The sequence below is a fragment of the Mercenaria mercenaria genome, chromosome 9 (assembly GCF_021730395.1).
Source record: "Mercenaria mercenaria strain notata chromosome 9, MADL_Memer_1, whole genome shotgun sequence".
NCBI classification, from domain to species: domain Eukaryota; kingdom Metazoa; phylum Mollusca; class Bivalvia; order Venerida; family Veneridae; genus Mercenaria; species Mercenaria mercenaria.
In genome coordinates, this window is record NC_069369.1 from 16,604,647 (window position 1) to 16,664,695 (window position 60,049).

Genomic DNA, 60,049 nt, shown 5'->3' on the forward strand with positions numbered 1-60,049 from the left:
CACTTGGAGGTCAAAGGCCAACAGGGCTTTTTTCTTCTCCGTTGTGTAACTCAACAATCCTTAAAGGGACTTTAATATTACTTGGCACAAATACACCCCATAATAACACGACATGTCATGCGCAGCACTCAGACCCTTTCCTCAAATGTCAAGGTCACACTTGGAGTTTACAGGTCAATAAATCTGCCAGCCTTTAAGGAATTTTAATATCACTTGGTACGAATGTTTTTCATAATGAGATAACGTGTCTTACGCAACACCCTTATTCCTAACTCAAATGTCAATGTTATAGATTTTTTACTTTCTGGTGCATAACTCTGTCATCCATTAAGGGAGATATTATGACTTGACTCAAATGTTCCCCGTAATGAGATAATGTGTCATATGCAATACTTAGACCCCTAGCTCAAAGGTCAAGGTCACACCCGAAGGTCAAAACTCAACATTGATCTTTCCTGTCCAGTTGATTATTTCTTACATTTCCTCATATTTTCCCACCAATTTGAAGTGTCATCAGGATTGAAATTAAACACTTTTTTATATTTATAGATGTAGATCTATTAAGGTACATTCTATAGCCAAAATATCGGCATTTTAGTGCTTGTCTTTACAACCATTTTGCGAATTTTTACTGAAGAATTACACAATTTGATGAATGAAAAGCCTATTGAAAATGATTAAGCTCTCTTCTGAAGAATATATCTTGAAAAACAAATGCCAACTTGTACCCGAAGATCCGGACAGAAGACAGAAAAAAATATATTTATCGTGTCACTCACTTGAACTCGGGTGATCTAGTCAGAGTTACTCGGGTTTGTATGCCGAATGCGCCCAATGTTTTTAATGTCTAAAAAACTGTATTGGATGAATATAGCATTAAGAACAGTACTTCTAGGGCTTAGAGCGAAACTAGTCTACGTGTATATAGAAATAGAAGCAGATAGACTACTTTCGCTCTATTAGTTCCCTACTGATTGAAAACCAGTTTAGGGGACTATAGGATTGCGCTTTTCCGTCTGTCCGTCATTCCGTAATTCAATCCGTCCGCAATTTCTTGTCCGGTCCATAACTCTGTCATTCATCAAGGGATTTTAATATTACTTGGCAAAAATGTTCCCCCATAATAAGCTGATGTGTCATGCACAACTTTCAAACCCCTAGCTTAAAGGTCAAGGTCCCACTTGACAGTCAAATGTTAACATGGCATGAACAGGGTTTGTTTCTTGTCCGGTCCAGAACTCTGTCATTCATCAAGGGATTACAATATTTCCTAGCATAAATGTTCCCCCAAAATGGGACAAAATGTCAGGCGCAACACCCAGAACCCTAGCTAAAAGGTCAATGTCCCATTTGCAGATCAAAGGTCAATAGGTTTTTTTCCTGTCCGATCCAAAACTTTGTCATGCAAAAACAATTTTAATATATGTTGGCAAAAAATATTTCCCTGTATTAAACGACGTGTCATGCGCAAAATCCGGACCCTTAGCACGCAGGTAAAGGTCACACTTGGAGGTCAAAGGCCAACAGGGCTTTATTCTTCTCCGTTGTGTAACTCAACAATCCTTAAAGGGACTTTAATATTACTTGGCACAAATACACCCCATAATAACACGACATGTCATGCGCAGCACTCAGACCCTTTCCTCAAATGTCAAGGTCACACTTGGAGTTTACAGGTCAATAAATCTGCCAGCCTTTAAGGAATTTTAATATCACTTGGTACGAATGTTTTTCATAATGAGATAACGTGTCTTACGCAACACCCTTATTCCTAACTCAAATGTCAATGTTATAGATTTTTTACTTTCTGGTGCATAACTCTGTCATCCATTAAGGGAGATATTATGACTTGACTCAAATGTTCCCCATAATGAGATAATGTGTCATATGCAATACTTAGACCCCTAGCTCAAAGGTCAAGGTCACACCCGAAGGTCAAAACTCAACATTGATCTTTCCTGTCCAGTTGATTATTTCTTACATTTCCTCATATTTTCCCACCAATTTGAAGTGTCATCAGGATTGAAATTAAACACTTTTTTATATTTATAGATGTAGATCTATTAAGGTACATTCTATAGCCAAAATATCGGCATTTTAGTGCTTGTCTTTACAACCATTTTGCGAATTTTTACTGAAGAATTACACAATTTGATGAATGAAAAGCCTATTGAAAATGATTAAGCTCTCTTCTGAAGTATATATCTTGAAAAACAAATGCCAACTTGTACCCGAAAATCCGGACAGAAGACAGAAAAAAATATATTTAGGTGGTCAATTTTTTTCAAAATCGACAGCTGCTACATTCAAGCATTATTCTGCCTATAATTGTGACCAAAACGTACCTAGATAATATATCTACTTCCTGCGAGCAATCAATTTTTAAATAAATTTGATGAAAGTGCCTGTTAGAGTCGATAATTTCAGATAATTTTTATTTTCTCTTTTTTTCATGCAGACATCATCATTTCACAACTAATTTGAGATAAACTTGCGTATCTATGACAAAAATCCATAATATCTTTACAAGGGCAATACACACAAAAGTCAGATGTGTCAATTTTATTTTTAGAAACGGTTGCAGTCATAAAGTAATTGACAGAATAAAATGTAAATTTCAGCATATTTTTCACACGAAAATGTGTTAGTGCGTAGAAATGTGATCAGACTGAGCACATGGTCTGATGGATTACATAATTTTCGGCGCTTAACGTGAAAACAGTTAAAGCACAGGATTCACAAACATTAAATTTATGCTTAAATCTATATGCGATACATTATGCATATAATTATAATTCACGATAATGTCGCATATGGAAGTAACTGGAATAATTTGGACTATTTCCTTCGGAAGTTTACATGACTGTGCTGTCAAAAGGCCTCCCTCGTGTTTACATATTTTGACAGGTCGAGTTGTTCTGGGACTAGGAACAATGGTAAGTGCAAAATTATATAGATTTATATAAATTAATTATTTTTGCAACGAGTTTAAAGTAAGGTTGATAATCAGTCGACTCTATTTCAAGATCTGAGAATGATTTGCCTGTTTTTGGGCGGAGAACATCTAGATGCAGAATTAAGGGGTCGCATATTGCTACATTCACAGTTCATACAGAAATGAGGAAGGGGTGCATATTCAAGAAATCGATGGTGGAAAGATAAAAAACATATTCCTAAACTGATATAATACCGATGGCCACCTGTAATATTCAGTACTTTGTGGATAAGGATGTGGTACTATGAATGTAATAGGAAAACAGAGGTCTTTGTGAAAGTACACTCAACACAAAATATTAAGCTTTTGTATAAGGAAAAAACAGGTTTTTTACAATAACAGTGTTACAAATAATGTTGAAGGGATGAAATTTTCTTTCTAACACACCAGGTTTGCTTAAACATGTAAAAATTTAACGCCACGTCATTTCAGCTCGGGATGGACGCCATATTTCTCATTGATAAAAAATGTAAACAAAAAAATCATAGTGGGATTAGCATTGCAAGGGCATAACATGACATTCTACACAATGAATACCTTAGAACAGATATCTAAGATGCTACACAGGTCAGGCGGGTTAAATGCATAATGTCGATCACTTGAAATTCATCTTGAAAAGGTGGTTAATTTTAGTTTATTTACATGGTTTTTAATTTTCCCACGACTTCTCGGCGATTCACTGCAAAAAGTATTACTGCGCCGGACGAAAGGTAACTCTAATAAACAACGGGAGACAACTTAGGTGTCAGCACGTGTATGATTTTTAAAAAAACAACATGTCGATGATTATAATTTCTTATCAAATAATGAATCCTATTCAGATATTCGTCTTTAATATTAGAAAATTATTAATTTCTGTGGACATTTATCAAAAAATATTACTTACAGTGGACTACTTTGCGCATCAAACTGGTTTCCGCTTCAGTTGTGAGGCACTTCCGTTATACTTTTTGACAATAACAAAACCCAAACTGAATCAATAAAGTCACTTATAAACCGACTGCTACTTACATCAGTGTAAGTATAGTTGTTGTTACAACATTATACTTGTTCATTACGTTATGAGATAAAGTTTATCTTGAACTGCATAATCCATTAATTAGGTTTAGATGATATTGCATTTACAACTTATCTGACCCCGTTTTTTTACGTGAATGACAGCATTCTCGTGCAACTCGTGCAAACAGAGTTATGAAAAGTATGGTGGAGAATTCAAGGACAAATTATAAATGACATTAAAGTGAGGATAACTGTATATTCGTCCAGTTTTGATCATTGACATTCCTGCTGTGTATTAGTAAGTTTTGTGAACAAGATTAGAATGTTACTTTTGCACATATACACATTGATTGGACCTCTCAACCAAATTTCATACCTTATTTTAGGGATTTTTAAGACAACACATTTTCAAAAGTTTGTTGAATGTGTTTTGATATTTAAGTGCATCGTAGTTTATGAATACCAAGTTGAAAATTAATAATGGCAACATTTCTAGGCCCTTATTGTAAGCCACTCGACTTCTGTAACGATAAATGTTTAATGTAAAATATTAAGGGAATATACCCTTTTAGTTTTGGAATGTGGCATTCCTTGACCACCGTATCTTTTCTTATGCACTACTTTGTAAACAAACTAAATAATGTGTTTTAGCTTACATATGCAAAATAAAAAGCAAGACAGTGAACTTATTTCACTTTTTTCCTTTAAATTAGAATCTGTAGGAGATTGATTAATGTTTGGACAAGGTGAAGCACTATTATTTTTGCACAAAAAAGTATTAATTGTTGACTTTGAATGTACACAATAAGTCTTATGTAATTCAACAATAACTTTCTTGTTTAAGTTTTTCTCATTTTTATTTTAGTGAGCAATCCTTTGTTACTTATAACAGTTGAAACAGTATCCATTTCATGTACCAAAACCTTGTACTTTTTTGCAGGTAGATTTTATCATACCCCACCCACTTTTTTCTAATTTCAAAGTATGCGTCCCCTTAACGCATTGTTTCATAGATGGTGAATCGATCAGAATAGACAGAATAGATTGTTGTCATAGAAAAAAACGTTGATGTACTTTTTGCATTCGAATTGACATAATTTGAACATAGACTCTGCATTTATGCCATAAAACATGTCTGATTGGACGTGCTGAATCATCCGGCAAAAGCCATCAAGATTTCTAAAATAACATTAATTAGAATCAAGGTGTACTGTGCATTTAATCCGTCTTGTGTTTGTTTCAGATGAATGAATACCTGCACTATGGAAACAATGTCATTTGCAAACTGTTTGAACCTGTGCACATTGACATTTCTTATTCATCAGTACAGCTAGGTAAATGTCAATATTCTATATATATTCTACAATAATTTCCTAAAAAAAATGAACAATGTCTGTAAGTAAGCCAAAGAAAGGACACCTCTGCATAGCTGACAAGCTCAAGGGTCTGAATGAAGCATGATCATGCTCCAAAATATCAACAAATTTATACAAGTGGAATGAAATAACATACAGTAGGCCTATATTACACCAAGATGTGATTAATAAATAGTATCATAATTATTTATTTTACATGGCATGCATGACTTGTTCAACTTCATTTTACATCAGCTGTGCTGTAGACCTACAGAATCAGCATAAAAAAGTGAAGCTACATGAGTAGTTTGAAGATACATATTAAAATCCACACTTGTCAAGATTCCATATAATGCTGATTTCCTTATATGGGTGGTTTTCAAAATAATGAATTTTTTTTCTTTTTCACCTTACTTCAGTTCAGTTCAGTTTTAGAATGTGTTTTGGGGCAAATCATATCCAAATCAATGTATTTATGAAATGTGTGCAATTTCAGCTGAATGGCTCAAGCATTTTTAAATTTATAAAGTTATGTTAAATTATATAGCTAATTTTGTCCCTCTGCACCAGAAGTGTGACATTTTGCATGAAGGACAGTTTTCAACTGTGTTTTACTTTTTCAAACCAAGCTTTGTCACAGCTTTGGCTTTTTTATGTAATCTGAACTCTGCACATTTAAAGCAAAATACTTTTTTTCATTAACTACATCTTATTCTTACCAATAGTTCATGTCTTGTGATGGAAGCCCCTTCATAAAAAAATAGTGATAAATTCCAAATTTAAATGTTGAACACTAATTTCATAACCTCATTGCTTTTCTTAAGTCCTAATGTTTTTCTAAGATCTTTATCCTTGCAGCTTTGAAGACACTTTTTTATTTTATTGTTTTATAAATCAACTTTCTCAGAATCTTCATATATGTTTATACATCCAAAAATGTCTCTTGTAAGTATTCTTTAAATAAAACGGGTTTTTACTTTATTTCCCTACTAAAGGGAGTTACAATGGATACAAAAGCAGCTTTCAACTTAACATATTAAGCCAAAGTGATGTCCCCTGTGCACCCTTTTTGACATTCATCAATTATCATAGCATTTATACTGTAATATGTTGTGGCAGTTCTATTTTCTTAGCAGTGTGTAAGTTAAATGCAGGCATTGATAATTAAGCATTATATAAGAATCCCAGGACAATTTAAATTTTAGTATTTGCATTTTTCCCAAGTTGGCAATTTTCAGGTTTAAAAGGGGAAACATCAATTTTATTGCTTCTTAATCTCTTAAGTTTAGCTACATATGTAAATATTCAGTAGTGAGTATTGTGTGGTTGAAAGAATTTTACTTACTGTGAACATATTCCATGAATATATATTTTGCTGCAATTTGTCCCCTGTTCATCTTATTAAAATTAGTAGCATTATAAAGTATGTATGAATTTTACCATTCCATTTTACCATGCATGGCATTTTGTCATTTTTAGCTCGACTATACGAAGTATAAGGAGAGCTATCCTACTTGCCCCGGCGTCGGCGTCTTTCCGCGTCCCCACCTTGGTTAAAGTTTTGGTGCACTTTCTCTTTTTTCAACTTATCTCTGTAATTACTTGATGGATTTGATTCAAACTTGAAATACCTATTCCTCATCATCATCCACATCATCTGACATAAGGGCCATAACACTGGCACCAATATTTCATGAATTATTCCCCCTTTTCACTTAGAATTTCAGGTTAAAGTTTTGATGCACTTTCACTCTATCTCTGTTATTACTGAATGGATTTGATTCAAACTTTAAATAGTTGCTCAACATCATCACCTACATCATCTGACATAAGGGCCATAACTCTGGCACCATTTTTTCATGAATTATTCCCCCTTTTTACTTGGAATTTCAGGTTAAAGTTCTGGTGCACTTTCACTCTGTCTCTGGTATTACTGAATGGATTTGATTCAAATTCAAAATAGTTGTTCAACATCATCACCCACATCATATGACACAAGATGCATAACTCTGGCACAATTTTTCATGAATTATTCCCCTTTTTACTTAGAATTTCATGTTAAAGTTTAATGCACTTTCACTCTATCTCTGTTATTACTGAATGGATCTGATTCAAACTTCAACAATTGTTCAACATCATTACCCTTATCATATGATACAAGGTGCATAACTCTGGGACCAATTTTTCATGAATTATTTCCCCTTTTTACTTAGAATTTTAGGTGAAAGTTTTGATGCACTTTCACTCTGTCTCTGTTATTATTGAATGGATTTGATTCAAACTTAAAATAGTTGTTCAGCATCATCACCCACACCATATGACGCAAGGTCCATAACCCTGGCACCAATTTTTCATTAGTTATTCCCCCTTTTTACTTAGAATTTTCGGTTAAAGTTTTGATGCACTTTCACTCTGTCTCTGGTATTACTGAATGGATTTGATTCATACTTAAAATAGTTGTTCAACATCATCACCCACACCATATGACACAAGGTGCATAACTCTGGCACCAATATTTAATTAATTGTGCCCCTTTTTGCTTAGGATATACTTATATAGTGTTTTGATACATTTTATCTTTACCTCTCTTATTACTTTAAGTTGATATTTTTAGCTCACCTGTCACAAAGTGACAAGGTGAGCTTTTGTGATCGTGCAGCGTCCGTCGTCCGTGCGTCCGTCCGTGCGTGCGTAAACTTTGGCTTGTGACCACTCTAGAGGTCACATTTTTCATGGGATCTTTAGGCGTAAAAAAAAAAATTGTTTGTTTCCGGTATCCCGACCTACCCTAAATTTTTGGCCCGACCCTAAATGTTTTTATGGCCTTGGAGAATATTTTTTTCAACTTTTTAACAAAAAGATGCAAAACTGCACTTTTTATGCTTTAAACATGGCCAGTGATGTTAGAAATCAACTTACTGATGCTCTAAAGGCATAACTCCCTTATTTGTAACAATTTCTTGACAAAAAAATAATTTCCGAAAAGTCTCCCTTAATAAAAAAAATTTCCAAAAAAAAAAATTTTCCGACCTACCTACCCTAATTTTTTTGAGCATGTTACCGGAAACAAAGAATTTTTTTTTATGCCTTATGAAAGTTGGTCAGAATGTTCAACTTGATGATATCTAGGTCAAGTTCGAAACTGGGTCACGTGCGGTCAAAAACTGGGTCAGTAGGTCTAAAAATAGAAAAACCTTGTGACCTCTCTAGAGGCCATATTTTTCAATGGATCTTCATAAAAATTGGTCAAAATGTTCATCCTGATGATATCTAGGTCAAGATGGAAACTTGGTCAACTGCGATCAAAAACTAGGTCAGTAGGTCAAATAATAGAAAATCTTTGTGACCTCTCTAGAGGTCATATTTTTCATGGGATCTGCATGAAAATTGGTCAGAATGTTTATGTTGATGATATCTAGATCAAGTTCGAAACTGAGTTAACTGCGGTCAAAAACTAGGTCAGTAGGTCAAATAATAGAAAATCCTTGTGACCTCTCTACAGGTCATATTTTTCCTGAGATCTGCATGAAAATTGGTCAGAATGTTCATCTTGATGATATCTAGAGAAAATTTGAAACTGGGTCACGTCCGGTCCAAAACTAGGTCAGTAGGCCAAATAATAGAAAAACCTTGTGACCTCGTTAGACGCCATATTTTTCAAGGGATCTACATGAAAATTGGTCAGAATGTTTATCTTGATGATATCTAGGTCAAGTTCGAAACTGGGTTACGTCCGGTCCAAAACTAGGTCAGTAGGTCAAATAATAGAAAAACCTTGTGACCTCCCTAGAGGCCATATTTTTCAATGGATCTTCATGAAAATTAGTGAGAATGTTCACCTTGATGATATCTAGGTCAAGTTCGAAACTGGGTCACGTGCGGTCAAAAACAAGGTCAGTAGGTCAAATAATAGAAAAACCTTGTGACTTCTCTAGAGGTCATATTTTTCATGGGATCTGCATAAAAATTGGTCAAAATGTTCACCTTGATGATATCTAAGTCAAGTTCGAAACTGGGTACGTGCAGTCAAAAACTAGGTCAGTAGGTCAGATAATAGAAAAACCTTGTGACCTCTGTAGAGGCCAGATTTTTCATGGGATCTGCATGAAAGTTGGTCAGAATGTTCATCTTGATAATATCTAGGTCAAGATGGAAACTGGGTCACATGCGGTCAAAAACTAGGTCAGAAGGTCAAATAATAGAAAATCTTTATGACCTCTCTAGAGGTCACATTTTTCATGGGATCTGCATGAAAATTTGTCAGAATGTTTATGTTGATGATACCTAGGTCAAGTTTGAAACTGGGTTAACTGCGGTCAAAAACTAGGTCAGTAGGTCAAATAATAGAAAATCCTTGTGACCTCTCTACAGGTCATATTTTTCATGAGATCTGCATGAAAATTGGTCAGAGTGTTCATCTTGATGATATCTAGATAAAGTTTGAAACTGGGTTACGTCCGGTCCAAAACTAGGTCAGTAGGTCAAATAATATAAAAACCTTGTGACCTCGCTAGAGGCCATATTTTTCATGGGATCTACATGAAAATTGGTCAGAATGTTTATCTTGATGATATCTAGGTCAAGTTCGAAACTGGGTTACGTCCGGTCCAAAACTAGGTCGATAGGTCAAATAATAGAAAAACCTTGTGACCTCCCTAGAGGCCATATTTTTCAATGGATCTTCATGAAAATTAGTGAGAATGTTCACCTTGATGATATCTAGGTCAAGTTCGAAACTGGGTCACGTGCGGTCAAAAACTAGGTCAGTAGGTCAAATAATAGAAAAACCTTGTGACTTCTCTAAAGGTCATATTTTTCATGGGATCTGCATAAAAATTGGTCAAAATGTTCACCTTGATGATATCTAAGTCAAGTTCGAAACTGGGTACGTGCAGTCAAAAACTAGGTCAGTAGGTCAGATAATAGTAAAACCTAGTGACCTCTGTAGAGGCCAGATTTTTCATGGGATCTGCATGAAAGTTGGTCAGAATGTTCATCTTGATAATATCTAGGTCAAGATGGAAACTGGGTCACATGCGGTCAAAAACTAGGTCAGAAGGTCAAATAATAGAAAATCTTTATGACCTCTCTAGAGGTCACATTTTTCATGGGATCTGCATGAAAATTTGTCAGAATGTTTATGTTGATGATACCTAGGTCAAGTTTGAAACTGGGTTAACTGCGGTCAAAAACTAGGTCAGTAGGTCAAATAATAGAAAATCCTTGTGACCTCTCTACAGGTCATATTTTTCATGAGATCTGCATGAAAATTAGTCAGAGTGTTCATCTTGATGATATCTAGATAAAGTTTGAAACTGGGTTACGTCCGGTCCAAAACTAGGTCAGTAGGTCAAATAATATAAAAACCTTGTGACCTCGCTAGAGGCCATATTTTTCATGGGATCTACATGAAAATTGGTCAGAATGTTTATCTTGATGATATCTAGGTCAAGTTCGAAACTGGGTTACGTCCGGTCCAAAACTAGGTCAATAGGTCAAATAATAGAAAAACCTTGTGACCTCCCTAGAGGCCATATTTTTCAATGGATCTTCATGAAAATGAGTGAGAATGTTCACCTTTATGATATCTAGGTCAAGTTCGAAACTGGGTCACGTGCGGTCAAAACCTAGGTCAGTAGGTCAAATAATAGAAAAACCTTGTGACCTCTCTAGAGGTCATATTTTTCATGGGATCTGCATAAAAATTGGTCACAATGTTCACCTTGATGATATCTAAGTCAAGTTCGAAACTGGATACGTGGAGTCAAAAACTAGGTCAGTAGGTCAGATAATAGTAAAACCTTGTGACCTCTGTAGAGGCCAGATTTTTCATGGGATCTGCATGAAAGTTGGTCAGAATGTTCATCTTGATAATATCTAGGTCAAGATGGAAACTGGGTCACATGCGGTCAAAAACTAGGTCAGTAGGTCAAATAATAGAAAAAACTTGTGACCACTCTAGAGGCCATATTTTTCATGGGATCTTTATGAAAGTTGGTCTGAATGTTCATCTTGATGATATCTAGGTCAAGTTTGAAACTGGGTCAACTGCGGTAAAAAACTAGGTCACTAGGTCTAAACATAGAAAAACTTTGTGACCTCTATAGAGGCCATATTTTTCAATGGATCTTCATGAAAATTGGTGAGAATGTTTACCTTGATGATATCTAGGTCAAGTACAAAACTGGGTCACATGCCTTCAAAAACTAGTTCATTATGTCAAATAATAGAAAAACCTTGTGACCTCTCTAGAGGCCATATTTTTCAATGGATCTTCATGAAAATTGTTCAGAATTTTTATCTTGACGATATCTAGGTCAAGTTCAGAACTAGGTCACATGAGCTCTAAAACTAGGTCACTATGTCAAATAATAGAAAAAACGACGTCATACTCAGTTCATGTGGGGACAGGTGAGCGATTCAGGACCATCATGGTCCTCTTGTTAACATAAACTCAGGCTATTGTGCAATATCTTTATCCACAATTGGAGTCATTAAACACTCCAGTGACAGCTCTAGTTTCCAAAGGTGTGCCCAGTTTCACTGTCCAGCATCGAAATAGTCGAGCGCGCTGTCTCCTGTGACAGCTCTTGTTCTACTCTGAATAAGCAGTGCATGTAAACTAAATGATTTCAATGTATTAGTTGTGTTTAAAGACACTTATTTTTCATTTAAAGCATTACATGCTTTTGAATTTTCATGATTTCGTTGTGAAAATTTTCAGTTTTGTAGTTATTTTGTGGAATAAACTAATTGTTCGATAGACTTTTGTCTTAAGATGATCACCATTAATCTTGTTTTGAACAGAAAACTAATACTTAATAAATATTACACTGATTTTCAGTATGTGTACCCTGTGCATCTCTTAAATAACTCAATTTTGAGTTGAAAATTTTAGAAATTAAAATCACCAGACATTTTTGAAATTTGGAATGTGGGTTTTAAACCTGCGAAATGTGAGAGAAAAAAATAGGTTTTATAATAATATGTTAATTATTTTTCATTGAGCAACAACTTTTCTAGGTAAAATTTTATTTTTGTGTCAGATTTGTGCAGAAAGGGTGATTTTAAAAGCCAAAGTCCACAAGTATTTATTAAATAAGTTTCAAACTATACACAAACACCTATTCATACATGTTGAAAAAAATTACTGTTATACATATTTCCTTGTCATAAAACACTGCAACATTTATCACCCATCTTACTGGAAATTCTCTGAACTTATGAACTGAAGGCTGTTCAAAATATTATCTGATTGGTATTTCTCAACACTTTCCCAAAGTTGTATATTTCCTTGAAATTTGAATTATTTGCTCTCATAAAAAATAGGTGACCACCAAAAGAAATAGGTTTGAATTTCCATCCCCTATGTCACACTTTTGCTTCATTATTTTGAAAACCACCAATGTTTCCTCATAGTTTTTTTTTATACTATACTGTACTTATTTCAGATGAAGGTATAAATTTATCCAAAGAAATAATGGGACAATGAATGCTAAAATTGCCAAGAAGTAGACTGCTATATTTACACACCATTTTATACAGGTAGGTAGGTGTTTAAAAGTGTTTTAAAAATAGATATGGCATTCAACACTTATTTTACAAACTATGATAATTGATTTTAGAATTATGTACATTAATTGTACTTCTAAATTGTTTTTAATGTGAAGTGTCAGCAGTTGAAATTTATAGAGAAATCACAGTTAATTCTGAAAGAAAAATTTATGTACATATATATATAAATGTACATGTTTATTTTAGTTACAGTATGATATGATGGACAAAAATCCCTCAATGCAGCCAGTTCTGGAGCTTTGGCTAGACTGTGAACAGTAGACATCAAAAAGGTACAGGATAGTTTAGACCTGCAATTAATAAATTCTTTTATGTAATTACTATTTATCAGTTCAAATGAAACTTGGTACATCAGCATGAAGTGGACATGCACATATTGTCAGGACTATCAAATTTGATTATTTGTTTCTTCAGGTATTATGTCATTTTTTTTTTCAAATTGTCATATCATAGCTTCCTTCATACCTTGTGCATTAAAACTCTCTTTCTGCAGATTCCATCATATTCAAATGGATCATGGTATACTTCATGGCCAAGCAGCAGAATTATACACATACTATAGCGAATTTTACATCTGATGACAGTTTTCTAAAGTTATGGTCCTTTTAGAAGTTTGAATTAAATGTTACAGTTTCTTTTCTTTTGTTCTTTATGTACTCAACTCCTCCCTCACTTTCTATCCAATACCCTTGAAACTTGTAATACACTTTTACCTTAAATGATAAGGCCTTTATTTTAGCCTAAAATCTAAATTTGGAGTGTTATGCCCCTTTTTAAATTATAAGAATTATATTTCATCTCCTCCTACAGTTTTCATACTGTGTCACAATGCAAAAGTAAGTTGATATGAGATTATCAACATGAAGTAGGCATGCACATATTGCAAGACTTCCATTTCAGTTACTTTTTCTTGAGTGATGTCCTTTAAAATATCACAAATACACTTGTAGTTGTGTATGCCTACTCACAGTTTCAAACAATTCATAAGGAATTTAGTATACATTATGGACATGAAGTGATCATGTGCCTATATATATACTAGTGTTAGTTGAAAATGGAGATGCATGAAGACATAAAGACAAATATATATCATCTGTTAGAATTCATAGCTATATAGCTTAGTCTTTATTACTTGTGTAAGGTACTGTTTTTCCACTTCTTAATGACATTTTCTTGATAATGTCTGTCAGACTGATAATATTATAATTGTAAGATTTTACATTCTAAAATTTTGTGTTTTTATGAACATATAAAACATGTAAGGTTTATACTAGTGTAAAAATGGCTAAATTTTCCCATTTCAGATGATCATCTGAAGGGGCCAGAAGGGCCACAATTGTTTGAAGCACTGGTCAACAAAAACTGAACTATTTGATGGATCATACATGTGCAGAATGTACTACCATATTTCCAGAATCAGAGAAATAGAAATATCATGTATTAGGGAGAAAGAAAAGTATGCATCATGTATAAAGAATTGCCTAAGAATAATTTGCAAAATACATTGAAATCTCACAATTGCTAATTGCACAATGCATATGGAAGTTAAGAAAGGTGTACTCTTCTGGAAAGTATGTGTCCAGTGCAACATTTTTTTTTCAATTTTATGAGCATAATTCTACATAAAAATTGTAACATGGCTACAGGGATAATACAAAAGGTGTAATCTTATTTCCAAACACATTGGGGGAATCAGAGAAGAAATATCAAGAATTAGGGAAAAAGAAATAATTGTCATGAATGAAGAACTTGCTTTTTAATAATTTACAAAATACTTTGAAGCCTCACAACTGTTAATGATATTATGAATATGGAAGTTTAGAAGTGCGCATTTTGATTAATCATCAACTTCTCTGAGCATAGTTCTACATCAAAATTGTAACTTTATAATATAGTCTTGTAGAAAAAGTGTAAGTGTTTCATACTTGTTTTATAGAAAATGTTTCTGGGTGTTTCAATGTAAATTTGCTAGACCCAGACCCCTAGCTCCTAAGTCAAGGTTACACTTAGATGTCGAAGGGTAAAATGGTCTGTTTCTGTCTGGTCAATAACTCTGCCATACATAAAGGGATTTTGGAATTACTCGGCATAAATGTTCACCATAAAGAGACAACGTGTTATGCGCAAGACCCAAACCCTTGCTCCAAGGTCAAGGTCACACTTAGAGGTCAAAGGTTAATAGAGTCTTTTCCATGTCCGGTCAGTAACTCTGCGATCCATGAAGGAACTTCTAGATAACTTGGCATAAATGTTCACCATAATGAAACGAGGTGTCATGCCCAAAACCAAGACCCCTAGCTCTAAGGTCACACTTAGAGGCCAAAAGTCAGATACAAAAATGACTTTTTCCGGAGCATTTCTTGTTCATGCATGGAGGATTTTGATGTACAATGGCAAAAATGTTCATCATCATGAGATAGATTGTCATGAGTAAGAACCAGGCCCCTAATCCTTTGCTGTTACTATAAATAGCTATTACTGTAAAGTTCTATTCTATTAACCCTTATCTAGCTGAACATGATTTATTCTGCCTTTGCGACCAGTGTAGATCATGATCAGCCTGCACATCCATGCAGTCTGATGATGATCTGCACTGTTCACCATTCAATCAGTATATTTTTGGTAAGCATCCCTTTTAACAGTTAATGGTACTGTCCAAATTGAAAAATGGACAAGTTCATTATAGAAATTCAGCAGGGTAACGGTTAATATTAGCCATAGGGGAAAGTGGGACTACTTTTCTGTAGTACAACACGCATGTTACATCCAATTTTTGATGTATTTTTACCTATGGCTACCTGATAAGTACTTTTGTATGGACTTAGATTTTTTTCAGATTAACTTCTCTTTGTTGTCACTATAAGCAATATATATATATATATATATATATATATATTGACCGTAGGGAAAAATCAAGACCATTTTTTCTGTGTTACTTTCAAATTTTAGGTGTATTTTAAGGTACCTCTTCCTGGTAAGGAGTTATTTGTGGACTTAAAAAATCAAAACTTACTTCCCTTTGTTGCTACTATCAAACGATTATTCTTGAAACTTTTTATCCTGGTTGTTAGAATTGGATATGTCATTGTTTTGGCTTACTGTCTACCAAACTTATAGTTTTGTACAGAAAATGTTTTATTATATCATCTACCTGACGAGCATATATTTAACATCCTGGCACTCTTGTTTTATTTTGTTCATGCCAAGATGCTGTATTGGCAAATAGTATGTATGATGAAAATGTCCTTAGGCAGGGGACGTTGCTAACTCTGTTACAAATTCTTGTTGTTTTTAGCTCACCTGAGCACGAAGTGCTCAAAGGTGAGCTTTAGTGATTGTCAGTCGTCCGTCCGTCTGTCCGTCCGTCGTCAACAATTTGACTGTTAACACTCTAGAGGTCACATTTTTGGCCCAATCTTAATGAAACTTGGTCAGAATGTTACCCTTAATAAAATCTTGGATGAGTTTGATATTGGGTCATCTGGGGTCAAAAACTAGGTCACCGGGTCAAAACAACGGAAAAGGGTGTTAACACTCTAGAGGTCACAATTTTAGCCCAATCTTAATGAAACTTGGTCAGAATATTACCCTCAATAAAATCTTGGACGAGTTAGATATTGGGTTATCTGGGATCAAAAACTAGGTCACCAGGTCAAATCAAAGGAAAAGCTTGTTAACACTCTAGAGGTCACATTTTGGCCCAATCTTAATGAAACTTGGTCAGAATGTTACCCTTAATAAAATTTTGGACGATTTTGATATTGGGTTATCTTGGATCAAAAACTAGGTCACCAGGTCAAATCAAAGGAAAAGCTTGTTAACACTTTAGAGGTCACAATTTTGGCCCAATCTTAATGAAACTTGATCAGAGTGTTATCCTCAATAAAGTCTTGGATGAATTCGATATTGGGTTATCTGGGGTCAAAAACTAGGTCGCCAGGTCAAATCAAAGGAAAAGCTTGTTAACACTGTAGAGGCTGCATTTATGACTGTATCTTCATGAAACTTGGTCAGAATGTTAATCTTGATGATCTTAAGGTCCAGGTTGAATCTCGGTCATGTAGGATCAAAAACTAATATTGATGATCTTAAGGTCTAGGTTGAATCTGGGTCATGTAGGATCAAAAACTAGGTCACCCTGTCAAATCAAAGGAAAAGCTAGTTTACACTGTAGAGGCCAAATTTATGACCGTATCTTAATGAAACTTGGTCAAAATGTTAATCTTGATGATCTATAGCTCAAGTTAAAATCTGGGTTAGGTGGGATGAAAAACTAGGTCACCAGGTTAAATCAAAGGAAAAGCTTGTTAACACACTAGAGGCCATATTTATGTCTATATCTTCATGAAACATAGTCAAAATGTTTAACTTAATCATCTTTAGGATAAATTTGAATCTGGGTCATGTTGGGTCAAAAACTAGGTCACCAGGTCAAATCAAAGGAAAAGCTATTCAACATTTAAGAGGCCACATTTATGACCATATCTTAATGAAACTTGGTCAGAATGTTAATCTTGATGATCTTTAGGTCAAGTTTAAATCTGGGTTAGGTGGGGTCAAAAACTAGGTCACTAGGTCATACCAAAGTTAAAGCTTGTTAACACTCTAGAGGCCACATTTATGACTGTATCTTCATGAAACTTAGTCAGAATGTTAAACTTGATGATCTTTAGGCCAAGTTCGAATCTGGGTCATGTCGGATCAAAAACTAGGCCATGGGGTCAAATCAAAGGAATAGCTAGTTAACACTTTAGAGGCCACATTTATGACAATATCTTAATGAAACTTGGTCAGAATGTTAATCTTGATGATCTTTAGGTCAGTAGGTCAGGTGAGCGATACAGGGCCTTCATGGCCCTCTTGTTTTTCTGGAGTTGTTGCCCTATTTGATCTTGAACTAATTCATCACATCGTGAACTTGTGAACTTAAGTTGAACAGATCCATCCAACTGAATTGAAACTAGGTATACATCAGCAGCATGATGTGAATATGTACATGTTGCCCTGAAATTATGATCGATTATTTTGTCTGGAGTTGTGGCCCTTCTTTAATGACGAATGACAACTACATTGTAGTTTCCTTCTCTTCATTTCAAATAAAACTTGTTAAGCATCATACACATTATGTAGACATGCGCATTTGTTTTGTGTTCAATTGTTTAACTTATATATATTTTTTCCTTAATAACATTATTGACCCGTCGTTATTATAAATATTGAATGAAACATTTTTGTCGACACCATTCTAGTTCGCTTTGCAACCTCCGTGAAGGAATATTGTCAAACTATACCGATAAGGGGAAGAGTTTGCTTCCTTTTGTAGCCCAACTTTCTATGCATAATTGTGTCTTGCTCATATATATAACACTTTTATTTATGTGAACATGCATGAATTTGTTATACTGCAAAATAAAACAGTCATCATTGATTACTTTACTTGTCGTCCCTTTCATCCTTTTTACCGTTAATAGCACAGTCTTACACAGAAGATGCTGTATACTAAACATATTTTCTCAAAATTCAGACCAAAAAATCTATCAGATGCCACCATTACATAACTATATTTCAAACTTTTGCAGGGGGAGAACACCCTGACTCCTACTCACGCTGGGAGCTATGTGTCTCGCTGGTGACACATTCTTTCTAAACTGTTGCCTTGCCGCATCAAATAAAGGTATTTCTGGATCCGGACTAGCCTGGGAAGCCGTTGATAATAATTGTCAGAAGAAATTTTACCTACATTAAAGATCCAACTTAAATTATGCTAGGGGCCTCCGCGGCCGAGTGGTTAAGGTCGCTGACTTCATATCACTTGTCCCTCATCGATATGGGTTCGAGCTTCATTCGGGGCGTTGAATTCTTCATGTGAGGAAGCCATCCAGCTGGCTTACGGAAGGTCGGTGGTTCTACCCAGGTGCCCGCTCGTGATCAGATAATGCAAGGAGGGGCACCTGAGGTCTTCCTCCATCATTAAAGCTGGAAAGTCGCCATATGACTTATCATGTGTCGGTGCGACGTTAAATCCAACAAAAAATAAAATAAATAAATTGTGCTAATTACTGTTAATTGGCATTCATCCGAGTTTCTGATATTGTCAATTTGCAGGTAGAAAAATGGTTAGAAATTGTCAGACTGGATTCCCAGGCTAGATCCGGACCTGCCCTTAAGTATGATAAAGGCCTTTAAGGTCGATGTCGGATTATGAAGTTGTTCTGTTGTCAGGCTTAAGATGCTAAGATGCAGGCATACTTAAACTCCAAAACGACGGCCGTATTTGTACAATAGAACTCCATCACGTTTGAATAAATAGTTCAAATGGTTATGAATTTTGTACAGTAATCATTTCTGCGTACAGACTTAAGTATTACCATAAGTGGATTCATAGCGGGGGGGAGGGGGGGGGGGGGCGCACCGGAGCGCTCCCGCCCCTAAAATCGCCGGAGCATATGACGAAGTGGTGACTTTATATGTTGTCATCCTCACTATAGGTACTAAACGTACTGCTCACGGCTAGGGGTGTTCGTCAAATATTTGTAGGTTCTTGTAATTTGGGTAGAACCAATACAAGACTGCAACTGCAATTAAATTTATCAAAGATAATATTTATTTTACATCATGTATGTCCTTATGGAAGGATAAACATCTGGCAAGTGCAATGATGCATTCAATAACAAAACAATAGAATGATAATATACAATGCTATTATGATTACTAAAGATATGCAACTATTTAAAATGTCAGATTACAATGATATCTTATTGAGGAAGACCTAAGTTAAAACAATAAACAATAACTAACCTGCAAGTAAATTTATCAAAGATAATATTTATTTTACATCATGTATGTCCTTATGGAAGGATAAACATCTGGCAAGTGCAATGATGCATTGCATTTGTCCAGATCATCGATTCCTAAGGGCATAGGTGCACGGTTAGCATGGATAAGTAGAAGGGAATATAATAGGATTAACGGGATAATTGTAAGGGTGATATATAGGCCAAATAAGAAGTAAAGGGAATACTGTATGATGAATATATATATCTTAAAGCTGTCATTTTACGATATAAAGGAATGTACATATAATGAAAAACAACAACCACTTTATTCATTTTATTTATATGTATTATAATGTTACCCTATGACACATAGGTAATTTGTCTTATGTTCTGGGTAAAATAATTGCAAAATATACATTTTTTCCCGCTCGCTACGCTTGGGTACATAATTTGTGTTTTATTCTGACTGAAGAATATGAAATATGCATTTTTTCTCGCTCGCTACGCTCACACTAATAATTAATCTTTTGTTCCGGCAGAAAAATATGCATATTTTTTCTCGCTTGCTACGCTCGAAAACGTAATTTGTCTTCTGTTCTGGCTTAAACATAAAAAATGCATTTTTATCTCTATCACAAAGGTAATTTGTCATACTTGTTTGTTGTTGTTTTTTTTTTTTTTTGTTTTTTTAAAGCATTTTTTCTCGCTCGCTATGCTCGCACATTTAAAGTCTGACAAAATTTGCATGAGCTCCGAAAAAAAACTCTTTATTTTAGTCCTAGGTAAACCCTCCCCATCAAAAAACGGGCTAAGAAATTCGGAGATACTCGCGCAAGAACAAGTCTGACAATTCCTAAGTCGTGACTATAATTAGCATGTTATTTGTGTTGATTTTGTCACAAAACCTGTCCTTTATCAATAACAAATAAAGTACCCCAGAACGCCCAGAATGCACCAGATGGATCCATTATTTTCATAGTTTTCCGGGGAATCATGCCCCCGGACCCCCCTATTTGCTCTAGCCTTCAAATATTTTACGCCCCCTCTTACACCAAATACTGTATCCGCCCCTGAGGTAGTCAAATTATTTAAAAGACGTAATGGATGTAAGATTTTATTTTACAAAGTTTGGAACGATAACGCTTTTATCATATTAACTAGACCGTTTGAAAAAAGTTGGATAGTTCAATGAAGCAGATAATCTAGATTTCATTTCAGGTTGTAGAATATTTTTGGGGGAAAAATGTTGATTATTCTTCGAATACTTTTTGACTGTACTATTAAAATAGTGTTATTGGATCTATAAAATCTGCCGAGAATGATATTCGGGATAAAGAACTCTCCCTTCAAGTAAACGGTGTGAAGAACTATCCTTTATTATATTTGGCGGGAATCGGGCACGTTTTCACCGTGCAATATTAGTATTTATAGTAACAAAAAAGTAGTCCGTCATGTCAACAAAGCACGATGAAAACAATCGTCTGAAGCATTCTAAAGTATATTTTCAATCGTAAATTGTCAGCCTTTTAGAAAAAGTTTGGGTAATTTAAAGGGTGGCAGGAACTAGATACATGTCTTGTCTGTCTATTAATACATTTTAAATGGACTCCGCATGTATTTTGAAGCAGCCCTTGATTTTGAAAAAAACATGACCAATTTTGTTATCAAATTCGTCGTCGTACGACTTGTGAAAGAATCGTAGTCGTAGTTGGATTATCTAGTCGTATACTTCGTTCCAAGACGAATCTATTGGTGAATACTTTTTATAACTTTTTTTTAGTAACAAACCCGCCAATCTAGATTATTTAGACCCACTATTTTTCCGATAGAATGAACCTTAAGCAGATTTGAAGATTTTTGTATTTGCAAATTATAATCCAAGTGCTATATTATAACGTACAATATTGTTTATACATCATTGACAGATATCATATCATTATACTGCAGTAGACAAAATTAGTTGCCTTCCAGTAGGAACTTTGTATTGCATGGCAATACTTCATTCACTTGTTTAGATACAGGTTTGAATAAGTGACCCATAAAGTCGACTTACTGAAATCTGCTTTGTATTACCTGCAAAAGACTGACCTTCAACAGATATTTATTTTTATAGTATGATGCTAGACTTTGGCAATGGTTGTGAGAAAAGTGTACGAATCGACATATACTACTAGTAGGCGGATAACCGTTCATGTTTTGAAAGATTTTCGTCAGATATGTAAGTATTGTAGCCCCAGCCGTCTCTAATTAAGGAGCTCATGCGTTCATTATTCAAGGGGAATCCTTACAAATATAATCATCATGATTTACAATTTGAATATAAATGCATTCAAATACATCTACTCATTTTATCTAGAATATTGACCGGGCCACAGAAAGGACAGCAGTTTCGGTCAAAAGTTTCATATTATGGCCTTGGACTATTTTCTGAATAGAATTAGTAGATCTAGATGTTGACGCAAATCTGGTTATTTATGCTGTTTATAGAAACAGGAATATTTAAACTTTAAAAGCACTTAACAATGCTTTCAAAGATAACTGAGAACGGTTATAAATAAAAATAAGTTGGTCAACTAAGCCTATACATTATTTTTGATTGGCTAAACAGGCAAGGCATACTTTATCTTATAACGGTATTCTCAAAGGACAGCTCCTGTTCCCGTTTTCATGCTTTGATTGACAACAGTATCAAATCTAAAAGCTATATATGATGTCACAGGATCATGAGTATGACCCGTATGAGTATGACCTGGGTTACTCGGGTTGATATTTGGAAAGTGGATTATATCTCATGCGTGTACCGGGGCGGGGGAGACATTGATTTTAGTGCTGTCCGTCTGTCTCTGTCTGTACGTTACAAAATTTGCCTAAGCAACGACTCCGATAACACCAGGCGGATTTACACCAAACTTCACAAATGTGATCATTGCTTCGCCAAGCCTAGTTACGCATATTTCAGTTTGGTGATTTTCAGTGGAGTTATATCCCTTGATTCGTCAAATTTTATTATGTTTTAGCCACTTCTCATATTATTGGGCGGATTTCCCCCAAATATAATAGGTGTGATCAGTGCCAAGCCTAATTTTGTATATTGTTGGCATACTCAAGTTTAGTGATTGTGAGCAGAGTCATGGCCCTTGGTTTGTTTTATTTTACTGTATTTGATACTACTTGACGTATAACATTCTGCTGGATATCACCAAACTTCACGAGTGATCAGATCGAAGCGTAATTGTGTATATCATCGGCATGTTCCAGTTAAATGATTATTCAGTGGAGTTATGACTATTGATTTTTTAAATTCTATAATGTCTGTGCTATTTCTCCTATACCACTGGTTGGAATTCCACAAAACCCGCCCGCTTAATTCAATAGGGAGAGCGCAGATCTACGGGTCTTGGGGTCGTGAGTTCGATCCCCGGCCGGGGCTATGTTCTCCATGACGATTTGATGAAAGACATTGTGTCAGAAATCATTCGTCCTCCACCTCTGATTCATGTGAGGAAGTTGGTAGTTACTTACGGAGAACAGGTTTGTACTTGTACTGAATCCAGGAACACTGGTTAGGTTAACTGCCCGCCGTTACATAACTAGAATACTGTTGAAAAACGGCGTTAAACCCAAAACAAAAACAAAACAAAACTTTACTGGTGTGATCAGTGCTATAGGTATCGCACAGTACTGTAATAAGGCGCTTTGAAATGTAAACAAACAAAACAGTAGCATAAATTTAAGTCAGTACACAACGTTTACGCTGCAATAAGTAAATCCTCGTTGGCTGAGCGGTATTGGTATCCGTCTTATACTTTTTCGATTCCCGGACCCGTAAAAAGTATTTTGAAAACTATTTAATTTCTTTTTTCTTTTTTTTCAATACGATTCAACGAAAACATCAAAAGTCTGTTAATCTAGTTCTAACTTGTTCACTAACTTAAATATATCATTGTTAACACGTAATCCTGTTTAAACAAGTGAATGAAGTATTGCCATGCAATACAAAGTCCCCTACTGGAAGGCACCTAATTTTCTCTACTGCAGAATAACATCATGAACTGATATCTGTCAATGATGTATAAACAATATTGTACTATATATACAATATAATATAACAAAGCACTTGGATTAAAATTTGCATATGTAAAAACCTACAGTTGTTTTCATTTGGAATTTTTATGGCCGATTATAAAGAAGTTAGCATAAAAGTTATATATAGTAAGAACAAAGTGAAATTAATCCTACAAAAAAAAAAAAAAAAAAAAAATCTACGCAAGTCCACAAGAAACCCTTTACCTACCATTGCTACGGACAAAGTCATTCTTTAATTTGACCTTTGACCTCTAAGTATGACCTTGACCTTAAACCTAAGGCCTGGCTTTGCGCACAACATGTTGTCTCATCCAAGGGAATATTTGTGCCGACTGATATTAAAATCCTGTTTTGCATGACAAAGTTATAGACTGGACAGGAAAAAAATCCTATTGACCTTTGATCTCAAAGTGTGACCTTGACCTTTAATCTAGGGTTCTGGGTGCTGCGCATGACACGTCGTCTCATCATGGGGAACATTTATGCCAAGTAATATTGTAATCCCTTGATGGATGACAGAGTTCTGGACCGGACAGGAAAAAAACCATATTGACCTTTGGCCTCCAATTGTGACCTTGACCTTTGAGCTAGGGGTCCGGGTTTTGCGCACGACACATTGTCTTATTATGGGGAACATTTATGCCAAGTAATATCAAAATCCCTTCATGGATGACAGAGTTATGGACCGGACAGGAAAAAAGCCCTATTGAACTTTGCCCCTCAATTGTGACCTTGACCTTTGAGCAAGGGATCCGGGATTTGCTCATGACACGTCGTCTCATCATGGGGAACATCTGTGCCAAGTGATATTGAAATCCCTTAATGAATGACAGAGTTATGGACCGGACACGAAACAGACCCTGTTCATGCCATGTTAACATTTGACTGCTAAGTGTGACCTTGACCTTTGAGCTAGGGGTCTAAAAGTTGTGCATGACACATCGTCTTTTATGAGGTACAACTGTGCCAAGTGATATTAAAATCCCTTCCTGGATGGGAGAGTTATGGACCGGACAGGAAAAAAGGCCTGTTGACCTTTGACCTCCAATTGTGATCTTGACCTTTGAGCTAGGGGTCCGGGTTTTGTGCATGACACGTCGTCTCATCATGGGAAACATTTTTGCCAAGTAATATTAAAATCCCTTCATGGATGAAAGAGTTATGGACCGGACACGAAATTGCGGACGGACGGAATGACAGAATGACGGAATGACGGAAAAGCGCATTCCTATAGTCCCCGAAACTGGTTTTCAACCAGTAGGGGACTAATAAGCTTCATCTTTAATGTGCTCCAATGTTTTTGAGGCTTTCGTGAATAAATTAGAAATCAGGGAAAAACAAACTTACACAAAGTATATAAATTAAATGCAAAATAAAAGAAAGACGGATGCAAGGTTCGAACCATCAAAACTATTACTACAAAATGATTACATGACTATCCACTCAACCTACTGCGCCATCAAGCCAACTATTGGTCTATGTTCAATATCTTTCCCTTTTAAAAGAGATTGCTATGGACTGATTGTTTATTTACATGTTGCTAAAAATAAAAACGCCATAATACTGTGCGGTACTTATAAGCCTAGCTGTGTATATCGTTGGAATGTTATAGTTCAATGATTTTCACTGGAGTTATTGCTATTACTTTGTTGCATTGTACAAAATCTGCGTGTTAAGTGGTGGGAGACAATTTTTTCGTGAAAAAAAACTAGTAAATTTTGAATTGTGTGATGCAGTTCATTTGAAGAGGATTTTGTATTAATTTTATGAGAAAGTAACCACTCGCTTTGAATGTTATCCGGGAGTTGCCTTTGATTCAGTGCTAAATAAAAGAATGTTATGACTACATTGCATATATAAATGAGCTAATTTTATATTTAAAGGCTTAACATGGAAATGACCCTGTGACTTCAAAGAGTTGTACTATGACTGCTTTCAACCATCAAAAATATTTTTCTTCCTTCAACTTTCAAGATTTTTCTTCACGCCTGAACGAACCTGATGCTATAATTGTTGAGATAGCCGGTGAGGTTACTTCAAGTCAAGGTAAGATAATATGAAAGGATATGATATTTTTAGAGAAATAAAGGCCGTATTTTTCACGTGCAATATGCATGTGCATGCCGGTAAAATATTACACGTAAATTGAATTTCGTATGTCATTATATCAGGCAAGTGCTTGCAAATAGACAAAGTCGATGTAAAAAAAAAAGAAACCAACATATATACCACAAAACAGTCTGAAACCTTTCTCTCGGTAAATTACTAACAAAATATGAACAGGCGCGTTTCGTTGATCTTTTTTTTATAAATTTATACCTACTTTTACATGAAAAGAATAAAACATTACACAATTATTGACTCTTGAGCCATTGGATAAGATGTGATATTCACCGGAAGAGGACAATATTGACCGAGGCGATAGCCTTCTTCCGGTGAATATCACATCATATCCAATGGCTCTAGAGTCAATAACTGTTTTATTACATAGATTCAGCTTTATGAATAAGTAACAAATATTTGTTGTAACATGTTTAATGTTTGATAACTTCCATTCTACATTATTTTAGAAAGTAATGTTTAATAGGGAAAGTCCACTAACCATTAAACATGAAATATATTTTGAAAGATGATAGGATGAGCGGTTTCGTCCAGTGAAACTTAGGTTATTTTTAGAACATATAATAATAATATAAAAAAACATGATATTATTATCCACTGATATGAAGAGCGCACATTTTAAGTGACAAGTGCAGTACAAAACTTATGATTGTTGTAAAAAAAAGTTGAAATGCAAAACTTCCAAACATAGTTTCATTTTCTATCATCGAAAAAAAATCACAAAAAACAAACAAAACAACAACAACAACAAAACAACCGTCGTCCCTTCCCCCTTCTTTCAATAATAATATCAATGAGAATTTTAAGCAGTAGTACACGTTTCATGGAAATCTATGATAATTTTTTTTTTACTTCCGTAACTGTGCTATTTCTATATTTTTAGGATCAGTATCAACAAATATACGTGTTTATGATATTTATGTTTTAAAGTAAAAGCATCTTGGAATGTGCCAGCCAATGATGCATGCTTATCTTTTATGAATCAGTAAGAGTTTATTTATTTCACATGAAATGCAAGCTTTGAGGAGAGGTGTGTTGGTGTTGTTTATAAATAGTCTGATAAACATTTGTCCTTTTTTTTACATTTTATGTAATTTTGAAATTAACGGCAGTTGATATTGTCTTTTTATTTTGTTTTTTAACGTCAAACCGACACAGTTATGTCACATGGAGACTTTTCAGCTATTCACTGTGGAGGAAGACCCCAACTTCCCTCTGGTCATCATTTCAAGCACGGGTGGGTACCTGGGTAGAACCACCGACCTTCCGTAAACCAGCTGGATGGCCTCCTCACTTAAAGAAATTATACACTGCAAGCGAGGTTTCGAACACACAGAACAGATGGATTTTAAACGCATACTAGATAAATAATTCATTCATCGATTGTTTTCGTCTGTTTAGACCCTAAAACATTATTTTCAACCCTTTTCATTTATTTCAGAACAACATTTTAATAAATTGCTTCATCTATATACATCAAGAGGGTGGCTGAGACCTTTGCAACAAATTCATATTTACAAAGTTAATGACTCGTATTTGTATATCGTACATCTCATAAATGAAATTTTAGTATTTATGTGAAGAAGCCATCCATTAGGCTTACTCCTGTGCCCGCCCATGCCTGAAACAACGCCCGGAGGGGCACCTTTTGTCGTCTTTAGCCATCAAAAGCTCGCCATATGACCTAAATTGTGTCGTGTGACCCTAAAGTTTTGCATAATATCAAAAGAAGATATCATAATATCATAATATCGTTGGCGAGCGCCTTGAGTTTCAACAATATTCATTTCAACATCCATCCATCCATCCGTCCACATACATACATAGATACATGCATATATTTAAGAGGTAAGTCTAAAGACTTTTGTAAACTCTCTCCTGGCGAGCGCCGTAAGTTAGAATACGTATGGAGAGACGACTGTGTCAGTCAGAAGCGGCAAAAGTTTGAAAACTAGTCAAATTATTTACCTTGACAGAAATTATTATTGGTCAAACTTGTTAGAAACAAATGCAACATTTATTATATATGCTGCGACAGAACGAAATAACGAAATGGCATAAATCAGCAACCATAATTATAAGATGAGCCAAAGTTTCGCGCGGTATTCGAGCAACTACTGTAATTAAGCATGTGCCACAGGAGAGCCGATTCTTTAATTACAAAGCAGATATTTCAATCATGTTTTTTTACTCATTTTTGTGCCGAATAGCGTTTTCCTTTTCTAGAAATCATACATAAATATATCATTATCAACGAAAACAAAAACCAATCTACTTCTATATTGTATGTCCTGATAAGAAATACCAGCACCGGAAGTCGCGCAACCCATTTTAAGTGTATTGGATTGCATGTTTACCAGGTGCTCGTTGGTCGAATAAAGATATCTACAATGCATATTTAGTCAACAGGCAATGTGACGAAAAAGGGAACGGAGTTAAACCTCACCGTATTTTAATGTATTCAAACTAGAGTGCAAGGTTCGCTCGCGATGTGGTGCCAAGTATCAGATTTTTGTTTGTTTTTATTACACGCATTTTCAAACTAATCGAATAAAACATTTTCGCACATTTAACAAAATGGTACTGCTATCAGTGTACTTCGACCATGTCGTATATTTCGTTCCGTTATATTTTCTAGTTGTAAAACCCGACATAGAAGACGATCAAAAGCGATGGCTAATTGTTGGAATATGTCTGCACAGCGTCATATCTCCCGCCTTAAGACAGTACATTCCGCCCGTTGTGAGCAAATTGTACAGCACTTTGAAACGCACAGACCAGGTGGACAAACAGACATACGCCAAATATCTAATACGATATAAACCTACAAACAAAGAGCTAAACTACGAGGCAATTAACAACAACAGTGCTGTACCAAAGGTGAAAGGGAAGAAAGATGTACAGAATTATAACTACAATGTAACTAGCGATGTGGACCTAACGAAGCTGTTTATGATAACCAGTATGGCCCACTATACCGGGTTTGACGATACGTGTGACTCGTCGGCGCTGCTGGGAATCATTATAAATATTGATACATTCCCTGTTTTACCAAAGCAAACAGCTGAAAAGGTATTACTAAATTCGGCTGTTATAGTTATTAATTGTGTTGCTACTCTTGTGGGTTGGTAGCTGGGAGGGTAGGAGGTGGTGGTGGTGTATATTCATCTTATCACTTCTGTCTTAGTCTATCCATCCGCCCATCCATATATTCACCAATGATCCATGTATTTACAAATGTTTATATTAATCTCATCTAAAAAGCGGTATGGCGTACTACCATAATAGTTTCAGGTTTGATTTAGCTGTTTAATATAACCATTTCAATTTAAGCATGACTATTTGGCTGTGTTTGGGGTGCTCTGTGCTTCCGGGAAATTTACCCTTACTTGTCCTTTTTAGGGTTTATTGGTTGTCATATAATTGCTGTCATTATTTAAAGTACGACCATTTACTGTTTTTATGTTGGAAATGTACTTAAACCTATGATTTTTATCCCCCGCCGAGGCGGACGGATATAATTTTGGCGTTGTCCGTCCGTCGGTCCACCCTGCAAATTTTGGTCAGACTGCATGAGCAAGACAAGAGTTATGGCATTTTGTACATACACAATTATAGTGTTTATTCCTTTTCTGTCCGACCGGAGTCATCTCTTAGAAATGGATTGAAGGATTTCAATATATGGTAAACATTTTAACTGCTATAGGGCAATGCGATCCTGCAAGTTTTATTTAGATTGGTTGAGCAAGACAAGATGTATGTTCCTTTGTACTTAAATATATAGTACTTAAGTATGCCATTTTCTGTCAGGAGTTTTATTTCAGACATGTTTGAATGGATTCAATACAATATGGCAGAAATGTGAACTGCTATAGGGCAATGCGGCCCAGCAAGTTTCAGTTAGATTAGTTGAGGAAGACAGAATCTATGGTCCTTTGCAATCATATATATATGTATTACGTATATATTGCTTTTACTCGATTTATTGTCCATCCGGTGTCATATCTCAGAACTCGTTTGTAGGACTTCAATAAAACATGCAATAAATATATGCGGCCCTGCAAGTTTTAGTTTGATTGTTTGAGGAAAACAAGATTTATGGCCCTTTGTATATATGCAAAGTACATAAATAGTCCATTTTCTCGCCGTTCAGAGTCATATCTCAGACATGGTTTAATGGATTTCAATTACACATGGAAGAAATGTTAAATGCAGTAGAGAAATGCGACCCTGCATGTTTCAGGGCTAGCTCTTGTAATCAAGGTTTGTCCGTCACCACTTGCCGTGCATCGTGTGTCATCAACGACTAGACGTCACAATTTAAACCTAATGTTATTGAAACTTTGTCAGAACATTACCTCCAGTAAAATATCGCACGAGTTCGTGAATGGATCATCTGGAATCAAGAACTTGGTCACTAGGTTCATTAATAGGAAAACCTTGTTAGCACTCTAGTGGCCTCATTTACTACCTCATCGTTATGAAACTTAGTTAAATGTTTGTTCCAATAAAATCTAGGCTAAGTTCAAAACTGGGTTATCTGAGATCATAAACTATGTCACTAGGTCAAATAATAGAAAAAAACAACATATTAACATTCTAGAGGCCCTGTTTGGTCTTCTTAAAACAATCTCAAAGTGCATCTCTTTAAAATGTAAGTCAAGGCTAAAACTGGGTTACCACAAGTGAAAAGCTAGGTCAAAAAGTTAATTCATAGAAAAACCTTGTAAACACTTAAGAGGCCACATTTTCTGTTTGATTTTCTTTATCAGAATGTTTGTCCCTGTACAGTCTAGGTCAGATTCAATACTAGATTGCCTGAGGTCAAAACTAGGTCCTTTGAAAAATCAATAAACACTCTAAGGGCTTCGTTTTCGGTTTGAAGTTCAGAATGTTTGTCTGTTTCAAATCAAGCTTAAGTTCAAAACTAGTTTACATGAGGTAAAAAACTAGACTACAAGGTGAATTCATGGAAAGACCTTGTTAACACTTGAGAGGCCACATATTCTAAATACTTTGAAAGTTTCTCAGAATGTTTTTCTCTATAAAAACTAGGACGAGTTCAGACCTTAATTACCCAAGGTCTTAAACAAGGCCACTAGGTCAAATCATAGAATAACATTGTTCACAATCTAGAGCAACTTTTTCAACTTGATTTTCATAAAGCCTGGTCAGAATGTTTGTCTTTGTAAAATTTAGTTCAAGTTTAAAACTAGATTATCTAGATCAAGAACTAGGTCACTAGGTCAGATCATAGATAGGCATTATTAAGACTCAAAAGGTTACATTTTTAATCCTGATCTTCATGAGACTTGGTTGGAATGTTTGCTGTTTAAAGTCTAGGATGGATTTGTAACTGGTTTGTTTGGGGCAAAATTAGGTCATTGGCTCAAATCATAGAAAACTTTGTTAACACTGCAGAGGCCATTTTGTTTCTACTTAATCGTCAGAATGTTTGTCTGTATAAATCTAGGTCAAGTTCAAAGGTTGGGTACCTGAGGTCAAAAGCTTTGCCACTCGGTCAAATCTTTGAAAAACTTGGTAAATGATCTACCTGATTTACATAAAATAAGATTAAGATGTTTGTCTCTATGGCATCTAGGCCAAACTAGATACTAGGTTATCTAGGGTAAGAACTACGCCATTGAGCGATTCATTGTCTTCAGGGCCCTCTTGTTATACATAGAATCCATAATTTTAAGTATAGGTTTCTCTGTATAAGTCAGCAATTTCTAATCCGTTAAAATATTGCAGGAAACATAGAAAAAAGTGAAATTAATAATATCTTTTATAGTATATTACCTTACCGTATAACGTAACAAATGGCAAACAAATGCATTAGTAAAACGATTTTTGCCACGGAGAATGCTGAATTTCTTGTTATTTCAATTAATCTTTTTTACGACCAGCATTATTAATATTGTGTCATGTCAGCATGTGACAAGGTAAAAAAGACCCTGTCAGTTTTAGTGAACACCATTTATTACAGTTTTCTTAAAGGAAACTGTTAATTCCACGGGAAGTAATTAAATACCACTTGTTTCAAAGTTGTTTTAGTATCGTAACGGAAGAGACCTTATCAGGCACATAGACAGAGGCTATTACAGTATTTGTTTATATATCACCCTATTTAGTATTTGGATAATATTCTTAAAATGGTGTTCGTTGTTTTATTACTATTGGAACGTCATATCAATAACAGCAATATTATTGTTGCTATAACGTTCCTTCTACTAATATAAACGTAACGCTGGTATTATCAGTTATCCCTGGAAATTCACAATAAACAAAAGATAATAGGTAAGGGTAGATTTCTCGGAAGCACAGAGCACCAAAACACAGCTTCAGAGCTACGCATTTACATAGTAGGCCCACAACAATAAGAAGCTGTAATGGAAAAATATTTTAGACGGATGGCTTCAAACATCCAACAAGTACATATTAATATAAGCTAAAAATTATTAAAGGGGAAGGAAATGGTAAGTGGCGAAATGGGACGGGGATGGGGGAGGAATCCGAAAACTAACTATTTAATTCACACTGGATAACCATTTATTTTTATTGATATGAAGCCAATCCTTGCAATTCAACTTGGCAGTTTTGTTAAGGAATGAACATGGGTTACACTTCCAATTTCTGGTCGGAAAACGATCGTTATATTTATAGAAATTTACTATCAATTTCTTCAGTCTGAAAAATCTAACAAAATTCCAAAGTTTTACGCAATTGTTTTTGTTTGTGAACAATCTGTGAAAACTTAAATGATTTAGTTTAACAGATATATCTTTCTGGAGCATCTCTTTGAAAATTCCGCGATCTGCGTTCTGTCTGAAAAAAGATATTAACCGTTAAACATGTATGGGTGAAAAAATATGACTGTCGAAAACGGCCGGTGGTATTTGTATAGGCAGTCGTTGATATTGGCTATCGAGAATACAGGTGAATGCAAGTTTTTAAAAACAGTTATGTTGTCATAGTATGCCCTACTGTGTTCCTTCTTATGCATGTTTTGTATATTTTTAGCCTGTTTGTTTTTTGCAATTCATTTCGTCTTATTTGTGTATAGCTATGTGTACACAAGCATTCAGATCCCTTATGCCATATCGAGTAATTCTGGTTGGCTCCATTATCAGTCCTCTACTGTCGGTCTAAAGTAGTGCTTGGTTCCGTCTGTCGTTACGTCCGTCCGCAAATCCTTGTCTGGGCTGTAACTTCTACATCCAAGGACCGATTTTCGGCTCAAAATCTGTTACAAAGGGCTTATACTTAGTACAGGTATTTTGTGTCCGGACTCGTAATTTCTATATGCATGGACCAACTGTCAAGTATCTTCACATTATTTGATAGGTTGGAAAAAGCAGTATTTCTTGTCCGGAGCCTGACTTTGTAATACCTGACAATTTAACTTGTTCTAATGTGGCCTTTCCTGTGAGACTCTAGAATAGAAATATTAGGGATCAAATAAGTAATTGCTAAGCATTAATATTAAGGGTATTCTAGATTCAAAATCTGTTCAACGCTGTATAAATTATGTCTAAATTATATTAAGTAGTCTGTTGTTTTAGGATATTGTATACAGTCAGAAGTGCTTGAAGGGTTCAAAGAGATTGTTTTGTTTTGTTTTGTTTTCGTTTAACGGCGTTTTTCAACAGTATCAGTTATGTAACGGCGGGCAGTTAACATAACCATGTGGTGTTCCTGGATTCTGTAACTGTACAAACCCATTCTCCGCAAGTAACTGCCAACTTCTCCATATGAAACAGATATGAATCAGAGGTGGAGGACGAATGATTTCAGACGCACTGACTTTTACCAAATCGTCACGGAGAACATACGCCTCGCCCGGGGATCAAACTCACGCCCCTGCGATACGTGGATCTGTGCTCTCCCTACTGAGCTAAGCGGGCGGGCTCAAAGAGAATTAACACATGATGACAATGTATAAGGAGAAAGAAATGAACATGAAATTGGAAAAGTTGGATAAAGAACTAAAATGTTTTGAGTTTGTTATTCCAGAAGAGTGTAATATAAGTGGTAGAAGTATTCTATCCCTTTTAAACGACGACATGTTACAACAAGAAATAGTTTAACATCTACAGGGGTGAACAAGGTCTCTGGTAAACCACAAATAATTACTGTAAAAAAAAGAAAACTATAAGTAACTGTATAATTGTTATTACTGCATTTGTGGATTTTAAACATACGACGAGATTATACATCATTTGTTGCACGTTCACTCAAATGAAGAGTTAAAGTACACAGAAAAACAGGTTCTCTTACAAAATACGTCAGAGGAAATATCAATATTTAAAGCAGAAATGCATTGAAGATATGATCCACTCATCTTAGCATATGCATGAATAAAATTGTAATATTAAGTGTATGACATTATAAATTAAATTTAATTTATGTTCAAAGATATTCAAAGGATTGATTACCAGAAGCTATCATTTACACTTGCAAAACCCGTACTTTCTATAGTAGTCTAGCGTGGCACCTCGGGACTTCCTCCACTGTCAAAAGCTGGAAATGCCATCCATCATACGATCTAAATTATAACAGTGTGACTGGAAACACAACAAACTAAACAAAACTGTTTATGGTATCTATCGTATGGTGAAGAAATGGCAATTACTCGAGTGCTTGGTAAAAAAATAATAATCAGAATGCGAAGGAATACAGTCATATTTGACAAAGCCGCTTGAAATAAAACAGAGTCTCTTTTATAATTGATTAGATTTTGGTCTAATCACTACCAATAATACGTTTCACATACAAAGATATGCATATAGACATCGGAGTTAATGGATAGTCAATAAAAGTCAATAGCTGAGTTCTGCGACAACATAAGCGGCCGTTTTCGACAGTCATTTTTTTTCACCTGTACAAGTTAAACGTCTAATATTTTTTCTCAGAAAGAACGTAGAACCCGGACATTTCACATAGATGCCCGAAAAGACACATCTGTTAGACCAAATGATTAAAATATTCACAGATTGTTCATTAACAAAGACTTTTGCGTAAAACTGTGGAATTTTGTCAGATGTTTTTAAAGACACTGATTCTGGTATGCCAGGTATGTGGCCTATGGGAATGATAAGGTCTGCGTATTGGCGGTAAGGGCCAATACACAAGACTGTACCATTGATAGACTTGCTTCTGTTTATCATAATAAGCTACTGTATAGCTACTGTGCAGTACATAAATTACAGGTGATATTTCTCACCTTCATAGCAAATCAGTTCTCACCTTTATAACGAGTTTAGAAAGCTTGATTGAATTAGGGCTAAATAAACAAAGTGATAAGATACAACAGTGTTTTTTTTTTCATATTTTCAATAATCAAGTTTTTTAACAATTAAATTTCATCATTGCTGTTTTTCTTTTTTTTTTTTTTTTAATCAAAAATATAAAAAATGCATTCAGGCACATAGCTTTTAGAAATAATAAATTATGTGTATTTTGAACAATGATATCTCTTTATTGCTGGATTTTATTATACATAAAAGAATCGTTATTTAGACAACACACGGGGAATTATGCATTTTTAATATATAAAATCCTTCTGTGCATATTCCATTTTATGTACTAAAAATGCAACTGAACGCTTCTTTAATTTCTAATAAAATCCAGCAATTATCATTTTTTTCTGGTTTTAATTTGTTACTTTTGATAAAAAGATCATAATCATTGAATAAACAAACTTTTAATTTCTTGTATTAAGTTTTAAGTAATTCTTTAATGGTTAAGGAGTGAGAATTGCTTTGTGCTATAAGAGTTATTATTTAATTGGCTGAGTCGTTACTCAACATCAATTAAAATAATTTTGTGTACATTCTAAAACAAAAACACAAAAAACAGCATTTCAATCAATAAAATGCAAAACACAGGAAATAACCAATTTATCTGTAGGCAATAAAATTTATGATTCTCTGACAATAATTAGGCTACATGTCAAGTCTACAGGGGTTTTATGGACCCTTATCAGATTGGACCAGACAGGATCTTGTATATTGGGGATTAAAAAGTCTGGTATTTGGGGGAGGGAGTGGGGGTCACTTATATAGGAGATTTTCTTTGCCTTTAAATGAAGAAATTGGTAGGGAATTTCTATAAATATAACGATAGTTTTACGACCAGAAATTGGAAATGTAAGCCATGTCCATTCCTTAATGATACTACCAAGTTGAATTGCAAGGATTGGCTTTATATTAACTCTACCTACCCATTTACAGCGGGCATGGTCAGCTTTTATAGAGAATTTTCGAGAATTCTCTCCCTTGATTATTAACTGTGTTAAAGCAATTCCCTTCAAATTGGATAATCTCCCTTACATAAGCTAAAGTCGTGTCATTCAGACCCCAAATCAATAATTCTTTGTCATATATTTTACACTGATCTTATTATATATTGCTTCGGGCAATACACGGAAATAAAGCTCGCATAATACTCCATAGAAAGCAGCGAAACATGTAGGCAGTTTTTGATAAAAATCATGTTATTTTATAGAATCATTTAATAATACTATTCTTGTAAAGATATAAAACATTTCTGTTAAAAAGCATATATTGCGGAATTCGTTTTGTCATGTAACAAAAATGAAAATATTTAAATAAATTTCTTTTCCTTTCTTTTGAAACTTTGAATTCCGCCAGAAAATGACGGCTAAACATTGAAATCCGAGGATTATTTTATCCCACACAAAAAAAACATGTATAATAATTTTCCTCGAGAAAAACGAGATTTGTATTGCCATTTTGTTTGATTGTTCCTGTCCATATAACAGTACTTTTGTTAAACTTTACATGCCTAGAAGTTCGCTCTTTATTTAAAACAAAACAACATACATGTTAGTAAAACACGCACATGTTTCATTAAATGGCCTTAATCCTTACTGTAAACTGCAAGGTTTTCCATAGAAATCAATGAAAGAAAGAATCCATTTAATTATAAATAAAGTTTCTGGTTTTTCCTATCAGCATTGGTGTATGTGTATCATTGAGATTCGAATTCATTTTTTTTTAAATTAGCTCTGATTCATCCTATCGTCTTACTTAGCCTTGTATAAACAATGATATACATTAATCAAATGTGCCATTCAGATATTTGTCTGTGCTTATTCACACTGGATAACCGGCTATCCTGACGCCCGCTGGACAAAAAAAAAAAAAAACGCTGGAAATGTAATCCAGCTGTAAATCGGTAGGTAAAGTTTTTCATTTATTTCTATTGAAACGAAGACAATTCTTGCAAATCATCTGGAATGTATTGTCAAGGAATGGACATGGCTTACATTTACAATTTCTGGGCCGTAAACGATCGTTATGTTTTAAGAATTTCCCTAACAATTTCTTCAGTTTGAAAAATCGAGAAAAAGTCCAAAGTTTCGCGCAAATTGTTTTGTTTATGAACAACCTGTGAAAACTTTTATCATCTGGTTTAACAGATGTGTCCTTTCGGAACACATGTGTGAAGTTTCCTGGTTCTACGTTATTTCGTAAAAAATATATTAGCCGTTAAATAGGCATGGTCGAAAAAAATGACTGTCGAAAAGCTTGGATTTCATTTCTAAAATAAACATGATAATTTCCCCCTTTCTTCGTACAGCGTGGAAATCATGCTGTATATTTTATTTTTAAAAAAATGTACACACTCTCTCCCCCTCTCATCGGCTTTCACTGATCGCCTATCTTGCAAATTACACTATTTCGTAAGAAAATTATTCTTTGACGTTTTTCTCCTGTCGTCGAATGTTTCAATATTTCAAAGATATTAATCTTCAAGTCGGAACTAATTTGATTTATGTTGAACCGTAGTGTTCTCATAAACAGTTGTTGGGTAAAAAATCAAAGCTCTGTTCTGTTCTGTTTTGTTCAGTTTTTTCTCTATTTTTGTCTAATGAGATAATTATGAACGTTATTATTTCAAAAATCTATATTGAATCGTACGTTAGTTGTTGGTATATGCAGTTCCGTAAATTAACACCGTTTAAGTTTCATCAGTATTTTAAGAAATCCAACTGTTTTTAATTTCTTGGTACACTTTGACATTAAATGGAAGCAAGAAGCTTTTACCCTATTACAATTAAAGATATACTATTGTATTGTTTATAAAGTCAAGAACACATACATATGTGATAATAAGTTGTCATGTTTTGGAAAATATAATTTATTTCCCTCTAAAGCAAAAGAAATTGAAAAGTTTAGTGATTTTCACTATATGCTCAATATAAGCGATGGTGCTACTTTTAAAACAAAATTGGGTGCAAGAAGATGTTCAGTTAGAATAAATATTTTCACATCAAAATGAAGAGGAGAAATTGACGTATACTGTCATATCTGGTAAAATATTCACAAACCAAAAGACATATTTGAAATTAATGATTGAAAATAATTTTCCTATATAATCTATTGCTCACAGTAATATCAGCAGGAAAACGGATAATTTTCAAGGGGGACAACCTACTACGATATGCCAGTCAAATATAATAAAAGCTGGGGATGGTTATTTTTCCAGCGGGTTTTTTTTTTCCAGCGGGTGTCAGGATAGTCGGTTATCCAGTGTGAAATTGTACATACTAAAACTTACGATAATTTTAGTGCTGGAAATTTCCACGCAACATCTTATGGAATAGATATTTCTCAAATAATCAGATTCACTTTAACAAACAGCCACTCATTATCACAAACTTTGAAAAGATATAAAGACATGTCGGAACTCAGATTTGGTTTTGAAATAACATAACATAACATAACACAACGTTAAAGTAAATTATACGTTATAGGTGCGTGCAGACATTCGGAATCCTTGGGCTCATTGCAACTTTTCTGAGTGGGACGTCATCAAGTATCAAAACTCATTCCAGCTAATGCACCAGTTTGTTCGGAACCTGCAACTTCCGGTACATGATGAGACAGCAATTCTAGGGAAACTGACTCACTGGCAAACAAATGGTTAGTTTAATGATAATTGTGATAATATTTTTGTGAGCTGTTCATGCGACGCCACTCTAAGATACATATCAAAACTGAATAAAATAAAACTTTCTAGAAAAAATGATGGGAACTGCAACTTCCAGTAATTGTAAGCGATATTTAAATGGTAGTGCTATGAATTTTAATCTGTAATAAAACAGGAATTTTATAACAGTACCCAGATCTGAAATGTTGTATTCTACCCGAATAGACTTTGTCGGATCTTTACCCTACGTTTTGTTTGAACGTCATGTGTCATTCCTTCTTTTACCTAATTATCAGACTTACTGATCGAAAAACATAACGAATTGTTTAAAATTAATAAGAAAATAACTTCAGTGTCAGAAGTTTGCAATTTTATGTTAGAATGCTCGTGACTCGTGATATAGTATCGGATTTTAACAAAGTACAATACGGAATTTGTGTTCTGTTTGTTCGTATTTAGCGTCTTTTTAAAGAATTTATGTAGGGATGTAACGAAACAGTTTATTTCGACATGTGTCGGACATTGTTAGTTTTACTATAGTGGTTGTTGCTGTAATCATCATATTTTGCAATTTATGACTGAATACATTAAAATTATGACTGTATACAATTAATTTGGCATTTTCAGTTTTTAGCTCGATTATGCGAAGTATATGAATGGCTGTCCTACACTTCGTCTCTGTTGTTACTTGATGGATTTTCTTCAAACACCATAGCATCATTACGACATAAATACATAACTTAGGCACCACTATTCTATGAATCATGTCCTCTTTTTACTAAGAATTTCAGCTTAATGTTTTAATGCAATTTTACATTGTCATTGTTGATAACCCTGTTTATACGACTCGGATTTCATTTAAACTTTAACTTGTAGGTTTCATCGCCCACATGATGTGACACAATGTCCATTACTCTCATTACCAAAATTTCGTGAGGTCAAAACTAGGTCCTTTGAAAAATCAAAAAAAACTCTCTAAAGGCTTCGTTTTCGGTTTGATATTCAGAATGTTTGTCTGTTTCAAATCTAGCTTAAGTTCAAAACTAGTTTACATGAAGTAAAAAACTAGACCACAAGCTGAATTCTTGGAAAGACCTTGTTAACACTTGAGAGGCCACATATTCTAAATACTTTGAAAGTTTCTCAGAATGTTTTTCTCTATAAAAACTAGGACGAGTTTAGACCTTAATTACCCAAGGTCTTAAACAAGGCCACTAGGTCAAATCATAAAATAACATTGTTCACAATAAAGAGCAATTTTTTCAACTTGATCTTCATAAAGCCTGGTCAGAATGTTTGTCTTTGTAAAATGTAGTTCAAGTTTTAAACTTGATTATCTAGATCAAGAACTAGGTCACTAGGTCAGATCATAGAAAGGCATTGTTAAGACTCAAAAGGTCACATTTTCTTCCTGATCTTCATGAGACTTGGTTGGATTGTTTGCTGTTTAAAGTCAAGGATGGATTTGTAACTGGTTTGATGTAATCATCATATTTTGCAATTTATGACTGAATACATTAAAATTATGACTGTATACAATTAATTTGGCATTTTCAGTTTTTAGCTCGATTATGTGAAGTATATGAATGGCTGTCCTACACTTCGTCTCTGTTGTTACTTGATGGATTTTCTTCGAACTTAAAATGTTTTTTTTTTTAAACCACCATAGCATCATTACGACATAAATACCTAACTTAGGCACCACTATTCTATTAATCATGTCCTCTTTTTACTTAGAATTTCAGCTTAATGTTTTAATGCACTTTTACATTGTCATTGTTAATAACACTGTTGATACGACTCGGATTTCATGTAAACTTTAACTTGTTGGTTTCATCGCCCACATGATGTGACACAATGCCCATTACTCTCATTACCAATATTTCATGAATTAAGGCCCATTTTTACTAAGACTTTCAGGTACAATAAAATCTGAAAAGTAGATCCCTCGGAAGCACCGAAAACAAGGCAAAGTTTATATGTAATTTCACTTTTAAATGGATTTTAGATCAACTTAATATAGTTAATACTAAATCGCATTTTTACTTTGAATTTCAGGTAAAACAATTTGATAGATTTTCACTCTGATTTGGTAATTACTTAATAGATTGGATACAAACTTGCAATATTTGATTTACATTATTGCCCACGTCATATGACAAAAGATGCATTACATTGGCAGAAATATGCCATGAATTGTGTTCCGTTTATACTTGACTCTTGTTAATGTTTTGATTCACTTTCACTCTATGTCTGTTATTGATAGGAGTTGACTCAAACTATTGTCCAACATTATTATACTTATTTCGTGGGTTGGGGAGGGATGGTGATACTTATTACGGCGGTGTTAGCTTTAATTTCATCAGGTATGCCCTATTTCGTTATCAAGCATCGAAACAGCCGAGCGCTCTGTCTCATCTGACAGCTCTTGCTTTGAAAATTAGATTATTGTGCGCAGATTTTATTTCAAGCTTTTTTTCCTTGTAGGAGTGCAGTTTCTACAAGGCACAACCCTTGGAGTAGAGCTGGTACAGGAACTGAAAAATGAAACAAGAGCGCTAAGTAAATTCATTCTTGACATTGTTCCACAAACAGGTGAGAGTTTTAACGCTGTTCATAATGCTATACTCTCTATGGAAGGCATTTTAAATGAAACAACTGATAAAATAAATCATCTAGAGACGGATACGTCGGGATTGAAAGGCAAATTGAATGTGCTGACAGATACAGTTAATGATTTGCAAGATGCACATGAGCAGTATTCTGAGACAGTTGAAAATATGAAGGCTGATATAGAAGATGTTCAGTCTAATGCCAGTAAAACACAGCTGGAGGTTGTTGATTCTATGCAGAGGGTTGACCACATAGAAAGCCGTTTAGACCATATATCATTGGGAGTATCAGAAAACAGGACTACACTACATGATACTAAGACAGAAATTATATATGTTAGGGCTGATATTGAAACTGCAAAAACAGAAGTTAAAAACATGAAGACTGAACTGGAGGATGCAAAAGAAAATATGAAAAAGAGCAAATTTGAACTGCATAGTACAAAAGCTGACATCGCTAAAAATAGAGTTGATATTGAGGAGTTAACTAAATATTTGTCATCAGTTAGGCCAAACGGCAAAGTCTTTTTCTATCCCCCAGATAGAATTTCTTCATTTGTTAGTCGTGAGGATGAATTGGAAACGCTTCAAAAAGAGTTTCAAAGACGTAGCAACGATCATCATGTACAAGTTATTTGTGGATTAGGCGGAATTGGAAAAACAACATTGTCTGTTGAATATGCTTGGTCGTTCCAAAGCTTTTATCCTGGAGGTGTATTTTGGATGTCGGTGGAAACAACCGAAGCATTGGAAGATTCTATACAACGTCTAGCCATAGACACAAATACAGTTGGGAAAAATACAAAAGAAACGCTCACAAAGACGCTAAAATGGATGTCCTCTATACAAGATAGATGGCTGCTTGTGATCGACAATGTAGATATGGAGGAAATTAGAAGTAGTTTGAAAGAATTGCTTCTCGGAGCTTGGAAAAGGAATTCAAAAGGTCATATTATAATTACATCTAGAAGGGATGCGGAAGAAGCGGGAGAGGTGTTCAATGTCAAATTAAAGGACTGCATATCACTAGATGTACTGACTGAACGTGAAAGCGTTCAGTTCATGACAACTCGCTCGGGCTGTAAGAATAATAAAAACGATCGCAGTCTCGAATTATTAGTAGAGGAGCTCGGAGGTCTGCCGCTCGCTTTGGAACAAGCAGCCGCACATATTAAAACTTTACATTGTACCTTCCAAGAATATCTTGAAAAATTTAACCGAAAAAGACTGAAAATACTCAAAGCAAGTAGATCTCATTTTGACGTATCAAAAGAACGCCAAGCGGTACGGACAACATGGCAATTGAATTTTGACTATATAGAAAAGCAGTCCGAAGAAGAAGGACTTGGATGTGCAGCAGTTACTGTTATGGAAATATCAGCATTTTTGTATGCAGAGGAAATTCCACTGACTATTTTAAATGAAGGTTCACCCAAGGTTTTGGACGAAGATCTTCTTGACGCGTTCCAGGAAGAAATAGGAGTCAAGCAAGTTGCTGAAATACTTGCACGATTCTCTTTGTTCAGTCGATGTCGTGGCAGTACCCTCAGTGTCCATCGGTTAGTGCAGGAGGTCATCAGAGAAAATCTGACCGATTCAGACCGAAAAGCTTTTATCCTTCAATGCGCAACACGTATGATAAATAAGGCTCTTGAGAGGACGCAGTCGCCAAGAGAAGCTTTAAAAGAAGAAAATGTGGGCAGAGCTTCATTACAGATTTGGAGTAAATTAGCACTCCATGCAAATACATTGAAAACCTATTTGTTCGAGTTTACAAAGACCAATAGAAAACAGATTTGCTTTAATATTGAAAGCACAAAGCTTTTACAAACGAGTGCAATATATCACAGTCTGTTTCAGCGGCAAGACGAGGCGTTGGCCTGCCAAGCTCAAATGTTGAGCATCATACCGGCACTTGGCATTGCTGAATCCGATTACAGAGATCTAACCTGTATTAAGATACCCCTTTTACAGAAGGACCGACAGATTATTCAAAGTAGTATAATAATGGCTATATCGACGGGAACAGAACCATTGGTTGGAATAGATCAAGAACAAACCGTTGCGCTGTTGGATCCAGAACCATTGCGTATTTTGGGAAATGACGCTTTTAAGTCACAGAAATACCAAGATGCCATTCATTTTTATACTGAAGCAATCACTGCCAGTCAAGGTAATATTGATCCAAAAGTTCTTTCAAACAGAAGCCTTTCCTACTTAAGAGTGTTTGATTTTGAAAACGCATTGCATGATGCAGATTTATGTATACAAATTGACCCAAACGCACACAAAGCGTATTGCTGGAAGGCATATGCAATTGCTAATCTTATTCGTCTTGGTGTGTTGCCGAAGTCCTGGGAATCGGCTGGTTTGGCAGCTGCAGCTGTTGCCGGATTTCTTAATAAGCAGTGTTTACTAGAATACAATATGAAAATTGAATATCCAGTTGTACGATTCCAAATTATAGAAAATCAATCCACTCTGGGACAGGAAATGGTTTCCATGATAAATAGGGCTTATACCACATTATTGCTACCTAAAGGCAGTTACCAAATAGATCTGCATAAAGGAGAGATCGTAACAAAAAGTGTCCAAATTATCGGTATAGAAGAAGGTGTTGAAATCCATAGCCCACTAGGAGTTCCCTTGATACACCCGAGTAAAATAAGTTCTAAGTTTCAATTCGAAACAGAAATTAATGTATTTTTCGAAAACGTGACTTTTCCTTACGATACTGGGGGAATACTTGTTGATGGTCGAGTGAACGCAACATTCTACAGATGTGTGTTTTCAAACGGTAGAAAGGGCTGCGAAGACTTTCCGATTTGTAAAGGTCTTGTTGGTTGTGTAAATCCAAATCCGGACGAGTGCAGAAAGTTATGTGCGTCACAGAAAAGAGTGCCATGTCCACAATCGAGCGGAGTCGTTGGTTTTCCCGGAATAAACGCAAAAGGGGTTGGAAATGTATTAGTAGATAATTGCACACTAAACAGGTGCGGTGGTGGGGGCACTCTCAGTATTGAAGGTTCGGTTCTTAAGATCAGGAACAGTACCATTCGTAATATGAGACAGATGGGTGTTGAGGCAAGGGAAGGAGGCTTTACAGTTGCTGAAAATTGTATAATTTGTGACAATCAGTTCCATGGAGTGGCGATAGGACCAAATGGAAGAGGGATTGTCAGAAACTGTGTCATACAAAACAACAAAAGTGAAGGCATTTGGTGCGGAGGCAATCTGAAATATAAAGCCCAGTTCAAGTTAAAACAAACAAAGGGCGGATCTACATGCAGGGTTTTTGATAATTTAATCTATCAAAATGGAATGTCTGGAATATCCTTTGACGGTGGATCGTATGATGTTTCTGGAAACAAAATATTTGATAACTGGTTTTGGGGAATGATGGTGAAATCTAGATCAACAACAAACATATGCAACAACGATATTTTTGAGAACAAGTGTGGCGGCATAAGAATTGGAGTAAATTACTCAGCACCAGTCGTGATGGATGGAAATTCTATCCGGGACCATACTGGCCCTGCTGTTCATACAGAAAGGGATCCCAAAACGAATGATCTTTTTAAGTCGTTACATGGAAACAAAGCTCTAATGAAAATGAAGGAAGATTTTGGTATGATGGAGGATGAGAGCACAGTTTTTTCAATACCACCTATCATAACAACAAGGAATGTAATCGAAAAAAACAACAGAGGCAGACAACATCCACGACAAATCCTAGACCTTGTAGAAACATGTTGTTTCTGTCATATTGATTCTAACAAACTAAAAAAATGTGCGGAGTGTAAGAAGGCAAGCTATTGTTCTAAAGAATGTCAGAAACAACACTGGAAACGTCATCAGAATATATGCAAACTTATGACTGAAAACTTTACCGTAGACATAAAGATGTCAGACACGACTACGTGGGATGAATACAACTCAAAACCATCAGGCTGGGTTAGTATCCGCGGAACAAACGCTCCTTTGCCAGGTTTAGGGGAAGGTACACCTCCAGACAAGTCAAGTGATAAAAGATTTATTGTCAAGATACAATCAGGAAACGAATACTCCAGTTATGATCCAAATAAGGAGTTACTACTGTATGACCAAACTCAGACCTTGGATATGTTTTTCAGAAACTCTAACATCTATCACTTAGTTTGCGAGTGTGGTGTTCTAGCTGCAACGAAATTCACTACAAAGAAAATGTTCTGTTGGGCTTCTTTTAAAAACAACGGCAAAACACTGCGTATATATACAGACACTTTGCCACCATTTCAAACGTGGTAGTCATACAGGCAATATAGTGTACCAGATGTTCAAAACACAACAAAATACTTAGTGTACATTTTCACCTGTTCGTGTTTAGAAGTTTGTTATCGAATGTAGGAATGAAATATTGCAATTGAAATTTGTACAAAAACAATCGTCCGCAAGTGATGCATGATATACTTTTGAGAGAGACTGAACTTAAATGTCAGTTTGATATGAGTTGCATGTCAATAAATTTAATATTCGGTGAAGCAATCCTATATCGTTTTTTTAATGACGAAACAAAAATAACAACAACAACAACAAAACAAAATGGTAAAGGTACATGAACTTCTGTCGCATTAAATAATCTACTCGTGATATAAATACAACAGTGCCAGATTTCGAACATTTGAAAATGTGAGTCATCCAGGGTCACACACTCAACTCATTGCACGGACGTTTATGATAGATAATCTTTTGGCAGACTGATTGTGCTGTACTTCTTAAACGTCACGGACTGCTTCAACAAAATACTCAGAAACTTGGTTAAGTATGATATTGTTAATGTAATCTAAATAATGTTAATCAGTAGTATTACTTGTTGCAGGTAATGAAAACATCTCGTAAGTAATTTTCTGAAGAAAACTTGTGTGACATCAAATAATGTTTTCAAAAATCACTTATTGCACAGGATTTTTTTGTGCGATTTGTTTTATCTCGATTTTCATAAAGTTCGTATCAAACGCATAATTACTTTGTTTTCACCAGGCTTTCACACAGCCACTAAGAATATATTTTTGTTTCTATATTCGTCATCAACATTTGTTGTCCGTTCGTTTTTTCTTGTTTCACTTTTGGTAGCCTGGGTCAATGTCATTATTGATAAATATAGAAAAAACGTCTTTCGAACAATAATTTAGAATGAAAAGCTTTTAAAAAGATTACATTCAATTGCATTTACGTGTTTTTGCAGACCGAGAATGAAACCTTTTATCGTGTTCAGCGGGTGATAGCGAGTGATACCGATTCAATGAACTTGCTTCTTGATTTTGCATTTGGTCGCGTTTTATCTTTATTTTATGTATATGGTGTCAGTGGGGTCAAGTTCAAGATCTGTATAACCGATTTAATGAATCAATGGAGGCGCAGTGGTCTAAGGCGTTGGGCCATTGTACCTTTTGTAATTTTACGGTAGTAATTTTGGAGTGCGGCAGACGAGTAATGGTTCTAATCTCGGTCCGGCCTTGATATTTTTTGGTAATAAAAAAGAATCATTTAGATGCCGTAGGCTGAAAGACACAGTTACTAAACATATTTCTTTTGCTTGAATTGTCATGAAAATTTAGTATCCGTTCCTTTTTGCTTGTTTCACTTTCGGTAGCCTTGATAAATGTTATTATTAATTAATATAGAAAAAAATTCGATCAATAATTTAGAATGAAAAGCTTTCAAAAAGACTAGATTCAATTGCATTTACATGTTTTTATAGGCAGAGAACGAAACCTTTTCCCGTTTAGCGGGTGATACTGAGTGATAGCAATTCAATGAATTTGCTCCTTGTTTTTATTTCGGCGTCGGCGTCGGCGTCGTAAGTTTTATGTTTAGGTCAGCTTTTCTCCTAAACTATCAAAGGTATTGCTTTAATACTTGTAACACTTGTTCACCATCATAAGCTGACCCTGTACAGCAAGAAACATAACTCTGTCCTGCTTTTTGCAAGAATTATTGCCCCTTTAATTTTGAACTTAGAAATTATCAGATTTATTGGTTAAGTTTTATGTTTAGGTAAACTTTTCAAGAATTATGGCCCTTTTTGGACTTAGAAAATCATGGGTAGGACAATTTTTGTATTATACAAAAAAAATCAGATGAGCGTCAGCACCCGCAGGGTGGTGCTCTTGTCTTACTTTATGTAGTGTTTTTGCAAGATTGCTCGTAGGTTGTTGAGACGGGCAATAGGCAAATATATATATGATGGTGGTGATTTAGTTCGTATAAATTCTCTCTACTATATATACCCAGTGGGCATTCGACGTCGGATACGGACGTCGATTCGACGTTGTGTTTTGGTTGAAAATGTAAGTTTTTTAGACGTCGAAACCCCGACGTCGAAACAACGTCGACACCCGACGTCGATTCAACGTCGGGTTTCCAACGTGTAAACAACCTATTTTTCATAACGGTTTTCTTCAAGAAGCTATAATTAAGCGTCGATATCGACGTTTTCTAAATCAGGACTTTTATGTGAAACTTCCTTTGATTCCAATTTCTCTAGTGATAACTTTATTGGATTTAGAAAGTATAATTGTTGACTCGTTTCTCGTTGTTTACAACCGGAAATGAATATAGCACGTGGGTTTTTGGCGCGTTAAGTGAAAAACGTTTTTTTCCATATTTTTAAAGTTTCTGTGATTCATTTAGGTTTAATTCATGATAAAAATGAGTTTAAAAAATATCTAATTTAAAAAAGATGAAAAAAAAAAAAAAGTACAATGTTTACTTCAGAAAAATCGTCTCCTAGCGGTGACTCATACTTTATCAAGGGAGGTAAACTAGTGAATGCAGTTCCTGGAGAAATTGCGATGCATCTTTTATCCATTTCCGATTAATTTATTAATTAAGAAAATGACTAAATTTTATTGTAAAACGTTAACCAGGTCCACTTGCAACTATTACAATTTCGACCAAAATTCAACGTCGATACAACGTCGAAACCTGACGTCGTACCGATGTCGCACTTTCGACGTCGGGAAGACGTTGTATTTTGGTTGTCGACGTCGCGACCTAATAACAACTTAGAACTGACGTCGTTTCGACATCGCATGCCCGCTGGGTATATATATATATATTCTGTAATCATTATTAGCCGAATATAGACACAGATTTATGTTTTTATCATTATCTGGTACAAGTCACTTTCACAGCAAGCTACGAAACACGTTTTAGTTAAATTCATTGTTTGCTACTACATTGTATATGTACAGAAACAGGAGTTGTTGTGCTTTTCAGAAAGGCACTATACGTAGAAACATTATGTTTAACATTCTATAAGCATACTTTGAACGTCTAGTGGGATAATTTACGGAGTATGTGGACAAATCTTTCATTGCATAAATTAGTAAAATTAGATTAATAAAGTGCTGGTTTAGAATGAAGACAGTCGTAAGTTGTTTAATTATCTTGATGAACACTCAGTTTTTGATAATAAATAGCCTTAAAGTATCTATCAAACAACTACCGCGATACATCTTACTGTCTCTAAAATACATGTAGTCTATGTTTACTTATATTAATGTATTGATTTAATTATAATTTATTTCCTGACTGCCTTTGTTATGTTCTTTGATCTATGACAGCTTAGATTATTCACTAAACTATAACTGCCTTTGGCCAAGTTGAAATTGTAAATTGTTAGAAATAGTATATCTGATAAATGAGCTAAATATGTCTGCCCTGTAAATATATTACTAGGGTTACGTTTTCCTATTATATATATATATATATATATATAGAGTATGAGAAAAAAATATATGTTCAAACAGTGTCAAAAGTTTAATTATAATTAAACTTTTGACACTGTTTGAACATATATTTTTTCTCATACTCTATAATTTTATCTTTATGTTCTTGTATCCTTCCGGGATCCAGTGTGTTTGAAAGGCATTTCGTTGATGTTTTTTCTTTAATATCTCACTTATATATATATATATATATACAACTACTATTTCAATATATATATATATATATATATATATATATATATATATATATATATATATATATATATATATATATATATATATATTGAAATAGTAGTTGTATAATTATTATTTGAGCATGCATGATATGGTAAGTGTGTTTTTTGTAAGACTACGCGTTACATTGTATAATTGTATTGCTGTTTGTTATAATAATTGTTATAATAAGAGTATCTGTCATGTTGAGAATATATTTGTATGTTATAAGACTATCTGTTATGTTGAATGGTTCTGTATGTAAGAAGACTAAGACTATCTATCATGTTGAATATGTTTGTATGTTATAAGACTATCTGTCGTGTTTACTGAATTTTCATGTAAAAATACTACCTGTCACGTTGAATATTGTTGAATGTTGTAAGACTATCTGCCATCTTGAATGTTTTTATGTAATAAAACTTTCTGTTATGTTTTATCGTTTTGTATATTACAACACTATCTGTCATGTTGAATAGTGTTGTATGTTATAAGGCTATTTGTCATGTTGAATGTTTTTTTTTTATTTAGCTAGACTATCTATCATGTTTTATAATTTTGTATGTTACAAGACTATCTATCACGTTGAATATTCTGTATGTTATAAGACTATTTGTCATGTTGAATAATTGTTTACGATCTCTAATAAGTCTGTCTGCCATGTTGAATGATTTTTGTGTAATAAGATTGTCTATGATGTTGAATATGTTTGTATGTTATAAGACTATATGTCGTAATGACTGATAGTTCATATGATAAGAGCATCTGTTATACTGTATACTTTATACTTTATTAAGACTATCTGTCATGTTGAATAATTCTGTTTGTAATGAGACTACCTGTCGTGTTGATTATTGTTGTATGTTATAAGACAATCTTTCATGCTGCATGGATTTTATGTAATAAGACTATCTGTTGTATAATTTTGTATGTTACAAGACTATCTGTCATGTTGAATGATTCTGTGTGTAATTAGATTACATGTCATGTTGAATAATTTTGAATGTTGTAAGACTATCTGTCATGTGGAATGTTTTTTATGTAATAAAGCTTTCTGTTATTTATAATTGCGTATGTAACAAACTATCTGTCAGGTTGAATAGTGTTATATGTTATAAGACTATCTGTCATTTTGAATGATTTTTTATTTAGCTAGACTATCTATCATGTTGTATAATTTTGTATGTCACAAGACTATCTATAACGTTGAATGATTCTTTATGTTATAAGACTGTCTGTCATGATGAATAATTTTGTATGTTATCTAATAAGACTATCTGTCATGTTGAATGATTTTTTTATGTAATAAGACTATCTGTCATGTTGAATATTTTTCTACGTCATGTTGAATTATTTTTTTTTTTATCTAATTAGACTGTCTGTTACGTTGTACAATTTTGTATGTTACAAGACTATCTGTCATGTTGAATGATTCTGTATTAGTTTGCCTAGAATTTTCAAAATTGTGACTTGCGTAGGCATTCTTTGAAGATGGACAACTACCACGTGAAACATTATCTACTAGGTGTCACAAGAAAGACTTGCCCGGTAGTCGCCTTTGAGAGGCCCTTTATAGTGTAATAAATGAGACCAAAGGTCATTCGTTGCATATTTTTATGTGTGTCATATGAAATACCTTGTATCTTGGTCATTTACTGGTGTAGAATAACAACAATGGTATCAGTAAGAAGCCAGGGATTTGTACATTTATTGACAAAAACTTAATCAAATTTTTATCATTTACATACTTAAGAATATTCATGAAAACTTTAAAAATGGGCAGATAATTCGTTAAAAATGACAGTTTCAAATAATTCAAAGATCATAGTGTTTATAAATGAACAAAATAAGCAGAATTACATTTGAAACATTACTTGATATAAATATAAATCTGTTTGTAGCATTATTTATTGTTTGCAAGAGTAAATACTTCAAAAGTGGGTGGGGTATATTAATCATTAAAAAACAAATATTAAAAAAATGACAATATTTACATATCTCAGACAGTATCCATATTTTGAGAAATTAAGATGTTTTGATTTTGGAATAATGTTCTTCATAAATATTAATTAAGAGTTTTTCAGCTCATTTGCATACTCATGAATATCAATTAAAATGTATCAAATAGGCATTTAAAACGTTCATTTAGTACACATATATATTCTTAATCATTGATAAGAATCTTATCAGTTTTCAAAATGTCCAAGTAAAGCTTGTAAATATTCCAAGAATTAATAATATCATTAGTATGTAACACTTATTCAAATTCTGTACAACGTAGTTCACACAGTTCAATCTTACTCATAGTCTTTTCTCTATACACAATACAAGAAGACATTGTTTATAATATGCCATAACTTTATTGTCCTAGTTACATTTATACGGTTGGTATATAAATAGCCTCGCGTGCACATTCAAACATGCAAACCTCGTTGGATCGGTAGCATTTGCACCTTGAACTGTCACGTTTCGTCTTGCAATTCACATTAGTATATGATATGTTACTTTGGGTATTATAGGAATACAGTCATACATGTCACCCGTGGTATCCTTTGTATACATGCAAACTTAGATCCATTACTTTACGCTATCAATGCAAATTTGTGAAGCGTAATTAGTTTATGTCCAAACTGGCATATATGTATAGCTAGGATGTCCCATCTGTATACACAGGATACACATGCGGTCAGTCTGTATAACCCTGATACCCAAAAATGGCCTGCATCTATACCTAATGTACCCATAGTTGTCTCTTTGTATGCCACGGACAGTCATAGTGTATCTGTTTGTATAGCTAACCTGACCTGTATGTATATCCATAATATCCAGAGTGATCTGTATACCTTGGATACATTGGCGGCCTTTCTGCATTCCAAGTATATCCTTATTGAAACTCGTAAAAACTGCACTTAATGACCTTTGACCTAATTTCTTGACCTTAAATTGACCTTAGGATTGGGACTACCAGCATCAAAGAACTACTTATATCATATGCTTCACATATAACACATAAAATATGCATCTTCACGAAATACCTACATAGGTGTTATCCAGCCACATATATGATAATAATTGGTAAACTATATGTAATAATACTGTTATGTTGTATTATTTTGTATGTTACAAGACTATCTGTGATGTTGATTTAGAGTAGAGATGTAACAACAACATATCTTACTTTGACAAATTTTGTATACAGTCCCATTTTGTTTCACGTTTTTCTTTCTCTCAGTGAAAACGTTGTCTCATGCCGCCAGGCAAGAGCATTGTTTTTGTGATTAACAGTCATACGTCTTTTATTTGTTTGTTTTTTGTTGTTGTTTTTTTTTCAATAAAAGAATTCAGTTGAATTGTCAACATTAAACCCTACATTTATTTGTCAAATCCCTTTATCAAAGAATACTATTACAGGCACTGGCCTCAAGTTCGTTGGACAACAACAGCAACAAAACATCAGAAAGCTATGAAATTTGATTACTGACAGACTATATATTTTGGAAACACATGAGTATTAGTTGTTTGTACTTGTTTTACTCTGAAAATCGAAAAGCGTTTATAACGCTTTACTCGAGGTAAACTGCCTTAATTATATAGAGGATATTACATGAGTGTCTTTCTATACTGAATTTATTAAACGAGTTGAATAAAATAATAAATTTATAAAATGCGAGGCTCTGTCGAGCATTTAATTAATTTAATTCAACGAGTTTAATAAATTCACTGTAGATAGTCACAAATGTAATATTCTTTTTATCACATGTTAGCTTTCCTGTCGAAACATTAAAAATTCTACTTTCTTTTACTATATAAACAAGTCAATTCGACCAACATCTCCTATACTATAAACGATGTTGATGCCAAAGCTTTAGTACACGAGTGTATTATCACTTTTAATTAATGGCTTTATTTCAAACATGTGATAAAAATGTTTATATTTAACCTTTCGTAGCGGTATTGGTAAAAACAGCGTAAAAGTTTTTATTGGAGTGGCGACCCGGCTTCAATTCCCGACGAGGTCATATTTTTTTCTTGATTTGGATTTTTTTAAGGTAGTTTTGAAACAAAAACTCAAATTCTAATGTTCAAATTATGACCAAAATTCAGTTTTAAAGAAAAATCATTTTTGGCTAGAATTTGCCTTTAATTATTATGTTCAGTGTACATTAACACAATGGGGTCTAAAAATTAATCCAATAATCAATACACGGTTTTATTTATTAGTTATGTTGAAACTGCTTATTCTGTATCCCAGCTGTGATAATTCTTTAAATGCAACAATGACGAACATTGTTTGCTGCATAACCAGTTAACTTAACATGTGGTGTTATATGTATATTGATTCGTTTGTCTGGCCTAGGGTTCATAAGTATAGCTTTCCGTCGGACCCCGAGTTTGCTCAGATGAGATCAATGATCCTCATACTCAGAGTTATATAGAGGATAGTTGATTGTTTTGAGTGAATATGGAATATATCTCATCGAGAAGAAAGAAGCATTTATACTTTCAAGAGCAAGTACCGCTAGTTGTCACACTTAAAGGTTTGGTGTATTCCTGCAGTATTTTCAGAGTTATGCCCCTTTTGAATCTAAAAATTTTGGTTTCAATTACATGTTTGAATAAAGTCCAATATCTATTGATTACAGAAAATATTCAGTTGAAACTTGCTGTGATTGCTCATATTTAGAATGTACATGAGCGTTCCACATTCTAACATTAGCAAACATTTATAGACCATAGAATTAATTTATTTGTTAGACTTGTAGTATCGACAACGATGCACTACCACTCATAATTATTTAGGCTAGTGTTTTCCTAATGTGATTGGTATGTAAAAATAGATGTAAAATATACTTTGGTTGTAAAAGAACTTTGACCAATTGATATCTAAATTTGATATAAAACAGAGAAATAAATAAACGATCATCTTTATTATATTTGTTGTTTTTTTAGGATGTAAAATTAGATGGAGGAGAATCTAAAATATACTTTAAACATTCGGATATAATAGTGACATAATTCATTAACATGGCAGAAGAACTTTCAATAACCGATTTCATGGTCTTTTATATGAAGGTACTTGATTTTTATGTGACTTTCAGCTTTTTTGTGCATATTCAAATGTGAGAACAAACAATGCTAGAAAAAGCGATCTTTCCAGACGGATCTACAAAATTATGGTTTATAATTCGCATTAGACGATACCAACAAAACCCGTTATTAGGACATTGAGAAAGGTTCAGGGGACAATACTGCTATGCTTTTATGTAATTCGGGACATTTCAGCTGAATATCACTTGGTCTTACCCACTCCATTCAAATAAACTACATCTCATTTCAAGACGGTAAAAATCTCCCGAAAAGGCCAAGATGACATTATGCCGAGATTCATAGATGGATTACCCTAGAAGCTTCGGTTTTACGTTCATGTCGGGATGATGAAAAGTTTGCACCTGTATAAATGGAGAAGTGAATGGATATATCAAAATTTTAATATAGTAATTACAACCACAGGTGCTTGAAGCTAAATCAATAAAAAATAAATGCATGTTAGATCTCTTGAAGAGATCGTAGATTTCTAAGAGCTCCAGGTTGACACTTCACGCCTCATTTCGATTTTATGAACGCCGATTCTGAAGGCAAACGATGACGGATTAATAATATCTGTCATGTGTTTACGAATCGGATAGAAATATCCGTCCCGAGGGCACCTGCGCATTGGGCGGTAATGAGGCTTGCCGAATTACCGCCCATGCGCATGTGGCCGAGGGACGGATATTTCTATCCGATTCGTAAACATATGACTGATTTTTTTCTTGCATATCGTATACATGGTAACATTTTATTCTGGCAGATTATTTTTCTTGCATTCCGTATTTTACAAATAAGAGATAGAAATGACGTTTTTGCGTTATGCATCATAACAAAATTCCACTTTAGTTTTATCGTTTGCAGAGTAACGTTACGTTCTTACGGTAAACTAACGTATTTTGAATCGAGAAATATACTATAAGGAACGGAGAGAAACTATCAGGGTACCTGCTTTTTTCGTATTTTTACATAAACAATATATTATCAGTGCATGAACCACTAGTTGTCATTAACAGCACGAGAGTCATCTTGCACGGGGGGTGCCAGCATGGGTAAAATCACCGGAAACGCTAGTCCGGTGTGCAAGAATGTTGTCAGCTAAACACCATTTTAAAGAAGGAAATGCTACTTTTAAATAGCGGGTCATAATATTAACTAAAATATACATATTCTAGACAAAATATACATGAGCAGTTTTGGTATTATTTGTATTTTTGAATATTTCGACAATACCCTTTCGTGGGATATACAAATAGATAAAGTATGTTTAAAAGTTTACTAAAACATTGCACTGTTAAAGGGGATTACGTATTTTTAAACAGAAGATATGAAAAAAATATTCTACAATGCATATATTTTGTCTGTTTTAGACTACTGCTGTACAGTTTGGTTTACAAGCAGTAAAGGTTCATTAAATAAGATTTTTGCACTTCAAGGAAGAGTTGCTAAAATTGTTTTGAATAAAGAACTGCAGACAAGTAATCCTGAAATGCTAAAAGAACTCAGATGGATGAAATTTTCTGAACGATGCAAATACCATACTGTTAAAATGATATATAAAACTACAAAAAATCTTGTACCATCTTACATATCTGATATTTTAACATTTTCCAGCAGTTGAAACCATGGCCTTAGATCAGTTGTGCATAATGATATTTTAATACCTAGATATCGCACAAATTATATGAAAATGTCATTTGACTGTAAGGAATATCAATCCACAGAATATCCGTTGTGTGGATTCACTTACTTTTTTCAAAAACAAATATAAAAAAGTATCTATTACGATCTGAATAAGCTGCAACTTTCTCTGTAATTGCTGTTTCCTTATCTTCCTTTGTGTGGGTGACTGTTTATCTGAGTGCTTTGACCTTTTTTTCGGATTGATATACACGTATATATTTTGAAGTGCATGACGCTACAAAGGTATTTTATATTGAAAGAAGAAGAAAAAAAATAAGGTAATATTATTAGCAGAATACCAAACACTTTACATGGTGCCCTATTAATCTTAACGTTTAAAGTGACAATGGCAACAGGGAAGTTTAAAATATCTTATATCTTGCTTTTTTATCGTAATATCTTAGAAAAATATGAAAAATATTAAATAAAATTTTCTTCCTCGTTTAATAAAGCTTCAAAATATTTTATTTCTAAAGCTGGTAATATGTTCGTATCATTTGCATTTATCTAAACAAATTTCAAAGCTTACAGCAGTGCCCCTCGTCTGACATTTTTGGAAGGTGATTTATAAAAATCACCATCTCTATGCACCCGCGCAGAATTAAATCGGAAATAGACTGTCTATCAGCTATTTCGTATCTATCCGCTCGCTGTACAATGTAGTTCAATGCGGAACAAGTCAAATGGTTTATCGCGGCCAGATATTTGTACAAACCGGACAGAAGTTGCGAAATTGTCATTTGTGCAGAAAAAAAGCGTTTACCATAATGTCCAGTACTGGACAAGTATAGTGACCATGCATGGACACAGCCAATTTTCTCAGAGGGGGTCCGATCCCCTGCCCCCCACCCCCACCCTGGAAATTTTGAAATTTAGCACTTCATTTTTTGCATTCTGGGACAGTTTTATGGACTAACCTGTTAAATTTGGGAAAATGATAAAATCAAGCTTTCTTGAAGGTAAAATTCTTAGTTTCTTTTAGATAAATAATATGAATTATGTCGGGGTCGTATGTAGCAGCAGCCGCATATACTTTACATGCAGTCCTAACGATGCCTTTTTCGAAAAACATTTTCTTTCCGTCTTCTTTCCTTTTTTAAAGATTTTCCAGAGGAGGTCCGGACCCCCGGTCCCCCCCCCGCCCCTCTGGATCCGCGCATGGTGACATATCATGCTTTCTGTTTATGCAGGTAAACTTGTGTTTGGTTAAATTTCAACAGAGCACAATTGTCTGAACAGTGTACAAACTCATTACTGTTTTTTCAGGCAAGGGTGGAAAAAAGTGGTAGACAATGAAAGCAGTAACATTTTTATTAAAAAAAAATAAACAATGAGACAAACATTTCCAACATCTTTGGACGGTTCTTAAACAAGGGTGACGGTTGAACTACTAAAAGTACAACAACAATTAATTCACAACAAATCGTACGGTATGTTTTATAATCAGTAGAAGCCAGTCGTATTTACGCTTATGAGACCTGTTTCACCCACAAGTAAAGAATTCACAGGTCCATCATGAAATATTTTCCCCAGCGCGCATATACTTGTCCTATTCAATATATCGGCCGCGATCAATAATTTACCACATCTGACATCATTATTGTTACAGACCGGAGAATTTGGCCTACTCTATCACCTCTATGCAACCGCGCAGAATTAAATCGGAAATAGACTGTCTGTCAGCTATTTCGTATCTATCCGCTCGCTGTACAATGTAGTTCAATGCGGAATAATTTACCACATCTGACATCATTATTGTTACAGACCGGAGAATTTGGCCTACTCTATCACCATCTTTGAGGCAGCCGTGAACTTGCTAGTACTCATGCCCAATAAACAATAGTTCAACATACTTCGAGTATATACCAATGGCACAGTAATTTACTACGAATAACTATCGGCTGCATGCCTTTACTTAACATATTTTTACTTTACAACGGGTTTGAATGCATAACTGTATATGTCGCCAAATCGCAAAATCGCAACATCATATTCATGATATGGTTAGACGAATCAAATCCTGTATGTACTGGGTTTCTAACTATGAAAACGCTGTTAATGATTGTGCCATTTTTGGAGTGAAGTCTTTTCATACACGTACTAACATAGATCACCTTCCATCAGTACTGTATTCAGTACTTTGATTATGTGAAAAAAGCATTGTGCTTGCAATTATTATTATCATGGATAGCGTTGAAATACAGACAAAAAGCTGAAGCTTTGTTCCTTAAAAAAATCAGTGTCAACGCCTTTGGATTTTACATTTTGATATTTAGGATACGGGATTTGTTTCCATAATAACACTACTTTAATTCAAGAAATTTCTATCTTCCACTGAAATTTGAACAATTTTAGAGCATAGTTTTAGTATATAAGTACCAAATTATCAGTGAAATCGGAAATTAGGTATTACAAATCAAACTGCCCAATTTTTATTTGAAACTTGCCGTAATCAGCTGTTACCTTTCAACCAACTGTATTCCCAAAAACATCATTTACCATCATTCATTTTCTTACATTCCGCATAACATTTCAATAAAACTACTACAGGAGCTCGAGGTCGGGACCGCAGATTTTTCGGCCTTTAAGGCCGTAAGCTCCGCCAATACATAAAGGCCGAATAAGGCCGAAAAATTTGCGTTCCAGACCTCGAGCTCCTGTGAAAATTACATAAAAGCCGCAAAATATTGATCATTATTCAGAGCGAAATACTCATAAAAGTATTACATAATTGCTGTTTTAAAAATAGTTCAAATAAAACCAAATTGCTCAGAATTACGTACTTTCAAGACAAAAGGCACTGCCTCAATCGGGAATCGATCCGACTACAACTCATCCCATAAGTTTTGAAAAGAACTGTCTGATGACAGCATCGATTCCGTATAATTTTAAAGGTAGATTTTGGAATAAAAAACAACACTGACCATAATTATTTGTACTGATATGCAAGACGTTGCAGTTCGGAAAAGTTATGTTGACGCTTATTAGACACAAGGAAAAAGCGTATTCGTCCAAAAAATCCGAAGTTAGACGCCCTGTGCACGTGCCGGAAGGACACATTTTTTAGTTCGATAGTATATATCTCATTCGGTATATCGCATGTTACCGTAGAGGGATGCGACGAAAATCGGTAAGATCGATTCCCTTTTAATTTTTGCGCGGTAACTGACACGTAACGTCATGACGTCGATGACGTTAAGTTAATGTTTTAGCTGCTCTGAGTATAAGTTTTATCCAGGTTTGAAGTACATGGCTCCCTCGCCCCCCCCCCCCCCCCCCCACCCCCAACACCACGCACACACCTTTGCAACCCAACCAAAGGTATTTTATATTGAAAGAAGAAGGAAGGTACAGATATTTAAGCAGACCGCCGTGACATAATTGGAAGGTTGTTGAGAAACACAATTAAGGTAAAGAAGGCGTATTCTAATATGACTAACAATATTAGATCATCACAACGATATTATGTTGACGTCACGTCGACGTGATATTTAGTGCCATGTACGCATCGAGAAATAGCGCTTTCAAATTTGATCAAATATTTTACTTAAAAATATGCTTAAAACGAACTTTCACATAACATAACTGTCCTAATTAGTTTACACACACACGGAGTTGGTTATTAGCTGTGCAGAATAATTCGCCATCATTTGCGCCCTAATGGAACTATTCCGCAAGACGTATTTCCAGTGGGTTTAATTCAACATCTCCTGAAAGTAGAAGGAGATAGATAACAATCAACAGATATATTTTGTTATCTCAAAGATAGCTTTAAAAATTAATACATGACATAAGAACAATAACTTTTTTGTTC

The 60,049-nt window shown here is 34.6% G+C and overlaps 1 protein-coding gene and 1 long non-coding RNA gene across 2 annotated transcripts; both read left to right on the plus strand.

Annotated features, from left to right (window-relative positions):
• Positions 1 to 12,758: 12,758 nt before the first annotated feature.
• On the plus strand, positions 12,759 to 14,705 carry LOC128559658 (uncharacterized). Its single transcript, XR_008372532.1, has 3 exons — positions 12,759 to 12,894; positions 13,111 to 13,196; positions 14,229 to 14,705. It is a non-coding gene; the product is annotated as an uncharacterized LOC128559658 (long non-coding RNA).
• Positions 14,706 to 25,675: 10,970 nt separating this feature from the next.
• LOC123546578 (uncharacterized) lies at positions 25,676 to 49,221 on the plus strand. Its single transcript, XM_053550905.1, has 4 exons — positions 25,676 to 25,832; positions 28,546 to 28,979; positions 38,692 to 38,860; positions 41,355 to 49,221. Exons 1-4 carry the CDS (start codon positions 25,712 to 25,714, stop codon positions 45,764 to 45,766), a joined length of 5,136 nt encoding a protein of 1,711 aa, XP_053406880.1. The 5' UTR covers positions 25,676 to 25,711; the 3' UTR covers positions 45,767 to 49,221.
• Positions 49,222 to 60,049: the final 10,828 nt, after the last annotated feature.

Coding starts and splice junctions, on each gene's coding strand:
- LOC123546578 (XM_053550905.1), top strand. CDS start 25,712: ATGACTGCTTTCAACCATCAAAAATATTTTTCTTCCTTCAACTTTCAA. Junction 28,980..38,691: donor CAAAGCAAACAGCTGAAAAG/GTATTACTAAAT, acceptor TATACGTTATAG/GTGCGTGCAGACATTCGGAA. Junction 38,861..41,354: donor GACTCACTGGCAAACAAATG/GTTAGTTTAATG, acceptor TTTTCCTTGTAG/GAGTGCAGTTTCTACAAGGC.